The sequence below is a fragment of the Haemaphysalis longicornis genome, unplaced genomic scaffold, assembly GCF_048455015.1.
Source record: "Haemaphysalis longicornis isolate Haplotype H1 unplaced genomic scaffold, Haemaphysalis longicornis Haplotype H1 scaffold_3, whole genome shotgun sequence".
In the NCBI taxonomy this organism is placed as follows: Eukaryota; Metazoa; Arthropoda; class Arachnida; order Ixodida; family Ixodidae; genus Haemaphysalis; species Haemaphysalis longicornis.
In genome coordinates this window covers 85,753,450-85,825,538 of record NW_027526335.1, presented here as the reverse complement: position 1 = coordinate 85,825,538, position 72,089 = coordinate 85,753,450, and the positions used below count along the sequence as shown (strand labels likewise).

Genomic DNA, 72,089 nt, shown 5'->3' with positions numbered 1-72,089 from the left:
TCATATGTAAGGTAAAACAGTTTTTGCAACCTTGCCGAACGCTCGAACGCGTTTTGTCACATCACTTTACGTTGTCAAGGCATGAAAGTTTGCCGACATGCACTATAGACTGCACAAACTGTAGGTTGAGTTCCAAATAACCCAGTGTGTATATACGCGCGTGCTGATTCTATACCAGGCATCTAACCAGTATGGAGGTTTATTGAGCACGAGTCACGTCTTCGTTAAATTTATAGTAACACATATATGTTTGTTAAGACCTGGAGGGATATTTCGGAACATTTTGCACAGCCATATCTTCCCGATATTCGGATATGCGTTATAGGAAAACTGCACTCAAGAGGAGGAGGAGGAGTAAGGGGAGGAGAGGAAAACTTAGTGGGCCGGGTCCTCAGTCCAGGACAAGAGAGTAAAAGTAATTTTCTTCAAATCATACAACGCCATCCCGAGTAGAATAGGATTTGTTCTTCGCGCCTGGAAGGGTTGAAAAGCAATAAAGAGCTACTTGGAATTCTTATTCGGTTTCGAGTCTTGTAATATATACAGGTATACTATTTATAATGTTAGTTAGCGAGTATATCATGCCTTCAACACCGTAATCATGTCATCATTGTTCGAGTTGAGAGTCAGTTCGTTATGATAACGATATAATTACGATAGAAATTCGGAGCACAAAAGCCGCCTTCGAGTACTGTGGACCACGTTGTTTAGGGCGCGATCGCGGTGGCGTAGCACAAACCTTCTCATTGTATTTGCATGTGAGTAAACAAAGCACGCTGCGGATATGCACCTTCTTGCACGCAACCGTAATGAAAGCCAATTTGTGAAGAAGGGAATGTATGCCATACAAAATGAAGGAAATATCCACCCGACTTTTGTGAGGCTCCCAAACATCCCGAAACCTCCTTATAAGAAGTTGGTGACGGCGCAGAAAAATTATTGCGTTGGGCAGAAAAAAATCAAGAAACATTAATCCGATACAAGACAACAACGAAAGAAACAGAAGAAAGCCGCTTTATTTCCTGCTGTGTGATGAGCGTGTAGAGGCCGCTGCTTGGTACGTAGTATTAGACTGTTGAGTCTTCATAGGAGCATCTCAAAAATACTGCAGGGAAGCCTACGCATTTTGAATACTTATCGAGAAGCTCTGATCACTGATCCTCGCGAATAAGCAAGAAAGGACGAGTTACACACGATCTTATGACCGATACTCTGAAGAAAGTTGTTCTCTATCTCTTCGTGCGTTGCAAACTTGTGGGGGATACAGCTTCAAATTATTCAGATGCGTCAGAAGCTGGCGAAATAACTGAGTCGCTAGAAATACGCTTTTTAATGCACTACAGCAACGAAACGGGCGATTTCTAGCCCAGGCACTGTTGCCCTTCACAAGCGGAGTGTAGCAGACGACAGCGGCGCGAATCCCTAAGCCGACGTCAGAGCCAGGGGGCGCCACTCAAAGATCTCACCGCCAATACTACAACACCCACGACATTGTAGTACCAGATCCCGTACGCAGTGTACTTCAACTTTTGATCTGTAGCGCGTACGCGACTCCGTTTAAAAGTAATCCCTCCGCGGTGACTTGCTTTTAAGCAGTCACGAACATTCATGGCAGTAATGGCCATGATAGTGCATCTACAGTTCCCTTTGCCTAAAATCACTGGCTCTGGCACGTTACCTGGCATGTTCCTTGAAAACCATGCCTATGAGGAATCCCGGTCATTGAGATTCCCCAATGCACGATGATGCTGAGTTCGAAATATCGGTGGACGGGCAAATTTTCGTCAGAAATAACGGGGGCCGCTGTGGGGACGCGATTGAACGGGGGCAATCAGCCTGAATTATCCAAAATTTGGATTTGAACCGGATGGATGGACAACCATTATCTAATGACTGTGCGTCTCACGAAATTTATTTCGAGTGAAATATACATTTATTACTGTTATTTAGGCGCAAATTCAACAACTGGCGGGGCGGATATTCTTTGCAGATTTAACGCAGTTGCTCTAACGGCACAGGCCGTCAGCAACGCAACTTAAGAAAAAAAAAAAAGGGCTGGCAATTATTATTCGTGCTAACGAATACGAAACTGTACAGTGCATCTGGAAAGAACCTGCAAACAAAATGAAATACTACAAAATTGCGATGATGCATCGAAAATGCGGCAATGATCGTCACAAGTCGTCAGACACAAGTTAACAACTGCAAATTACCAAGACGGTCATCTCATCATCAACGTTGTAAATAAAAAGCACCTTGCTTAAAGGTTTTTTACAGGAGAGTTGTTTAAGCCAAGCGTTATCCATCCGTCGCACCGAAAAACCTCGCAGAGCGATGACGTCACCTCGCGTTGCCTAGCAACCCCTCGGGGCAGGTGTGCATAGCTTCGCGCTCGTTTCGCTAGCCTCCGCATGGCCGTGCCGAGCCTCACCGGCGCCCTTCCATCCGTGACGTCACTTTGCAACCCATGCTATAAGCGCTCGTGTACACTGGCGTCGCCCAGGCTTGCGTGTGGGCTTGCTCCACGTCAGGAGCTCGCAAAAAACACCAAAGAAAATACGGAGCGCCCGGCGTCGGCCAGCGCTCGACCTTCGAGAACACTCTGCCCAGAGTTCACGGCGTGATCTCTGGCGTGGTGTTCCCCTCGCCAGTTCACGTGCGTCCGTGCCTCAACTGGGGAGCCCAGGCGCCGAGATCGTGAAGCTCTTTGCATCGGGTTCTAGCGCGTGCAGACGCGGTCCACTTTGGGAGAGATGTGAAAGCCTGCGGACAAAACGATCCGGGCCTGCCAGTCATGCAGAACTTTCAGCGGCACATTCGGAAATCCATGTGAGGTGAACAGCCGGGTCTCCGACGACGGGAGAGCGGCCGACAGCTCTGCTGTTTCTCCATCCCGGCTGGACTAGTGCAATCAGCGCCATTTTTTTTACAACCATTACAATACCTGTTATTCCCGCAAAGTTATCAGCAAGAATTACTCATATGAGTGCGTGAACTGTGAACATGTTGCAAAAATTAGGCACACTATAGGTAACGCATTGCACCAATTTTCAACGCGTACTTTTGTGGCGTTTACGTGTTCGGGCTCTTTTTACTATATATATGCCCAGCGGAATACCGTGCACGCATGCTTCCGACATGTGTTTTTCGTCTGGTAACGAATATGAGCGATATCGAATAAGTCGGCTACACACTCTGCGGAAAAAGTCTCCGACCGCTTTCGTCAGACGCTTGCGAGGTGACATCTGGCGGGCCCAAAGGTCTTTAATAAACCACGCAGACCATGTCGTCGGCCGTGATCATATGAGAAGAACATTCTGCTCATACTGGCAAATCCATCGACTTCTATCGCAAAATTATTCGCGTAGCGCAAACGTACGAGGTCAGTTTAGGCGATATTTGTATGTAATCTGCATGGAAAATTAGATCACGAAAAGTTGCAACAGTAGAGTCCCAAGCACAGACAGATTCTTTCCGTACATTCATGGGCATGCTACTGAAAAACTACACCCACAAACAGGAAACAAAATTAAGTTTTGTCAGGTGAGGTTGGTATTTAGTAGGTTAGCTTAGAAACAAAAAGAAAAGAAAAGAAAGAAAGAAATGTGCGCCAATCCGCCCTGCGAAAATGGTTCGAAAGCGAAGCTGTAAACGACACCCATAACGATTACCCGTGCGACGTCAGCTGAATTCCACACGTGCCTCTACAAAGAGTGAATACAGAGACAAGTGAAATGCTCATAACCCCACCCTTTATTACTTTAGAGAGATATTATTTGCTAAAGTTAAATCAATGCATGATTCAATAACTGTGTTTAGTTGAGTTGTATTGGTGAAGCACATGAATGGAAACTCTTTTTTTATAAAATCAAAGGAAGCTCAAAACCGGTGTTAGACGATCTCACTTCTCCTCCGTCTCTACCGCCACCAATGGAGGTGACGAGATCGTCGGCAGAGGCGAAGGAGAAGTGAGATGCCATGCGTTGGTGTCATCATCCTTTAATTTTAGATGCGAACCATCTCATGGTCGGGGCTATGTCCCTCCCTTGTGATTGTCATTGTTTCGCCGCCCACACCCCCACTGCACATGCTCGGCTTGCTGAACGCCCGGTGGTGTCTTACCCTTTAAGGGCTCCTGGAGCGACAGTGTTGCCGGTGTCTTCCTGGGCTGGCACGAGACGAGCACGCTTCACGCGCCTTCGACGTTTCATCGTCGTCGGCAGCGGCGTGCGTCGGCGAGTCTGGGCGGGCCGTGATTACAACATCCCACAACCATCCGGGGAACGTGCACCGACCTCATCTTCAGCAACCTTAAGGTCCATTCACTACAACAGCCCTTCACAGACCATAAGGCGGTCATAATCAAAGCGGAACGCCAACCACAGCTCGACGTAACCTACGTTGAACATGATGATGATAATGCTTAAATAAAGACAAACTCATACCACGTACAACGTCTCTCTATCTCTCTCTTTAATGCCTCGCCGCTCTAACCCCCACCCCCCTCCAACAAAATTACACCATCTTCCCATAGGGGAACCCTGAGTAGTATGCGAAACAGCCATGGGGTCAACGCAATTTTCCATTTCGTAGTTCGGGTAAGTGAAAAGTGTGGTAGTTACCATGGAAACCAAACGGTAAATATAACTGTAGCTACGTACCTCAACCTTCCGGAAACGACGAACTGAAAGCTAATGGGCACTTGAATCGACCCCATGCCTGCTTCGCATACTACTCAGGGTTGCCCTACGGGAAGGTGGTGTAATTTTTTTATTAACTCCTATTGCATGCGCATGGCATGCAAATGGCCGTTACACGTGCCATGGGAGGAGCGCACAGTGGGGCGAGAGGTCGCGTGACGCTATCACGTGGAATTCAGCGAGAACGCACAGGGTAAACTTGCAGATATGCTTGATGACTGCACCGTCTGCCTCCCCCGTCTCTGCATGGGCTCGTAGCTCAATCGGTAAGTCAATGGCTCTCGCTCCATTTCTTTATTTCTTTATTCATTCCAATTTCGATTCCTGGCAGGGCCATTAACTTTTATTTGTTCGTGGGAGTTTTCTGTTGACACCAACGGTCGCGAGAGAACACTTAGGGGTAAGGTAAAAAGTTTCGCCTTAAAAAAGCTTCGTTTTAAACGAAAAAAAAAAAAACTCGGCAACCCCCTGGGGTAATACTTACCGTTCCCTGAAAGAATTGGAAAATACTTTGCAGGGTACTTGAGAATAACGAACAAATTCAACCACATAAACTATTCGGACAAACTAAAGCAAGCGGGCTTTGGTTACATGATTGCAGTCGAACTTACCTGGGTGGTGCTAAGGCTGAAAACGAAATTTTCCGTTTCAGTTTTCGTTATATGAAGTTCATCGGATCATGCTAGCACGGCCACACTGCTGTGCCACGACGTGTTCATCAGATATCATATTTGCCTCGGCAGATGAGTGAGGCTGTCAATGCATTAGTGTAGCCTCGTTAGTCGCTCTAGCCATGAAAGGCCATTTAAAGCAGCGCAGCTAAAACGAGGTAAAAAGGTGACTCCATACGGGACGAGCGCTGGACACAAATGAATGAATGAATGAATGAATGAATGAATGAATGAATGAATGAATGAATGAATGAATGAATGAATGAATGAATGAATGAATGTACTCCCCGTGCACTGGAAGGGAAGGAAGGACATCAAGTGATATATTTACTTTGGCACCCAAAAAAGTTCTGCAGAAATTAGGAGAATGATCTCGTCGCCTTCTTATGCCGGTTGTCTTGAGTGTGAGTTTTTACAGTCAGAGTTTTTGGATTTTCTAAATCTTGTCCGATCAATTATCTCCATTTACGCTATTATAACCATTCAAAGTAGAACGTTCGTGAAATCTGCATTATTGTGGAAATACAGGGTGTTGCACGGCTCGCCAGTTTTCGTCATTATTTTCTTTTTCTTATTTTTTATTTTTTCTAAATTTCGTTCGACCAACTATCTCTATTTACGCTATTATAATGATTACAGGGGGCAATTTCGCGAAATATGCATTATTGTGGAAATGCAGGGCTTTACACGTTTTCCCATTTTCCGTATTTTTTTTGTACGTTTCTTATTTTTGAGCTTTTCAAAATTTCGTTCGCCCAGTTATCTCCCTTTATTATAACGATTACATCGCAACTTTCCCTAAATCTGCAATATTGCAGGAATGCAGGGCGTTACATTGTTCGCGAGTTTCCGTAATTGTTTTATGTTTTTCCTATTTTTTTAGTTTTTCAGAATTTCGTTCGACCAATGATCTTCATTTACGCTATTACAACGATTACAGATGGAAATTTCGCGAAATCTGCATTATTGTGGAAATGCAGGGGGTAACACGTTTCCCCATTTTTCGTAATTTTTTGTACGTTTCTTATTTTTTAGTTTTTAGAGATTTCGTTCGACCAATTATCTTTGTTTACGTTATTATAACGATTACATCCGGAACTTTCCCGAAATCTGCGATATTGTGGGAATGCAGCGCGTTACACTGTTTGCGAGTTTTCGTAATTATTGTACATTTTTTCTATTTTTTTAGTTTTTCAACATTTAGTTAGACCAATTATCTCCATTTACGCTATTATAACGATTACAGGTGGAAATTTCGCGAAGTCTTCATTGTTGTGGAAATACCGGGTGTTGCACGTTTCCCTTGCACTGTTTTATTTTTCAGTTTTTCAAAATTTCCGGTGATAATTACTTTAGTTCTCTGCATATTAATTTTCAGGCCCACTGTTCTACTCTGTTTGTCCAGCGCGATAAGCATGCATTGCAATTCGCCCTCCGGGTTACTTAGGGAGCAAATCTGATGTTACTGACGTATTCTCTATTAACCCTTACTCCCACCTGTTCCCAATCCAATGTTCTGAATACTTCTTGTAAACATGCTGTGAATAACATTGGAGAAATTGTGTCTCCTTGTCTGACGCTCTTCTTTATAGGTATTTTACTGCTCTCCTTATGAAGGACGATGGTAGCTGTGGACCCATTGTAGATATCCTCTAGTATTCTTATATAATGCTCGTGTATACACCCTGGTTCCGTAATGCCTGAATGACTGCTGAGGTTTCGACCGAGTCAAATGCTTTCTCATAATCTATGAAGGCTATATATAGGGGTTCAGTATACTCCGCGCACTTCTCTATCACCTGATTGATCGCGGGAAAATGGTCCATTGTTGAATGCCTTTACGAAACTCTGCTTGTTCTTTAGGTTGACTGAAATCTAAGGTGGCAGAAATTCTGTTAGCGATTACCGTGGTAAGTGCCTTGTAGACGACTGACCGTAAGATGATCGGCCTGTAATTTTTCAAGTCCGTCATGTCACCTTTCTTATGGATTAGGATGATGTCCGCGTTCTTTGAAGATTCCAGTATACACTCGCGGTCATCAGGCAATGTGTGTACAGGTTTACCACTTTTACTAGCGCAATTTGCCCGCCATCCTTCAAACGGTCTGCTGTTATCTTATGTTCACCAGGTGCTTTCCCCTTTCATTTCTTTCTAAGCCTTCCTTACTTCTTCTGTCCTTACTGGTGGGATGTCTATCTCCTCTGAACTACTTTCTCGTTCGGCATTATCCTGGACGTCCCGGCTACTGTGCAGATCTCTATATAACTCCTCGGCTACCATAACTATTTTATCTTTATTTGTGATAAAATTGCCTTGCTTGTCTTTAAGTGCATACATCTGATTTTTCCACACCCCTAGACGCCTCTTCACTGCTTTCAAGCTGCCTCCATCCTTTACAGCATATTCGATCCTCCCCATATTATACTTCCGTATGTCAGCTGTCTTACGCTTATTAACTTCGAAAGCTCCGCTAGTCCTATCTGTCAGATGAGATGGAGATTGTCATGCTTTGCCGTTTCCAAATTTAGTATTTCGTCTCCTGGAATAGTTTACCAGTATCCTGTCTAGCCATCGTGCCCCCGACTTCTACAGCACCCTGCGTGGTAATGCGGGGCGGGAAGATTGTCGCGGGCTTCGTGTGTCGTAAACTCTGCTTCCTCGGTAAGAGCTGAATATCGGTTCTGCAGCGCGATCAATTCTTAGCCTTTCCGTCTTACTGTTAGCTCATTGAACGGTTTCTTTCGCACTAGCTTGTTGCGGTTCCTCCTCAAATCTATCCCAATTCGAGATCTTACCATACGGTGGTCACTACACCTTACCCTTCCGAGCACTTCCACATCCTTCACGACGCCAGGGTTATCGCATAATATTGTCGCGAAGACAAGGACGATGCAGTTGTCTTGAATGAGAAACACGTTTATTGGAGCGAACTTGTGCTCCCCTAACAACTCAAAAGAATACAGAGGCGGCGAAGCAGCGGTCAACAAAGTGACTTGCACAGGCGAGTGTCGTCGAATCGAATGCTCCGGCGTCCGCACTGCAGGCTTTTTATCTTTCGGCGCGCGTGGTTCTCGAAACGTCGATTCACATCGAGAACATAGTAGATCCAAGAAGATTATTCTGGGCTGTTCACGTTAGATCGGAATGCTCTCCCTATCACGACAGATAACACATGCGGCACAGAAAGAAAGAATGGAACACGCGCTTCCCTTGGCGCAGAGATAACACAGACCGGCGCAGCCGGGCGGTAAAAGCAAAACACAAATAAACAAACCCAATGTATGGTTCGCGGCATTACCCCCCCTCTAAGAGTGCATCGACCCGATGCTAACATAAGCGACAGTCCGAAAATAAAAATAAAATTCGTTATCGCCCGTAGAAAGGTTTTAAGCGAACCACGTGTACGACTTCGGGCCGCGTGCGTCGTCGTGATGTTCCGGAATCACCATCGGGGATCACCTCGTAGGTAAGTTGGCCGACACGTCGTAGAATCTGGTAGGGTCCGAAATACCGTCGCAGGAGCTTCTCACTGAGTCCGCGTCGTCGGATGGGAGTCCAAACCCACACACGATCCCCTGGTTGGTACTCGGCGTCTCGGCGTCGGAGGTTGTAGCGGCCCGCATCCACCAGCTGCTGGTCCGTTATACGAACTCGAGCGAGCTGGCGGGCCTCCTCCGCACGTTGAAGATATCCGTGGACGTCGGCGTTGAGGTCGTCGTCTTCTACGTGCGGAAGCATGGCGTCGAGCATCGTAGTCGGCCTTCTACCGTAGACAAGCTCGAACGGCGTCAGCTGCGTCGTCTCCTGGATAGCCGTGTTGTACGCAAACGTGACATACGGGAGCACTTCGTTCCAAGTCCTATGTTCAACGTCAACGTACATTGACAGCATATCTGCGATTGTCTTGTTCAGACGTTCTGTTAGTCCGTTCGTTTGGGGGTGGTACGCCGTCGTTCTTCGGTGATCCGTGTTGCTGTAGCGTAATACTCCTTGCATCAGCTCCGCAGTAAATGCCGTTCCGCGGTCGGTGATTAGGACTTCCGGGGCTCCATGTCGCAGCACAACTTGGCTTATAAAGAACTTTGCCACTTCTTGTGCAGTCCCCCTCGGAAGAGCGGCGGTCTCTGCGTAGCGCGTCATGTAGTCTGTCGCTACGACAATCCACTTGTTCTGTGATCGTGACGTAGGGAACGGGCCTAAAAGGTCCATTCCAATCTGTTGAAATGGTCTCGATGGGACGGCGATCGGCTGCAGAAGTCCGGCGGGTCTTGTCGGCGGCGTTTTTCGTCGCTGGCAGTCACGGCAGCTCCGGACGTAGTGGGTGACGTCAGAGGTAAGGCCGGGCCAGTAGTACCTCGCCTTGATTTTTCCAATCGTGCGGGCTGTGCCGAGATGTCCGGAAGACGGGTCGTCGTGGCACGCTTCCAAAATTTCGTCACGAAGGTCCGCGGGGATGACGAGAAGGTAATTCGCTCTTGTTCCGGGGCTGAAATTTTTCTTCACGAGGACGGAGTTTCTCAGGCTGAATGCTGGTAAGCTGCGTTTGAAGGTCCTAGGAACGGCAACGTTGCATCCCTCGAGGTACTCGATTATGACGCGTAAGTCGGGGTCGGCACGCTGCTGGGCGGCTAGGTCGCTCTCCGTCACGATCCCGTAGAACGCGCTGTCTTCATCAGCGTCTTGTGGTGGTGGGTCGACGGGGGCGCGGGACAGGCAGTCGGCGTCGGAGTGTTTCCTGCCGGATTTATAAACGACTGTAACGTCGAACTCCTGCAGGCGCAAGCTCCACCGCCCAAGACGGCCAGAGGGGTCCTTCAAATTGGCGAGCCAACACAGCGCATGGTGGTCTGTTACAATCTTGAATGGCCTTCCATACACGTATGGGCGAAATTTTGAAATCGCCCATATAATAGCCAGGCACTCTTTCTCAGAGGCAGAATAGTTTTTCTCCTCCTTCGACAGACCACGGCTGGCATAGGCGCTTACCCTTTCGCAGCCGCTTTGCTTTTGGACAAGGACGGCACCCAAGCCTATATCACTGGCGTCCGTGTGCATTTCCGTTTCGGCATTTTCGTCGAAAGGAGCGAGCACGGGCGGGCTTTGCAGGCGTTTTTGCAGCTCGCGGCAATATGAAGTGCAGCTCGCAATATGCAGTATGCAATATGCAGCTCGCGGCAATATGGTTAGCGGCAATATGAAGTCTATTTCATTTTTATGCTCCCCATTCAGGATCCTCCAGGTTCACCTGCGGTTCTCCCGTCTGAAGAAGAATGTGTTCATGGTGCGTAGATTATTCCGTTCTGCGGCTTAAGCCACCAGGGGGCCAGCCGATGCAGTCGTGCTTCACGTCGGCTCCAGCAAATACCGGTCCTCTGACGCGCCAAGTGCATTCAAGGCCACGAAACTGGTACCAATCGACAGAGATTCTCCACGCGATCACCGGGAGACCAGATTTCCCCCAGGCAAGCCGTTAATTCTCCTTTTACGACCCCGGGGAGTTTCGAAGCGGCGGCGGCCACGGTAACCCTAAATCAAGGGTTAGCCGGCCAGCGGCGGTTACGTAATGGCTTCCTGTTCTACGAGGGAGACGGCGCCTCCGGTGGAGGATTTTGCGGCGTCTGGCCCCGGCATTAGTCAGATGCAAGTAGAAGGGGAGGGAGAAGAAATTACCCGAGGATTTTCAAGAAGGCTCCGGCTGGACGCACGTGGTCCGAAAACCTAAGATCCAAGGCAAGGAGGCTGCGCGGCCGGCGACACCAGAGCGGCAATCTCGGCCTCGAGAAAGGAAGCAGTACGCCAAGAGAGTCATCGCCTCCACGGCAAGGGCGTCTAAAATGCCGAATGTGTTACCACGCGAAGACATCAAAGTCGTCGTCAGGCCTCGGGGAGGCCTGAACATTGCCAAGCTGCAGGCGACCGTGGCGACGGCCATTCGCGCGGCAGCGGGGGTATCAAGGAAAGACGGCGCGGCAGACACGTTTTGCCCGAATGTACACCAGAACATCGTGGTGGTGAGCACCCCAGACGAGGGACGAACCCGGGCCCACGCCAGAATTCAGTCCATCCGCATTGGAGATCGCGTACATGAGGTAGGAGCATACCAAACTACGCCAGACGGCACGGTGAAGGGAATAATACGAGGAGTTCCAGTGGAGGACAGGACGGCAGAAATCCACCGGAACATCGTCCACCCGCGCAACCCGCTGGCTCGCGGAGCGCAACGCATTGGCAATACGACAACGGTGATCGTGGCCTTTGAGGGGCTGGAGGTGCCCAATTATGTGTGCTATGAAACGGTACTCCTCCGGTGCAGCCTGTACCGCAAGCACATTGACGTGTGCAGACAGTGTGGTAGGGTCGGACACAGGAGGGACGTATGTCCCAATCCCAGCGCTAAAGTGTGCTCCGACTGCGGCGTTAACAACCCGACCGAGGGGCACGACTGTAAGGTCAACTGCAGGATCTGCGGGGGGCCGCACCCAACAGGCGATCGCGACTGCAAGCGTCGGTACAAGGTACCTTACGTGGTGACCCCGCGGCAGTGGGAAAGGAAGATGGAGGAGCAGCGTGCAAGACGGCAGCTGCCGAACCCAGACGAGTTTCCGGAACTGAGGACGTCAGTGGAGAGAGCAACAACAGCTGCTACCGAGCGGAGCACGTCACGTTCCAGGAAGAACAGCAGGGGCCGAAGCGCGAGTCGCCAGCGCGGCAGATCCAAGTCAGGAGAGCGCGTAAGCTGGGCGGACGCCACCAAAGCAGGAATTAGGATGAGGGGTTCATCGCTGCAGCAGAGCCAAGGGCGGAGCGGTGAAGGTAACAGCGGGGACAAGAAAGGCGACAAGAGGGACGAGGAGATGGACCTACTCAAGAAGAACGTAGTCATGCTTACCAGAACAAACGAGTTACTCAACAGAAAAGTCGCGGAGCTGGACAAGTCCAACAAGGAAGTGATGGCGCTCAAGCTGGGTCTACCGGGACGACCCACGCCGGCACAACAGTTGGCGGAGGAGCGGCAATGCGAGCGGCGACAACAGCAGCTGCCGCATCAACAAGCGGAGCGGGCGCAGACCCCGGCTGCCGCAGCCCCTCAGGCTATGGAAGAGGAGACTGGAAGACGAGAGGACGACCGTGGCAGCGGGACCGGTGCCCAAGAAGAGAGCCACCGAAAGCCTCAAAGAGCGGAGAATCAACGAGAGGCTCAACAGAATGGAAGAGCAACACAACTTGACAATCAGTGCATTCAACGAACACTTTGCGAACATTGACACCGCTCTACAACAAATCATGGCGGCGCTGCAGGCGTCAGGAGGACAAGTACCAAGCCAGCAACACCACCCACCGCAAGCATGGATAGAGCAGCAACAACATCAGCTACAGCAGTAGGGACCACGCGAGGCCTCCTAGTCTGGCAGTGGAATTGTAACGGCTTCGTCAGAAATAAGGCAGTCCTGCAGCAACACCTGGAACAGACAACCGTGAGGCCCGACGTCATCTTACTGCAGGAGACCCTTACCGAGGAGGTCAAGCTCCCAGGCTACAAGGCGAGCGTCAGCCCTCCGAGCCTGCGGGACACTACCGGCAGCACCGGCAGAGGGGCCTGCACCCTGGTGAGAAAGTGCATCACTTTCCTAGAGCACGAGGTACTCGGCGTGAACACTTGACTGAGCACACTTTCGTCGAGGTGGTAACCGGGAAGAAGAGTAGGAAGGAGAGCACATTCATACTAAACGTCTATAGCAGCCCGGCACACAGGAAACAGAAATTCAAGGATCTGCTCCACAAGGCTAACCGCATCGCCGGCCCGAGCAACAGACTGGTCGTGTGCGGAGACTTTAACGCGCCGAACCAGGCCAGGGGTTATAGCAGGACACTGGTCAAGGCCGGGACCTCCTGCAGGGCGCGACCGACCTTGGGCTGACCCTGATCACCAACCCGGCGGACCCAACGCGGATCGGCAACTCGGTCACCCGAGACACGACGCCGGACCTCGCGTTCGTTCGGAGCGGCGGCAGCGACAATGCGGAAACGGGGGACTTTGGCTGGCGGAACACGGGGCACGAGCTGGGCAGCGATGACTACATCGTGGAGATCGCCGTCCCGCTCAGCAGCGGCGACACGGTCACCAACTCCAGAAACTGCGTCAGGGGGCACAAAGTCACCGACTGGGACGCCTTCCGAGGGTCCCTACCGGGCGAGACGGTGGTGATCGTGGACATCTAGGAGTGGACGGCGGGGCTCATGGAGCGGGCCGTGGCAGCGACCAGAGAGATTGAGACGGATGCCAGTATCGAGCGAGTGGACAACCGACTGGCCCTCATCGAGGCCAAGAAAGCACTCCTGGAGAGGTGGAAAGCGCAACGCACCAACAGGAAACTCCGAAAGAAGATCGCGGAGCTAAACCGAGTAATCGAGGCCCACTGCACAACACTGGGCGCCCAGCGATGGCACGAGATCTGCAGCGCGGCGGACGGGCAGATGCACTGCGGCAGGACGTGGACCCTGGTGCGGCAGCTCCTGGACGAAACCAGGACCAAGTCGCAACAGCGAGACCGGCTAATCAGGATCATGCACGCAGCGGTCACGGAATGCGGGGAGGACGAGGTGAGAAGGCGCCTGGACGCCAAGTACCTGCCGGCCACCCCGACAGTGCATCACCCGGACTACCAGGGTGCGGCCAACTCGAGCCTCGACAGAGACATTGAGGTATGGGAGGTCCGAGCGGCCCTGCATGACCTCAATACCAGATCGGCGGCAGGACGAGATCGAGTGACGAACAAGGTGCTGAAGAATCATGGCGAGTCAGCGATCGCGAGCCTGACAGACTACTACAACCGTTGCTGGCGGGCTGGGACTCTCCCCCGGCAGTGGAAAGCGGCCAAAAACATCCTGATCCCCAAGCCGGGCAAGCCGCCAGACATTGGAAACCTCCGGCCCATCTCGCTCACGTCCTGCGTGGGCAAAGTGCTGGAGCACGTCCTGATGAACAGGTGGCAGCGGTACGTGGAGGAGTCGGGGCTCTACCCGGGCACGGTCATCGGCTTCAGGAGCAAGCTAGGCACCCAGGACGCTATGATCCAGCTCAAGAGCGAAATTTTGGACGACAGCACCAGGACGAGGGACAACCGTGCGGCGTGCCGTGCTCGGCCTGGACCTGCAGAGCGCCTTTGATAAGGTGACGCACTCTGCGATCCTGGCGCAGGTGTCGAGGCTGAACATGGGCGAGCGATCATACAGATACATCAGAGATTTTCTGTCGGGTCGCACGGTTGAAATACACGCTGGCGACCTTGAGCTACCGGAGAAGAAGCTTGGCAGCGTGGGGACCCCGCAAGGGTCGGTCATTTCGCCGCTGCTGTTTAATCTAGTGATGATCGGAGTGGCTGAACGGCTCTTGCGCGTCAGCGGGGTCAGGTACACCATCTACGCCGACGATATCACGCTCTGGGTAAAGGGAGGCAGCGACGCCCACATTGAAGACACGCTACAGGCGGCGGTGGACGCCATCGAGGAGCAACTGGACGGCTCAGGGCTGGTGTGTTCACCGAGCAAGTTGGAGTTGCTACTGGTGCCACCGAGGGGCCTGAGAAAGAAGAAGCGAAACCCGAGAAGGGACAGCGAGAAAATCATGGTACGAACGAGCGGCGGCCAGGTGATCCCGCACGTCGAAAAGATCCGGGTGCTGGGCATGCTCCTAGAGTGAGGCAGAGGCAATGGCGAAACCATCAACCACCTAACCGCCAAAGTCAACACGGCCATACGCCTCATAAAGAGGGTATCGAGCAGAAGGGCTGGAGGCATGAAAGAGGCCAGCCTCACGCGGCTGGTCCAGTCCTTTGCCGTGAGCCATATTGCCTACGTGGCGGCCTTCCACAATTGGAAGGTACACGAGCACAACAAGATCAACGTGCTCATACGAAGGGCCTACAAGGCCGCACTCGGGCTTTTCGACTGTGGAAGCACGGAGAAGCTCCTGTCACTGGGGGTGCACAACACTCTCGAGGAGATTGCAGAAGCCAAGAGAACGGCCCAGCTGGAGCGGCTCTCGGGCACGAGAACCGGCCGGCAGGTGCTCCGTAACCTAGGACTGGAGCTGAGGAGAGCGGACGAGGAGATTGCGGAAGGAGCGGAGGTACCAGAGTGTGTGCGGAGACACGTGCAAGTGTGCCCGATACCCAAGAACGTAAATCCTCAGTACAACAGGGAGCGGAGGGCGGCAAGGGCCAGGGCCTTGATCGACCTCCACGCCAGAGACAGCGGTGCCGTATATGTGGACGCGGCGGAATATCAGGACAGGAGGGGAGCTTTCGCCGCGGCGGTGGTCAGTGCGGTCACCGGCGAGACGAAGGCGGCGGCGAGCGTGTGGACACGGTCGGCGCACCAGGCCGAGGAGGTAGCCATCGCCCTGGCCCTCGCCCACCCCGGATGCACGACCGTGCTGAGCGATTCCAGGACCGCAGTGCGGAACTACGCCAGAGGCAGTGTGTGTGTGGCAGCAGTGCAGGTGCTGCGCGCGGTGAACCCAACGAACAGAGCGGGGGCTGTAAAGTGGTTCCCGGCCCACATGGGAAGGGACGTGTCAGCCCGAGGCAACGCAAACCACAACGAGACGGCCAACGAGGCGGCGCGAGGTTTCACATACCGCCCCCCCAACCGGCCGACTCGACGAAGGAGTGGTGGTGCGAAGCCAAAGACAGGATGACGGAGTATAGTGAAGTGTTGAACTGGTATAGACTAGGGCGCATGACTATGCCCCCGCCTCACCCGGGCCTGACCCGAAGCGAGGCGGTGACGTTCCGGTAATTGCAGACTGGGTCGCTACCCACGCCAGTGCTCATGAAACACGTGTGCTCTAGCGTATATGTGAGTGACTTGTGTCGCGTGTGTGAATCGGAAAGGGCTACTGCGGCCCACATTTTGTGGGACTGTGAACGAAATCCGAGAGAGGCGCGGACAGTGACGACGATCCCGCCGTGGCTTGCGGCCGCTGCGGGAAGCGACCAACGGGAACAACCGACACGGGCCGTCCAGTGGATTTCGGCTGCCCTCGAAAAGCAGCGCCCGAGCGAAAGCGCCAGGTGCTCGCTACCACCCCAGCACAGGGGCGGGCGCGGGTGCCAGAAGGCGGGAGTAGTGAGGGCTGCTCGCCGAGTAAAGGACACCACGCCGAGATGATGTGTGGCCGCATCGCGATTACCCTCCCCTCGTGGGGCTAGGATAGTCGTCCGCCGGATGATCGAATAAGGTATTTTCACTCACTCACTCATTCCGTTCTGCGAACTCGACTGACTCGACTAGTAGGTACCCCCTGCTATTTCTACAGCCCAGACCATAGCTTCCAACTGCCTTGCTTCCAGCCTGATTCTTGCCTACTTTAGCATTGAGGTCTCCCATAACTGCGATATACTGTGTTTTAAAGCAAAGCTTTTTACCTCTACCCCCAAGGGTTCTTTCGCGACCGTTGGTGTCACCAGAAAACTCCAGCGAACAAATAAAATAATTTACTGGCGCCGCCGGGAATCGAACCTGGAACTAATAGACTAACAAAGCGAGAGCCCGTTGTCTTACCGATTTAGCTACGAGCCCACGCGAAGACGGGGAAGACAGGTGGTGTACTCACCAAGCACATCTACGGGTTTACCCCATGCGTTCTCGCTGAATGCCACGTGAAAGCCTCACGCGACCACTCACGCCCGTCTAGCGGCCCTGTGCGCACCTTGCTCATGTGCTAAGAGTTACAAAAATTAAAGGAAGCTCACACCAATGCATGGCATCTCACTTCTAGACCGCCAATGTGCTATCAAGCCTGTGGCCTCCAGTGTTCACGTAAAAAATCACAACTCCTTGTCGTCCGCCCTCACGCCAAACCAAGGAATGCATTCAAATACTCCTTGATGGCCAGGCCATCACTTCAAGCCCCAGCATCACGATCCTGGGCCTACATCTCCAGGCTAACACCAAGAGTGACGTCTCCTTGCAGCGCCTCAAAAACAGCATTAATCAAATCATACACATGATCAGGCGAGTTGCTACCAAGAAGCGAGGCCTAAAGGAATCCGCTACTTTTCAATTAATTGAAGCTTTTGTCTTTTCGAGAGTCCCTTACGTCAACCCCCTGTCTTCTTCTCGTCAAGGAGTACATATAGAGAAGCTTTATATATGATTAGAAAGGCGGTCGAGCAGGCCATTGGTCTTCTCATGAGTGCGTCCACACAGAGGCTGCTTAGCACGGGGCTCCACAACACGGTGGAAGAGCTGATAGAAGGCCATCTTTCAAACCAGAAGGTCCCACTCAGAACTGCGGTGGGTAACCGCATGCTTCACCAGATTGGCTGGGCAGCCCAGAATGTCACTCCGCTTGGCGTGCTCCCAGACTCTTGGCGACTAAAACTAAAGATGCTCCCTTTGCTTAAAAATACGAACCTCTCACATGACGAGGGTCACCGAAAAGCACGCGCTCAAGCGCTAAACACCACCCTCGGTGGGAATCATGCAGTTATCTACACAGACGCCTCCAAACATCGAGGGCAGCAATACGCCATCATCGTGGCTACCTCCAGAACCAACCTCCTTGCGTGTACCTCGCTTAGGACCAAAGAAATGACGGCAGCAGAAGAGACAGCCATCAACTTGGCTCTCACACAACCAGGGGTTCGGAGGGTAGTCACCGATTCCCAGCAAGCCTACTGGAATTACCAGTCCGGTTGGGTGTCCTGACCTGCACTGCGCGTGCTAAAAAACCCCTCCCCAAACGATTCCATTCAGCTCATCTGTACACCCTCTCACGCCTCAACGGAGGGCAACAAATACGCCCACCCAACAAGCCTGCGCTTTTACCTCCCGTGCTATAGAGCTGCACGAGGACAGACACCCGCTTGTCACGTTCAGCGAGATAACCGCATTATCACCTTCTGACACAGACCGTACCTTCGCCTTACACTGACCTTTCCAGAGAACAACAACGGCTCATACAATCCGGGCTCCTTCCCACAGCCTACGCCTCTTCACTTAATGCATCCGAATCGCTACGATACTGAAGGTAAATTTTGCTCAGAAGTAGGAACACTCCGCCGCGTAATCGGGGTGTGCGACTTTAGCCCTGAGCACCCTCCTCTCTTTCCGTCAACTACCCAACAAGAACAATGGGAGATGCTGCTGTCCAGGCCCTCTATGCCTACCCAGCTTCAGCGGGTGGACAGAACACAGGCCGCGCGGACTGCATATGGGCCCCACAGAAGAAGGAATCACTAGAGCTGCACTCTGGGTCGTTCAGAAATCTGAACAGAAGTATTTCTTCCTCCTCCTCCCCCTTCTCTGCCGCAAATCTCGTCGCTTCCGTCCGCGGCGCAGAGACGGAGAAGTCAGATCGTCTAACACCGGGTTGGAGCTTACTTTAATTTTATAAAAAAAGTTTCCACTCTTGTGCTACACCATTACAACTCAACTAAACACTGTTCATGCATCATGCATTAATTTAACCTTACCAAGAATATCTCTTTGAAGTAATAAATGGTGTGGTTAAGTGCATTTCACCTATCTCTCGTTTTACTATTAGTAGAGCGATGTGAGTGAATTTAAGTGACGTCGCACGGGTAATCGTTATGGGTGCCGTTTACAGCTTTGCTTTTCAACCACATTCACGGGGTGGATTGGCGCGATTTTTTTTTTTAGGTTTCTACGCGCCGACAGCTACTCCTGTGTAGGGTTTGAGGTGCGCCGTAGTAATACTTAACGAGCGACGTAATGTCGACACACCGGGGTTTTTAATGGGTTGCATTCTTGCCTAGTACCCCCACAGCCAGGACCGTGTAACGCCCTGCATTTCCGCAAAAATGCAGATATCGTGGAAGTTCCACCTGTAGTCACCATAATAGCGTAAATGGAGATAATTGGTCGAACGAAATTCTGAAAAACAAAAAAATAAATATATAAAATAATTGTGGGCACTGGCGAACCGTGTAACGCCCTGCATTCCCCCCCTAATGCATATTTTAAAAAAAGTTCCAAATGTAATCTTTAAAATAATGTAAAAAGAGATAATTGGTCGCACGAAATTTTGAAAAACTACAACTAGTAAAAATACGAGGAATTACGGAAAATGGCTTTACGTATAACACATGGCATTTTAACGATAACCCAGATCACGCGAAATTTTTACCCGTAATCGTTATAATAGCGTAAATGGAGATAATTGGCCGAACGAAATTTTGAAAAACTAAAAAATAAGAAAAATATAAAATAATTTCGAAAAATGGCGAAATGTGTAACGCCCTGCACTTCCACAATAATGCAACTTCGCGAAAGTTCAAAATGTAATCGTTATAATAACGCAAAGGGAGATAGTTGGTCGAATGAAATTTTGAAAAACCAAAACATAAGAAACATATAAGAAATTACAGAAATTGGCTAAACTGATAACACATGGCATTTCTATAATAAAGCAGATTACGTGAAAGTGTTACCTGTAATCGTTAAAATAGCGTAAATGGAGATAATTGGCCGAGCGAAATTTTGAAAACCTAGAAAAATAAGAGAAATATAAAATAATTACGGAAGATGGAAAACCGGGTAACGCCCTGCATTTCCAAAACAAATTCCGTGAAACTTTTCCAAACGTAATCGTTATAATAACGAAAAGGGAGATAATTTGGTGGACAAAATTTTGAAAACTAAAAAACAATTTAAATAATTACAGAAACTCCCGAGCCGTGTAACGACCTGCATTTTCAGAATAATGCAGATTCCGGGGAAGTTCCAAGTGTAATCGTTATTATAACGTAAATGGAGATAATTGGCCGTGTGAAACCTTGAACTAGAAAAATAAAAATAACTGAAATTACGACAAATGGCAGAACGTATAGCCTGGGGCCGTCCTGCAGATATCGCGAAAGTTTCCCCAACAATTGTTATAATAGCGTAAATGGAGACAACTGGTCCAACGATATTTTGAAAAAATAAAGAACAAAAATGAGAAAATATCGAATATGGCAAATCGTATAACAACCTGGATTTCCAGAATATTGCTGATTTTGCGGAAGTTCCACCTATAATTTTCATATTAGCGTAATTGAGATTATTGGTAGAAACAAATTTTGAAACACTAAAAAATAAGAAATATATAAAATAATTCCGGAAAATGGAGGACCATGTAAGGCCCTGGATTTCCGCAATAATCATTATTGCAGAACTTTTGGAACTTATTGCGAACATTATTGCGGGACATTATTGCGGAACATTTGGAACTTTCGGAAAACCTGCGGCAGGTTTACCGGAAGTACCAAATGTAATCGTTATAACAATGTATGTGGAGGTATTGGTCGAATGAAATTTTGACGAACTGAAAGAGAAGACAAATATTAAGTAACGGAAAATAGCGAACCGTATAACGCCCTGTATTACCACAATAACACACATTTCGTTGAATTTTCAATTCGAATCGTTATGATAGCGTAAATGGAGATAATTGGTCGGAGAGGATTTAGAAAAACAAAAAAAAAGTGGCTATGAAAACTAACACACAAGACAAGCGGCATCACAATGCTGCGCATTAATAAATAATTCTCTGAATTTCCACAAACTTTTTTTTCTTTTTCCCCTCCATGACAAAAATGGCCACGCGGCCGTGGACGACCCTCGTCCTTAGGCGGAGCAGCATAACGCTTTGGCTACTAATCTCTCATGGTGGGTCACTTAACTGCATTTCCCGAGCCACGTTTAAATACCTGGTAGCGTGCCTGTTTTCATGGAGAGCGATTCCCGCTCACTTCTTGAGCTCACGCAGTCATAAGAATACAATGTATTCACGAGAAAAGGTGAAATGCAACGACAATGAGTCAACCGCAAACTCGTGAGATTTATATTGGGGAGGTACAATAGGGAGGACTGCCCAACTAAGTCAATTGATGCCAGTCGCATTCAGACGTATGAAACTCGTAGAAAAATTAGTAGTATTGCAATCTTATATAACTGCCTCGCAGGAAACAATAAATTATAGCCGCCTGAACTTGCATAACCTCTCGCAACGATGAGGGCTCGTCATAATCACCAGCATTCATTGGCTCCAATCTTCGCAAAAAAGAGGTAGCTATAAGTACAGTTTCTTCCGTCAAACAATTCAGTATTGTAATTCACTTCCTGCACAAATATTCCTCTGCTCCGATTTCATGACTGAATTACAAAAGAATTTCTCTTACTAAAGTTTGGGTACGAACATCCATTCATTCTTAACCGTGTGTGACCTTGTGTTTGCGAATTGTGTCATGTATTCTATATATATATATATGTTTGAACCCACTCCTCCTTGGGACTTATTATTGGCCTGCAGTATTCTCAAATGAACTAATAAATAACAAAACAGTGCAGTCTGTCATAGCAGACTCTGGGTTATAGGAAAGCCCACAGCGAATTAAGCGGTGATTACAACACCCCCCTTCCTCCATCTTCCATAAAACCCTTAAAATTTGCTCTACCGTACCTACAGAGTTGCGATACCTACTTCCCTACCCCTCCCGAATATCATCCAAGCAAAGAGAACATTTAGAGGAAACGTATGCTCTGCTGCTCATCCAGCAGCTACTGTCGTAATTAGCATTCCCCAATTACTGGTCTAGGCCTTCAGACATACCTCTATTACCCGTGCCACACGTACATGAAAAATGACACTAAGGCCTAAGATACCGAATGAGATTAATTGGGCAGGCCGTGCTACATGCGAAAACGCAAAGGCATTAAACATGTTAGGCATGATGGTGATCATGACCAAAACGAGAAATTCACCGATATTTTAGAAGTATTTAACGTAGAGAAAAACGTCTTACAAGGGTTTGAAATGTTTCGTATGAAAGAAAACGTTATGAAAAATAGTGTTTTCTTAAAAATGATGGGAGCTGTTTTTAAAAGTGGCTTCAGCCGCTGCCGTCGCCGCCTGCAATAGACAAATCCGAAAAATTTAACACGAGTAATACGATGTTTTGCCTTTTGCCACTGTTTTAGTGAACTTTGTCTTCTTCAACACTTCGCCACCATGAGTGCACAAAAAATCGTGTTATTTCGAAGTTCAGCTACATGTCCGCGTCAACACTCTGGTGCTGAGAGTTTCGTTGGTTTCATTTGCTGCTCATCGCGTTCGAGAGTAGGCAGATACATGGGGTTCGTGAAGGTGAATGAGTTGTGCGGATCTCCTTAAACCAAAAATGATATTAGATTGAATGGCTTTCGATTTTTGCGTGTAGCAACGAATTAACGGCATTAAAACTTAAGGCATTAAGCACTTACTGTCATTTTTTGTGCACCTGTGGCACGGGTATAACACACGTTTTTAAGTCGAAGGCCACAAGGCATTCACTGGTTCACCTTACATCAGCTGAAGTTGCCGTGGGGATGGAAATGCGTGCCGGCATCGCATTCCGCAGGTCCCTGGTTCGAATCGCACCCGTACCGAAGTTTATCCGACTTCCTTTTCAAGACAATTCCCCCGTTTCCTATCCTTTTGAGCCGTAGGCAGTTTTGTATATTATCCGTCGGCCATTTCGTGTGCCGTCAGTGCGCCACAGAGTTAATTATTGCTTTCGCATTAACAACATCGCAAGTTCTGCTGCAGAAGTTATCACTGTAAATTTGTGAGCCGCTTTAGGCAGTTCAATATTACACATTTATCTGAGGGAAAAGGTAATTCAAAGGAATCATGGGAGCTTCGAAACAATGTTAGAAATCACTTGGAAGGGAAAATCTGCTTACTTTCTGTTACAGAATCCCGCATCATCTTCGACGACATAATCGTACTGATCGAGATCTCGGAATAATCTGGAATGAAGACGGATTATACCAGAAATGAGGCACTGCATTGGCAAGATATTGTCGGAATTTTAATGACAGGTCGACCATATTTCATGTAGAGAGCATCCTCTACACTTTGTAAATTAGTTTATGTAAGGGCTATGCTACGTAACTTTCACTCTTATAGGCATAAAGATTAACCGTAGATGGGGGGGAAGCTAGGCATATTAATCATATCGGTGTCAATTTTTTAACAAGCTTTGTATAATTTTTAGAGCAATTAACATTTCCCCAGCGTGAGTAATTTGAGCAATACATACACCGTTTTTGTTCAATTCCAGCCTCTAAAACTTTGGGTGCTTAACTTTCAGCCTTATGATATGTGCTTATGATACTGAGTAGTTGAGTGCAACATACACGCACGCGCACGCACGACACCCGCATACGCACAGACATGTGAACACACGCACGCAATAACACACACAGTACAACGTCATGGCGTTCAAGGATATGTTAAAATAAAGTGGAATTATTTACCCGACGTTTCAGCTGAAACGAGAAGAGGCGTGATTCAATGTTATCACAAACACGGTAAATGTGACTCCGTGCTCGCGTAGGTCATAGCTGGCACTTCAAGCGTTTGTTTGCTTTTATTCCACGGCGGCAATTATAATAAGGCTGTGTCAAAACTCACGGCAGCCGTGAGGATTACCTCTGGGAAATTCTCACGACAGTTTCCATAAAAGCTAATTGGCCTAAAATATGGTTTATAATATTACGTCTCAACGTAACCTAACGTAACATAACCTCACCGAACCGAACGTAACGTAACCGAACACGTCATAACTTACCGAAATCCTGTCAAACTGCTAGAAACCTAACCTAACTCAGCCCAACGACATAGAATACAGCCTGTATTAAACGTAATTCAACCTATTCTAGAAATCCTGTGCATCGATCTCTTGATATAGTAAAAACCAGAGTAAAAAAAGCATTAAGAAAGTCACGGTGACTAAAAACTTCCGAAAGCTAAAAAAAAAAAAAACTCGCACTGTCAGGCTCAAAGCTGAGCCTTCTCGTTTGAAACCAATTACTGTACCACAGCGCTGCAGCAACAATTGCAAACACGGCTTTTTAGGGAATATTTATCGCGTAGAATCTCCGGGTAGCGTTCTTAGCCAATAAGAAGCGACTGCTCTGAGAAATTTCTGACGGTAATTCTCATGGTTTCCCTGGTAATAGAGAGTATACCTTATAGTAATATACCTTTAAAAAAACGTAACAGGGGACATGGCACAATGCATATTTAGCAAAACAAAAATAATATACCACACTATCTCCGCACAAACACATGTGAAATTACCAAAGAGGAAAGAAAAACTGCGAAGACGTCAAGAGAAGAGAAGCAGGGCGATAGAAAATTAACGAGTTTACATAGGTTATGTGAATTACAACAAACGTTTTTTTTTATTTTTTTTTTTTCTGGTGAATGCGCACGTCAGCATGCGCAAATCAAATTCCGTATTTCTCGGTTTTGGACTCCTAAGGTACACTTGCACTGTGAGACAAGCCGTAGGGCAGGGTGTTGTGGTGTGTAGCGTACATATAATTCACTCGGAAAAACACTACGCTTTCGGGAGCTTTTACCCGCATGTACATGGATGCCCTCTTTTCCCCCAGAGCACAGTCTTCCTCCAACCCCCTTCCACAGGCTTCGTTGGTTGCCAATTCTTCCACTTCGCTGTCCCCGTCTCACCCCTCCCCCCCTCCTCTCGAAAATAAAAAGAATGACCTGGGGAACAACACCCGCTCCAGCATCTCCATGGCAGGGTTGCAGCCAATCAAAAATAATGCACAGGGGTGCATTATTTTTGCACATCTGAACCCAAACATCTTTTTTGCTGAAAAATCCATTTTGTAGAATTCAAAAATAAATACCCCCATATAATGGCTCGCGTTCGGCCAGTTCATGACAGTTCGGCCAGTTCGTACCCACATGGCAACGCACGTCCACACACGCATGGAGCGCGCATATGAGAGCACAGCATACGAGAATACCTTAGAGCATGCCACTAGAACACGACAGTGGTCGCCTATTCTACCGTGCCCCCCCTCCCCCCCCCCCCCCCCTTCGGCAAACACGGGAACACCACCTTTAAATCGCGAACGTCCCACACTGCTTAACCACATGGCAGCAGGAGCACAGCACTGAGGAACAGCGCCCGGAAGAACCGCGCAGGGGATGACGCTGTGCACTGCAAACTCACGAACGTCACAAAAGTTTCAGATGAACATGAGTTCAACACTCGTCAGCACAGGCTTTGCCTCCACGCTTCGCTCAAAGGTCGTAGGGCAAAGTAGATGTCACGTGCAGAGCATACAGGCACCGGCTACTTGGAGGTCAGGTTCACGACGGCGAAATGTCGGCATGCCATTGCTGACTTCACCTGTCCAATTAAAATTAGTAGGACTGGTTGCCACATCATTGGTTACCCCTTGCAACTTTACTTTCACCGTGCACTCACGCGGGCCAGTTTTCACACGCGAACGCCTTTACGAGAAAATCCTTATCACCAACGACCCCCCCCCCCCCCCCCTCAGACCCCCTCCTCTCTCCCCTGTTCTGGCCCTGTCCATTTCTGTCAATTGGTACGCGCAGGAAAAGCGAAAATACCCAACAATGAGACGTGGTCACGTAGATCCTGTTCTTGCACGTCACGCGGTTAGTGGTTGAGGATCTAACCGAATGGAACCCGGCTTTTTGTCCCTCAAATATTTAGCGCAAATTTCTCTCTGCACCATTACGTAGTCAGTGATGTCTTTGGTGCACCAGCATTTGGAATTTTTTCCAGTGGATCTATAATAGACCTTTCCAGAAACTGCAGCGCCGCTCCTTCCCCTGGCGGGCCCGCGCAAGGCGTCATGGGAACTGCGTGCGCGGGCGGTGCGAGCGGCGACGGCGGCGACGGGGTGCATGGGCGCCGCGCGCCGCGTGCGCGGAGTGAGCCCGTCAATGAAATGCTGTGCTTTCAAAGTTATGTCACGCATCAATTAAAGCATCTTTAAACCATAGAACCCAAAATAAGAAATAAACTCCCCATCCTTCTGAAACTGCTGGCACCGCGTGAGAACCTTTCGTCGTCTGCTAGCAACGTCGTCTGCTAGCTTGGAGAGTGGAACCAGCTGCTGCCAGTTGAAAAGCGTCTTCGCGCTTCTGGCTGCCCGCGGGAAAAGAGAAATTCCTCAACACGAGGAAATAGAGAACAAATGTGACACTTGGGCTACCCGAGAAAAATACAAATAACCAGCTCTTGCTTCCGGCAGCCCGCGGGGAGCCGAGTGGGAAAACGAAGAAGCCCATATCAAGTGCACACGCTACTCGTGATGCATTTCCGCGTGTGCAAAGCTACACTCGTTTACAACCTGCCTTAGCGTTTGTAGTTTACGCGATACTGACGATATCGCGCCAAGGAAGCTGCAGGAGGCGGACAAACGTCCTGTGTGCTCGGTTGGGACAACAATACGTTACGAGACCGGCATGTTTCATTGCACAAGTTTCCGAAGGACAAGACAATTAAAAAGGATTAATGGGTTCGCCGGATAAATCTCCAGGGTCGTGATGACCGATTCGCTTTGTGGGAGCCGTCCGAGCATCACAGGATATGTGGAGCCCATTTCAACGCGAGCGGACGCAAACGTTACATGGACCGTATGCGACCACTTTTACACACCAAGTCTTAGCCAAGAGGTGTCCTCCGGTAGACAGGCAAGCCCAGCATTATAACGTAAATTATGTTTTTTATACGTTTTTTTTTGTTTCCTATGCTGCCGCGAAGTGAACGAAACACCGCCTTCCTAAGCGCCCGTCCCGCTTCCAGGCATCCAAGACAAACTAGTGATATGCAGCACTGTCGAGATACTCCTGTCAGCTCAGAGTAATCAACGCCCGTTTTGAAATGAATTTTAGCACAAAGGGCGTAACAGGGCGATAAAGCAATGCTTTCGCTCCAGCAGACAACGATGCGGTTTATCGAGCGACAGCGACTGCCTGCAGCCTGTCTCCTGCGGCATTGTGAGTTCAGCATTTCGACTATTTCTTTTCGGTCGTTCATTGTGGAATTATTATTTCTCACTTTTAAGGTATGGTGTACTTCCTGAGTGAAAACAAAGGAGACAGCTCGTCATAGCTGACCCAGGATTTTTGATCGAAGATGAGCTCCGTGAACTTGGCGTTAAATTGAACAGACGTACCCCCCATGTTAAATGGTCGGCGTCAACTGACAGTAGCGGAGCAAACACGCACACGGCAGATCGCCACGCTGAGGAGACACGTTGAGCGAGTTATTCGAGAAGTGAATAACTTGAGAATACTACATGTGGTATGTTTTCCCAAATGCGATGGCTGACAAGCCAAACCAGATATGGAAAACTTGTTGCTACCTGAACAACTTAACACATGAACCACTTCTCAATCGATAAGTAAGCGAAATGTCAACTCGTGTTTTGTATTAGCGCCCTCTGAATAGTTTTACCTTTTAGTCGGTATTGGTTAGTTTTGCTAACCGAATAAAAGTGTACGTGTCTTTTATTGCAATGATACCAAACTAGCGGCCTCGTCTTTTTTCGACTGAAATAAACATTTCTATTTTCATATTTACACACAGCCGAAAACAGCAAAAGAGCTCAGGATTGCTCAATGAGACTTGCCACCTCTTAGGCAACAGTACTTGAAGCGAATACAGACATAGTGTAGCATGAATCGATGGGATACACACTGCAACTCCCCAAAATGCAGCAGTTTGTTGAAGAAATGCGGGCTGTGGTAAGAATGCGTAAGTTTGAAAAAGAAGCCAGTTATCAAAACAGCTGTCCAGGATAGCAGATGTTCTGCATGCATCACACAATGTTAAACGCCGAAGCTGCACCGTCAACAAATGCTGCCTCCACAGGCGCTGCCGCGCACGGCACGGTTTGGCACGGTAGAGCTACATGAAGAGCGGCCCGGGCGGCGGCGGCGGCGGCTGCTGCGGCGCTCACAGTTCCCAGGCTGCTTTGCGGCCGCCGTTTGGGGGCGCGCGCAACTTTCCGGAAAGGTCTATTGGCAGCGGTCAAATATTCCCAACGATTTATCCCGTGTTTTCTTTATTCGTTCAAACGCCGTATCCCCGTAGCCGCGGCTACTGGCCATACGAGCCATCGCACGTCTATTAATAAGACAACAGAATGAACTCTCATAACCGCACGCGTCGTAGTTTACCTCGGACTATCTTCGTGCCTTACGTTTAATCAGCTGCCAGGAGCGAAAAGGCGAAGAGTCCAAACGCTGTGCTTACCCATGGTTGAACGCGGGCGTCTTCAACTCGGCCTCGTTTTCTTCTCAGTTCTGCGGCGTCCCCTGGTGGGGATGGTGGCACGGACGGAAACGGCGCGTACCCCGTCAGGGACACGGCAAAGACAGCGCACCTAACATACAGGACAATATGCAGGATAATATACTATCAATACCCCCAAACCAAGATTGTAGTATATCAAGGGAAATTGAATGAGAGAAAACTAACTCGGCCACTTTCGCACTACAGGCGTGAGGTCTAAGGAAACAGCGGAGCTGGTGGTCTCCACTAGCTTTTTTTTTTTTTTTTTTTGCTTTTCTTAGGTCTACCCATCCTATCGCTGATTGTACGCTCCGCTCTTAAATAGGCGAACATCTGCACCTCAGAGCTTACGTTATCTTTAGGCGCAGCCGATTGCCGACGCTGGTCTCCCCACCTGAACATCTGCGCCGCGACGCGCAGTCCCCACACCTGCTCGTCAGATCCTTGCCTCCTCGCCACTTCTCGTCGCACTTTTTTGCTTAGAACTTTCCTCCGCTTCGCTTAGTTGCGACGATATTTGAATGACGCCCGGCATGGCTATAACTTAAGCCTAAATAGTTCCGCTATTAAAAATCAGAAACTCACAAGTGGGAATTTTCGGATAATGCATAAGCACCCGTGGACAGTTCTTCTCTACACTGCGCCCCTTCTAAGTCTGCTTCACCACTATGCCCAAAGCATTGCTTGGAAGACATACTTTAGTGGCAATATAGGTCGCCTGACATCAAAGTATGAAGGCGAAAGTCTGATGTATTAGCGTTGGAGATGGACAGATGAATTTCCTCGTTGAATCTGCATGGAAATGCTTCGGCAGTTAGGTACAAGGAATTAGATTAAAACGTGAATGAGAGACAGGTTTCGTACGCTATAAGCGTATGTATATTGAGGACATCATTCTTTAACCAAAATGGCAGGTGAATTCGTTTTTTTTTACCTCTATTGCTCCTAGGTGTGCGACTCTTCGCATTGACGATGGCAGACTCGGTTATTAGAGGGCAATAATATTTTTCGGAGTCATTGGATACGCGACAGACTGACTGATTCGCGGAACGTTTATCAATGTATCAAAAGACTACCACCCCCCTCACGCCAGAGCGTCAGGCCAGTGTGAGCCATCTTTTCGACCATCATGGTCTCTGGGCGGGGGGTGTTCGTACAACAGCTGTGAACAGCTGAGGTTTCGTTTCAAAATTAAGGTAATTAAGGTATGAGCTCAACAAAGGCTAGAAGCTTCAAGTTTTGTCAACTCATGTGGCGTACGTGTGGCGTACGTTCAATTGCCGGATGCTGCTGGCCTCGATCTTCTCGAGCAAAAAAAAAAAAAAAAAGAAGGAAAAAAAACCTTTTAGAGGGGCGTACATGACGCGCATGGTGCTGACGATGGCGCCAACATAATGCCATATTGTCATCGGTGAGGCGATAGATACCAGTGGTCGAGGGGTCGCACAGTTGGCTTTATTGCCAAGAGCTGGTTAAGTGAAGACAGCAGCGTCTGCGTGCTTGCTGTGTCGTCGTCGTCGTCGTTGTTGTTGTTGTGCCTTTATGAATGGTGCATACCCAATCAGGGCATCGGGCAATCAACAGAAGACAGTGAAAATAAACAGAATTCTTATTTAATTATGAGGCGCTTATAAAAGATAATTTAGACCGGTTGGAAAAAGTTTCGGTTCCATAAATGACAGAGAAAAAACCAAAAATCAAGGCGAGAGTAATTAATCGCAATGATAAATTGAATCTATTAGAATTTTCAATGAAGCGCAGGAGGGCAGAGCATACATCCGGCGGCAGAACGCCGTTTCGGAATCCCCGAGTGATAGTAGACTCGTCTTCGCTACAATAGCTGCACAGAGCTGTTGGTGCCAGACGAGACCTGTGTAAGTACCTATATAGCCGGGGTACCCGACAACGTAGGGCTGTAATAACAACCTCTAAGTTGCGCGGAGGGCACCATTCAGATTTTCATAAGAGTTTTAGATGATTAAGGTATCTTAAAGACAGCAAAACTGACTCTTCTGTTCTTGAAGTTTCAACAACCACCCGTACCTAGCAGCGGTTATTAAAGGTGTCGGTTCAACGACGTCTACTACATGCCCAGAGAGTGCAATCTTTGCTAGAAAGTCCCAAGGAACCCAAACAAGGTGAATTTCAGTAAGATGCCGTGTCCGAGTCTAAACATCGTCTTCTTCCCCCGGTGGGATGATGATGATCCCAGCTGTTGGTTTAATGATGATGAAGACAGATGATCTCCTCAGCAGCTCACAGCGGCAGCTGGCACTGAAGTGACTGGCGAAGTCGGCTTTGATGATGTGCTTACAGTTGTGGCAATATACGCCGAAGTGGACCCGAGCCAACGCTGAATTGTTCCTAACGCGTTTGCTGAAACAAGACCCCTTCTTTGATCCTGTTTACTAGCAGAACCTTCTCTTTAAAATGTTCGCGTACAATATTAACAACGCTTAGCGCCAAGAGAGACGAGCAAGAACGATGTGGTAAACCACACCTACCTTTCGTCCGAGTTTTTATTGCCTCTAAGCGTTAAAAATCGTTAGAGAGAGCATATCTAAGTTGCCATAATGCATAGGTGTGTTTTGTGTTTCAGGACAGAGGGTGCATAATCTATTAAGGGAACGGAGGTCTTGTTTCGCTCAACACGTTAGTTGCCATTTGTTTCATGCCTGCGTGGGCGTGCCATTGGCAAGAAAAAGAAACCGCCGAGGTGGCTCAGGGGCTAGGGCGTTGCGCTGCTGAGCACGAGGACGCGGGTTTGATTCCCGGCCGCGGCGGCTGCTTTTCTGATGGAGGCGAAAAGCAAAAAGGTCCGCGTGTGCAGTATTTCGGCGCACGTTAAAGATACACATCTGGTCAAACATAATCCGGAGCCCTTCACTACGGCGCGCCTCACCGCCTGCATGCATTGTGTTGGCGCTAAACCCTACAATCAATCAAGAGAAAAAAAAGCAATTACTACAATAACTACGCTAATTGCCAGTAGCGCTTGTTCGAATTCTCTTCCTCGACTTCTGTATTAACTCATCGCTGTTTAGAAATGTATATCTCGTTTTTGCTCGCATGCAGATAAGCGTTGATAGGAGGCTTCAGAAGGTCTTCAGCTTTGTGATAACCATGCGTACCTCCATTAAGTTAAAGAAAATGATGCTCGTCGCTTTCTATACTCGTGCGCTCAACGGCAGCGAGTCTGCTGCTCTGGCAAAGGCTGGCACATGCGCACAGAGTAGTCCCTGAGATGGAAAAGTGCGTGGTATAGTTGGGGTAATTCATAAATGACGGCTGACACGATATTGGCGGTCAGCGGAATTAAGGCCCGTTAACAGAGGCCTCAACCCCTGGTCATCGCCTAATCTCGAAATCAAAACCTCCATCTTGATTCGTTCCATGGGTTGGAGCCTCTGACATCATACCAGTTTGACTTAGTCAGGCGGTGAGGTCGAAGTTCATTTGAAGTTGATGTTGAAATCTCGCAAGGTTACCAGCCTCTTCCCCTCCGATCCATATTTCGTTTTTATAAATTTCCAAGCGAGTTGATTACAGGCCAACTTGGAAGATGCGGCTGTGTTCTATTAAGCGGCCTATCACTCTCGGTCACAATTCCCTAAGGTTGCCAGTAAATTAACGCAAGGAGGATTATTTTATTGGACACAGCTTTGAAGGCACTTTGCGTACACAGGAAGAAACACTTTCAATGTATGTTTTTGGTGTGCGTCTTTGTGAAGATGGTGTATGAATGCGGGAGGAGGAGGAGGAGGGGGGAGGGTTAAGCGCGGTAAGCAGAGTCGGACACGATTTCACCGCTTCCGTCGTAGAATCTGGCACTGTGGACGCTTCTGACCACCGTCACGTCCGGATCGTTCCCTAGTGTAGGCGGGCTCTGGAAGTCACCGCCCTGACCCGGTTGGTGAACTTGCACGTGCGGTTCGGCGATGCTGCGTACCAGAAAAATAAACGGAAACACGCCCGAGGGGTCTTTAGTGTTGCGCAGTTAACAACGAAGTTTTCTGTTATGCGCGCTGCCTATCCGCTTACATGTAGTGGGTGTGTAACACTGTGGGTATATACACTGAGCTAGAGGCTTCAGAGTATACGCGCGCACGCTTCATAGTGTCGTGTATACTTTTCCTTCACGTTCAGCGCCTCTTTTCTGCCGCCAGTGTGCATTTATCAGTGCGAAAATAGAAGCCGTTAGAAACTATTGCGAGCTTCATAAAAAATTACCGATACACGGATTTTCTGTATTTTGTTCGATATCCTCTAATCAGTAGGTCATTTTTGTGTTGTTGTTTATTGCAACGTACGTCAAACGAAATTCACTGAATAGTTAATTGAAATTGTTGATTGACTGAAATTTGTTAACTGAAGTAACTTGTTTTAGCAGCCGTTTCAGCAGCCTTGACCAATCTTTCTCTGAGTAATCCCTACTTCGTCGTTATGTTTCAGTAACGTGGTACTTGACGACATGATTCACTTGTTCAAGGAATGACATATTCACTCATTGACTGAATGAATAGAAATCTTGAATAGTTGCAACTGATTCGTTTAAGTTATCAGGAATCAGGAATCAGGAATTTCACCAAGCCTCGGCCAATCCACCTCTGCAAGTACGCGCTATATTTGTTCTGCGAACATCAGCTACGCCAAATCTCTCATTCCACGTATACATACAGTTGCTTCTTGCATGGTAATACATTCTGCTGAATGTACAGTAGACTCGCCATAATTCAAACTCTGATAATTGAAACTTTCGGCCAATTCAAGCAAATTTCAAAATTTTGGTTGGTCCGCTATGTTTTCAACGTATTTGAAAACTGGTTAGTTTGAACTGCTACATTGCGTAAATTCGGCTAATTCGTACTTTTTGCTTGTCCTTGCTGCATTTGCCGCTTCTAGCTGCACATCTGCATCCTTATATCACTAACAGTCACAAATAAAGCCGATTATCTGCATCCGCAAGTTCTTGACAAGTGCAGAAAACTCTCGAAATAAACTGGCTGCGTTTTCTTATTTTGTACTCTCATGCAAATACGAAGCAGCCAACAAACGTGATTTTTTTTTCAAAGTGTGAATAGTACTTCAGTATTGTGCGTGAATATTGTATTACTAAATATATGTGAATGTTTCTTTAGAACACAAGTTGATATGTTGCCCCGAGTCATATTTACGACAACTTCTGATAATTTAAACATCTGATAATTTAAACAAAATCCTTGCTCCTTCGAGTTTGAATTGTCGTGAGTCTACTGCATTTCCATCGCAAGAAGTAAGATGTACAGTCATTACAAGGGTTAGCAACAACAAAGAATCGGGTGCCAGCGTACTCGCAGAGTTGCAGCTTGCGATAGTGCCTGGTATTACCATACAGGCGCATATATGACGCCCCTGTGGCTACCGTACTGTTCATAGCTTGGCAGCTGATTCTTTGTTGTTGCTAACACTTGTGATGACTGTAATGCATGCATGTTTTATTACAGCCTGCCTTTAGACTTAACCACGAAGGCGCTCACTCGTTGCTGCTTTGTTTGGCAGACAGCTCCACCGGATCGTCGTCTCCGGGCGTGTTGAACTCTGGCCGGGTCATCTTGAGACAGTTCTTTGAGAGCCGCATCGACGTGAACGAGGCGCAGGTCACCAGCAGCGAAATGGCAACCAGGGCCACCCAGAATCCGTTCTGCGAGAAAAATGCGCGTCTGATGTCCGGGAAGGCCACTGAGCCGAGGCGTTTTGCTCTTCAGCACGCGTGGCGTATAGGTGGTATCCATTGAAAAGTTTAGCTGTCAATTTCTTCATTTGGCAACACTGGAAACGGCCACGGACATGGCGCAGCTTGTGCCACTGCGCCCGCACACCGAAGAAAAGAAAAAACACCCGCGTGCGTCGACTGCTCCGTTTCAACCCAATTCTCAACGGTCGTGTCAACAGAGATGTTATTAATCGCACTCACATTGGACTCAAGACGTTACTTTGCGTTCGGTGGCGTAGACTTTGGAACGTCCAACACAAATTTAGGACGGACGAGTAGCGTCATCTCGCGGAGTCCGACGTAACCAGTAACGACGCACCGTGGCCTCCGCGATGGCTACGGCGGCGCGCCGTTCTAACGGTTAACGGCGCGCCGCCGGCAGCCGATCTCGGAGGCCACGGACCATGGAGGAAAGAAAAGGTTCCACGGACGCACTCAAAGGATTGCCTATTTGATAACAGTTAGAGCGCGATTTAATAAGGACGACAGAAAGAAGACAAACACAAGCGCTTGTGTTTGTCTTCTTTCTGTCTTCCTTGTTAAATCGCGCTCTAAGAGTTACCAAACATGCACCAACTTGCCCAACAGTCTGTTCTACGTGGTTGCCTGCATGCGCGCCTCGCCAGTGAATACAATTGCTATAGGGGACGCGGTATCGCAGGTGCGGCGACCGTTAAAGTCCGTTAAAGTGCGGGACTCAATGACGCTTCTGTACAGGGCTCCCCTTTAGGCAACTCTGTAGCGGCCGCTTAAAGAACAGGCTTCAGACGGTGTACATAAATTTGTACCCTTTCACCTCCATGGGGGTCATTCTCGGGGTCACAACAGGCAAGTCACCTATTATCGTCGCGGAAACGAACATTTTTCAGTATATCTGCATTCTTCAACACCGCGTACAATGTGACTGATAGCATCACCTAAGAGATGATAAGCACTATGAAAGCATTTGTACACAGCATATCCTCGACTCCCTAAACAAACCTCGTGCAGCAATTAAAAAACTGATCTCGCTAAGTTTGCGTGAAGCACGAACAGGCACACGCTAATGATGTTTCAGAGCAGGTGTCGCTGTGTCGGCAGCCTTTGGAGGCGGACGGCCGAGTTGCATGGAACCGACGCGGCGGGGGTCGGACGGCAAATCGGGGGAGAGGAGGGGGGGGGGGGGGAGAGGCTGTTTTGGACCTGTGCAGAAAAAGGAAATAAAGACGTCATCTGGCTAAGTGAGTGTGAAAATGGGCGACAATGCCACCTGAAAGCGATCTTTCTTTGTTCTCGTCTAACCCCATTTCTGGTGAAAGCTGCCTTGTCGGCTTTCAGATAGAAAGTGACCAGGGGAGGGAAAGGGAAGGGAGGGAGGGTCCTGACGTCGTGCTGGGGGCCGCATACTACTACCCCGGGGCCGCAGATTGCCGACACCTGCTTTAGAGAAATACGCAGGCAAGATCTCAGCACAAAGACGCCTGTTCTCACTCTTTCGTTTTCAATGCTTCAAAATAGACAGGCTGTTACGTTACCGCGATATATAAAGGTCGGAGCATTTGAACTTGAGGGACTTGCTCACCGTGTTGGTCAGGATGACGTTGCAGAAGATGGACACTCCCGAATCGTACGCCTGTTTCAGCTCATCGCAGTGGCCAAGGGCTGCGATAACCTGCATGCCAAGAACGAGCACGAATCATGTGAGCACCGGAGTCGGCTTGCCTTGCAGAGCCTGAGCCGTGGTGCACTTAGCTGGGAAGGTGGTATTCCTGCGCTCAACCCTGATCATTTTGTCATATAGCCGGACAAAGTCCGTTGAATCAAGCAGACTTACGGCACTCTTTCGCGGAGCTTATACAGGTACCGTATTTTTGCGATTCTAAGCACCCTCCCCTACTTTCGGGAAAAAAATACGAAAAAACGTTCACATGCGAATATAAGCAAGCAACCATCGCAAGGTGGATGTCAGACGCGTGGAAGCGGGCCCGACTTCACTTCGTGGCCGCTGTGAAGTTTTCAATTAGAAACCACTTCAACAGAACAGAAGACGACCTGCTGGTGGATAATGAGAGCGGCGGCCCCAGATACCCAACGGGCTCGAATCGTAGTGAAGGTGACTGAGTATCAGACGTAAGCGATGCGTTCTCTGTCTGTACATATTTTTCTCTTTAATGTTTGCCAAATAAAACATTATGCCTTACACCCAGCCTCTTCCAGGTACGGCCGCGAAAAAAAAAATGGCGGGGGGAATTTGGTTTTTTCAGATGTAAGCACCCCCTCAATTTGGACATCGCAATCGCGGAAAAAATGGGGGCTTAGAATCGAGTAAATACGGTATAATTTACCAGTTCGTGGAGAGCAGTGCCCTCGAATGTATCACGGTTATCACCAGCTGTTCGTACTTTATTTTTTATGCAGATCAGACCTTGGTCAGTTTCAACCTGGGCCTGTTTCCGTTACGTCCCAGTTTTAACTTTCACGTGCCAATTGGCCCTGTGTATTTCTTTTGGTCGTAGCGTAACATCAGTTGAGGCTGTTTGGCTTGTTTTATCGAAATCACGTGTGACTTTTAGCATTTCGCTTATTTTATTTTTTGTTTGTTTGTTTCACCACAAGCATGACGGGGGTGAAAAAAAGCGCATTTTATGAGGCCTGAAGGAAACGCCGTAATATTTTTGTGTGACACGATCTAGAAATATTTGCTGTTTACCCGCTGAAGTGTATTAATGGACGCGTAATTTCTTATCCCTTCCCAATCGCGCGCACACTTAGACGACGGTGCAAAGATATCTCTCAAAAGTATATAGAAATAATGAATGAAGTTTACATTGGTCCTGACGCCAGATAGAGCTGCTTCAAGCCGGAGGACCTTTCTCCTCACTACGCTTCTGTAGCCCTGAAAAAAAAAACGAGTTTATTATGTATTTTTCAACTTACAAAACGGGCCAGACAAAATACACTAACCTTTTCGACAGCATCACTCATTCTTGTAGCGAGCGCCACGCTGCCATCGGCAAGAGTTGTGGTGATGTCGCCTATGAGTTTCTGCGTGTACAAGAACCAAATTACCACAGCACAGAGGTAAACTGTTCCGCAACTTTTTATTAGACAGGTCTCGCCACGACACAGCTGACTGCATTTGTGCGCAGTAGTGTTTATGCAACTTTTCCCGGCCTCGCTAGCGTTTTGCGTAGCTTCACTGGCTGCTCGCATTTCGCGCATCTTGTTGGTTACTGAATAGTTTGCAGGAGCCCTAATACGATATATTTTTTAACCGACTGTGAAACCTGTCGAACGATATGAATACATGGAGATTTCATTGCTTCTCATGCAATGACAGAGGCCACTTAGATAAGTCCGGTAAGAACGACTTAGAGAAGAGCACTTAAAAAAAGAAAGACCGACCGACCGACCGACAGACCAACCGACCGGTTGGTCTGTCGGTCGGTCAATGAATGTTTTTATTAGACAAAAACTAAGATAAAATTTCAGCAATGTTAGCGCTGGCTACAGAAACCCCAATTTTGCAAACAGGTTATTTTCATTTTTCTGGAAATTGCTTAAGTACATGCTATCGCTATTCGTTTTATGTGCATCATTTACGGATGTACATGTCCCCGGGGACGCAAAACTAAGCGCGCATATGATTGATTGTAGGGTTTAACGTGCCGACGCAACGCAGGCGATGAGGTGCGCGTGGAGAGCTCCGGATTAATTTTGACCACCTGGGGATCTTTAACGTGCGCCGAAATCTCGAACACACAGGCGTTTTTGCTTTCGCCTCCATCAGAAAAGCGGCAGCCGCGGTCGGGAATCGAACCCGCGACCTCTTGCTCAGCAGCACAACGCCTTAGCCACTGAGCCACCGCGGCGGGTCTAATCGCGCATCTAAGATCTCTCTTATAATGTGAAGATGCGTGAGCATCACTTTTCACTGGGTGATGTCGCTTTGTGTATGATGTAGCGAAACACGCAAGTTGACACACTGGCTATATTTATACCCTTAAAGGAGCCATGAAGACGAAACACAAGTTTGGTTCATTCAAAATATAGATTACCTCGTTGGAAACATACTGACGCCGCTTTTTAACGTAAGCTTCGCTCACATAAGCTGTACAATTAGGCAAAAAGGGGAAGGCCATGCGACCCACTAGCTCATTACTAGCATCAGAACCTATGATGCCATACCAGCCAGCTCTGAGATTGGCGGAGGCCGGCAAAAGCAAACACAAATTAGGCAGATCTTATACGCTTGCCGAACGAACTTAAATTTAGGGCGCATTCTTTTAAGTGCGAAGCACTTCTTAGTCGGGACTACTCCTGCTTCCACCGCCGTCCTCCGTCCGCAGCCTAGCAACGGAGCTAGCTACCGTGCCTAGCAACGGCGCCGGATTTCCGACGCGTGAGGGCGCTCGCATAGCGCCTCCTCTCCCCCCTCGCCTACTCTCCTAAAGCCCCTTTACTACTCTCCAGCTCGCAACACCCTCTCTCGGCGCGCCAGCCAGGCCACTACACTATATAAAAAAAAAACAGCATCCGGAGCCAGGTTTCGATCCGAGGACTTTGCGGCCGCAGCGCGACGCTCTACCGACTAAGCCACGGACGCGATTTTTTTTTTTTTGTAACAATAACTTTATTTACAAATATATACAGAGCCGTATGCAGTGATTACAGTGGTTTCCGAGCACATCAGAACATGGCTTCACTTAAACATAAAAGTGAGGCGATCGGCTATCATGCAAAGAGAGGGTCAGAATGCTCTGCCAAGTAACTGTAAGCCAATCGGGGAGTATTGCCCGCGAAGTCACAGAGCGTTTGTGAAACTTAAGCAAGAGAGATTGCCAACAGGGCTACTGTGTCATTGCACAAAGTTTGAAGTGAACGGGATAGAGGGAAGGGAGAAAATAGAGCTCTTGGGTAAAGCCATTTCTTGGTATAACTGGGCACCAGCGTTACCCGGGGCTTGCCCTCAAATTGCGTCCCATCTCCTCTGCTGTTGTGACTTGAAATCCATGAGTGCTCGCGTTCCCCGATCCAGTGCGTCGCGTAGCTCGGAGTCTGCCTCATCCCCGTCGAGGGCGGCAATTGCCCATTGTGTCTTTTGGACGAAGTGTCGCCACGCCGGTCGGGGGCGTTCAGTACATTCGACGGCGTCGACTCTCGCCCTCCATAGCGAGTGGAGCCCTATTACGTGGACACAGTCGCGAAGGAGCGGGCGTTCCGAGGCCGCGTCTAGGAACTTCAGATTTGTCCAAGTGATTCTCCAGCGCGTGTTGAAGGAGCACTGCAGCTCATCCCAGAAGTAGAACGCCGTGTTACAGGACGCGACGCTGATATCAGTGTTAGTAACGCGCCTTATATCTTTAACGCATTCAAACTACGTCGTCAGCGGCGTGCGCTGGCGACTCAGCGGCGTTATAGCGGCTTTATAACTGCGTGTGCAACAACCCTTAACGGTCCACTTTAGCGACCACAAGGCGGTCGTAATGACCGTCGCATACAACGACAACACAAACAAGTGCTGAAATAAATACTGTCGTTTCACTTTACTTTGCGTGTGTGTGTGTGTGTGTGTGTGTGTGCGTGATTACATTCCCTCTCGAACATCTCTCGAACATACACGTTAATTCACCAAGATTTCCGCAGAGGGACAAACGAGGCGTGTTAAGCCGAACGTGATCACGAGGAGGTGTTAATGTAACTAACGGGCAAAATGCCACCAAACTTCAACAAACTCCCCCTCATAGCATCACCCCGTGCTTCGCACTTCCTCATACTCCCCTTCGGGGAAATGCGGGGGAATTTTTTTTAAAGCAGCAAGAATGGTGGGACCGGCAGGGGAAGTTACGAAAGCACATGTCAACATAGAAGTACCGATGCGTACTGCTGTTGGTACTTTGCGAACTATGCTTGGTTTAGCTGCACAGGACTGCGGGGCTTTGGGGTAGTTTTAGACGACACTTGCCGATTGACGCAAGCAACGGTGTATCATATTTGTCGAGCGAGCACTCTGTTTCACGAAACGATTATTTTCTCCGTGAACAAAACCAAGCCGGGTTCAAATACGGTCAAAAACAAACCAGAGGCGGAAAACGGCTTGCCATGGTATGGTGGCGCCATCAAGGTTGAATAACGGTAAACAAGGCTTTCCAGTCAGCTGCAGAGCGGTCGGTTCTTGTGATGTCATTGCGGACCACGAAAACACACCATTTAGCGGGAAAATCAAAATTTCGACATAAGTTGATTAATTTCTCAGTGAGTACAACGTCGTTTGCATCCGGACAAGCCCTGGGGACACTATAAAACACGAAATCTTTCGAATAAAACAAACTTGTATTTTGTCCTTATGGCTGCGTTAAGCTTAGTTTCACTCGCAGAATTTCTCCTTGGCGTAGTGCTGCGGCAAGTCCGTAGTGATTCGTTTTATTGAAGGACTCTGGTTTTGCTAAGACGCCACTTTTCCGAACGACGACACCACTTTTCTGGACGAAGGCAGTACTAGGCTAGACTAGACTAGACTAAGGGATGTGGACGCAGACGTTTAGGTCTCTCTAGCTGCGTTCCTATACCTCACGTTCAAACTGCGCGCTTTAGGTGAGCTTGCGCCATCTCGTGAACCGCCCGCGAGATGCTGCCTGGCGGTCGATTCAAATTTCACAGAGATGGCGAAGGCAGAAATCTGCCGAAGGGTTACGGCCACATTGTTTGGTTACATGAATCTGGGGACGCTGCGTCGCCCACTGAACCAAGCAACGGGGGATTCATACCCTCGTATTAAAAAGATGAATACGAGAAGGTGCACACGAAAAGAACGTCGCCGCGATGTTCGTGGCAAACGTTTTGCTCAACATTCAAGATACGTCGCTCTACGTAAAAAGAAGGTAACACGTGCAGGCTTTTGCTTACTCTAATGGCTGCTTCGGACTCCTGAAAAAAAAAGGAAAAAAAGCAAACGTCTGAAAATTCAACATTCTTATTGCCCGTTCACAATTTGTCCAATACCTGCTGCTACGGTAGCATGATGATCGCAGTGAAGAAGTCAAGACGTCAAAGAAGTTTTAAGGTTAACTGGTTTACTTTACTGATTCCATTGGCTGATCTTGAACACTTACAAATTTTAAGGAATACACATACTACATAAAATGAGAAAAACAGTCGAGAGAGCAAGAGTACTTAACGGGACATGGCTGACTGGATCGCGGTCTCCCGGTGAAAGGGCACGACGACGGGCGGCAGAGTTTCAGAAGTGAGCCCAGGCGCAGGCCGCCCGCTGCCCTCTGCCCTCGCTGTGAACTCGGCCGAGAGGGTTTATATTCGCTTCATGCGGACTCGTGGGAAAAAATCGCATTCTGGCCCCACTTTCTGCAGCCAATAGGGGAGACGCTTGTAAACACCAATCAGCCATGTTCCCTCCAAAGTGAAAAGGACGAATCAAGCACAGACAAAAGGTTTGAACTAGAAAACGCGCGCTTAGAGAATTATGGGTGCAAAGAAAGTAGTTCAGACAAAACACACTAGCAAACAGTGTAAAAGACAAAAAGGTCGTCTGAACTACACCGAGGACCCGGAGCCCGGAAGCGACCAGCGCACACGCCACGGGGGGTATGGAACGCCGCGGCCGCACCGAAACCCAAGCTGGGCCGATGGTGCCCCTTAACATCCGGGTCTCCCGGTCGGCCAGCGCGTACTCCGCATTCCTTTTTTAGAAAAACCAGGGCTTGGCGACCGAAGACGGTTGGTACAAAATATTAAAAAAAAACTGAACGAGGGCTTCGCGACACTCGAAAAATACATTTCGCGACAATACAGAACGTGGAAACAGCTGCCTTTCTGGGACCAACGGAGGGAGAAAAACGCTAGGACTCCTTTGGTTCTACCACAGCAGGAGTCACTCTCGAAGGCACAGCGCGATCAGACGTTTTGAAATGGCACCAGTGACTGCGCCGCGGGGACTCACGATGTTGATTCGCAGCCTTTCTTCGTTCACGAAGGCCTTGAAGTCGAGAACGTACTGCATCAGAGCTTTCAGGTCGGCATCGCTGTGCCGTTGAACTGTTGGCGGCGGTCCCTTCAACAGCTCCTTCCTGACTTGCCCCATTTCCTGAAACGTCGCGAGGAGGCGCATAAAACAACGTTGCACAAACGTTCGCTGGTTCAGTGGTTACAAGCAACCCGCGCATAAATGCCACCAATTGCCGTTTTGCACCGGTAGTTCATCCGCATGGAAGCAGTTCACGCTTTTTTGCGAACAACTGTAACAGTTAAAGCCATTTCACTCAATGTGAAAGCTGTCGGAAGTGCAGAGCAGTGAATTCGTCATAATGGTCTGCAGCGCCGTTATCCGCTCACTGCTACCACCCAATGCAATTCACATTTCCCGCATTCGCGGTACTCGCGCGCCCTCTGTCTGAAACAGCGCCAGCGGGAGTTCTGCTCTTTTTGTGCTTGCTTTTCCTCCCGCACGCGCCAGCGTTTCACAGCCATTTTTTTACTTACTATCGTAAAAACCAACCCAACCAGCGTTCCAACTAAATGAACGCGGGCGCTGGCGGTTCATTACGTATATTTGGCCTCATATGTACTACCTGCAGTTTTCTTTGCGCTAAACAACGGGGAGATGTATGACAATCGCCAGCGGTTCATGAGTTTCGAACACTTATGACTATATAAACCCCTTGGCTTTCGAATTCTCTGCGTTACGCCGCGACGACAGCCGCTACGACGGAACGCTTTGTGGCTCTACTTGAATCCGGCGAGCGAGCTACGACGACGACGAGGCGAGCCCCTAAATTTCGCCGCACTTAAAAAAAATATTCTCCCGATTACCCAGTTGGAGACCACCATTGAAAAAGCCCACAAAAAGCCACGCCAAGATGGCTCCCAGCAGTCTCCGATGATGCAGTACGCTAGCGACTCTCCACCGTCATCATAATTTACTCCTGATGAATGGCGGGGAAATTAAATGAAATAAAAATCTACCAATGGAACTGCCGGTCATTCCGAAGTAAAAAAGCCCAATTAGAAAACTACATCAAGGCATCGCCTCCAGAAATTCTCGTTCTTCAGGAAACGGATACGCCACAACCTACCTTGCGTGGGTATGAAACGTACTCGAGTGATCGCAGTCACAGAACGGCGGTGTTAGTTAATAAAGATTTGACGGCCCAAGAGCATTTAATCGCCTCACCCATCGCTCATACCTTCATAGAAATCATTCCGGTGAAGCCTGGCCAGCGGAGTCTATTCATCCTTAACATATACAGCCCACCGAACCAACCCCTTACGGAGATCAACCCACTTCTGGCGGAGGCAATCAAGAAGGCAGGCCCAAACCCCTTAGTGTTCCTTGGGGATTTCAACGCACCTCGTCACTCCTGGGGCTACCCACAGGCAACTAAGAAGGGAACGGCGTTGCTGCAAGCAACACAAAATTTCCAGCTTGTGCTTTGCAACGACCTTACCTATCCTACGAGACTGGGAACAAGTGTGTCAAGGGACACCATTCCAGATCTTACATTTGTACGACATGTCACCCAATTTGATTGGCAACGGCTACCGGACAATCTTGGGAGCGACCACTATATCGTCACCCTGACACTGGCTCACGGCACCCTACGCCGCGGCCTAGGACAAGCCAAGCTCACAGACTGGCCCGCGGTTCGGCAAGATTTGACTGATTTACCACCTGTAGAAGAAAATCTTGAACTTTGGACAGCAAAGATAGAGGAAGTGATACAAAGCCACACCAAAACTGTGACTTTGACTACTCAAACACCGGTTATTGACACTCACCTCGACCATCTATGGGCTGCACGCAGAGGACTAATCAAACGCTGGAAAACCAGAAAAACCAACCGAAAAATAAAAATAAAAATAGCTCGAATTACCAAAGAGGCAGCAGAGTATGCCTTAACACTGCAAAAGCAAAATTGGAGAACATTTTGTAGTGAATTAAGTGGCACGTTGAGCACTAAAAGAACGTGGAAAATACTACGACATCTACTGGGCTCAAAACCATCCAAGACCACGACGCAACAGCAGATCCAACGCCTGATGCATAACCACCCAAACCCACCGGACCAATTATTGCGAACTATACAAAACAAACTATTCGGCACAGAACAGCGGCAACCAAATCACCCTCCGTACCAAGGCGAGCCGAACGCATGCATGGACGCCCCTTTTACAATGCAAGAGCTACAGGGGGCACTTGAGCGTCTGACCCGTAACACCACGCCAGGCAAGGACAGAATTACCAATAAACTTCTACGAAACCTGAACGAAGACACGCAGGAGTCCATCCTGGCACTTTTCAATAAACATTGGCTAGCCGGCACCCTACCACCACAGTGGAGGCACGCCGACATAACGCTAATTCCGAAACCTCACAAACGAATCAGCATTGAAAACCTTCGACCAATCTCGCTTACATCATGCCTTGGAAAGCTCTTCGAACACCTGGTGAACCGTAGACTGACAGAACATCTTGACGATAATAACCTCTACCCTCACACAATGTTCGGATTCCGCGCCCATCTGTCTACCCAGGACGTATTGCTGCAGCTGAAAGAAGAAATTATAGACAACCTCAGCAAAACCACCCCCAGTACCATCCTGGCTTTAGACGTTCAAGGTGCCTTCGACAACGTCACGTTCCTGTCAGGTCGTACCGCTAAAATTCGACTGGGTCCAATACAAACGGGCACATTCTCAACACCGTCGAAAGGCACGCCTCAAGGCTCCGTTATTTCTCCCTTACTATTTAATATTGCCCTGCTTCAACTGCCTTCCCAGCTTTCAGAGATCCCCGAACTACATCACGCCTTTTACGCCGATGATCTTACAATCTGGACGAACACGGGATCAGCTGGAGAACAGCAGGACAGGCTTCAACAGGCCATAGACTGCGTGACGGAGTACTTGGAAAGACGGGGCCTTGCGCGCGCCCCTACCAAGTCAGCTTTACTGGTTCTTCGGGCACGCACACGAGGTAGACCACCCAACCCAACGCCCGACCCAACCGTCAGCATGGCGTCCAGCCCGGTACCTCAAGTCACATCACTTCGCATTTTGGGAGTGCCATTTCATGCAGACGGCTCCGGTACCGACTTACTACCACAACTTAACACCACGGTCATGCAGTTGATGCACTTAATCCGACGGATCTGCACCCAGCAGAGCGGTCTTAAAGAACAGGACACCTGCTGCATCGTCCAGGCACTTCTGACCAGCCGCATCGCCTACGGCACCCCATACGTCCAACTGCGCCCCAAGGAACACTCTAAAATAGATGCCCTAATTCGGAAATCGCATAAGCTGGCCCTGGGACTTCCAGCCTTTACACCTACAGACAACCTACTCAAGCTTGGACTCCATAACACCTTGAGAGAAATTCTGGAAGCGCAACGAGCAAGCCAACTAAATCGCCTAGCTCTAACTCCAACGGGCCGGGTGGTTCTGGACAAACTGGGCTACCCCATCCCTGCACCATCTAACGCGCCTACCCGGATCCCATTAAACATACGAACCAACATCAAAGTAGCCCCCATTCCAAGACACATGCACCCGGAATACAACAAAGGGAGAAGACAGGCGAGAATAAGATACTTAATCAATAAATTCACCGACAACCCGGATGTATATTATACAGACGTAGCAAGAAATCCCCACCGCCAGGCCCACGTTGCAGTGGTCGTGGGTTCCAAAGGGACATCAATCTCAGCTGCAACAGTCCGAACAACCGACACCGATGTCGCAGAAGAGACAGCCATCGCCCTAGCGGCCACCTCCAGCAAAAAGCAAATTATTACAGTCATTACTGACTCTCAACAGGCGTGCCGGCATTACCTATCAGGACGAATATCTCTGCATGCGCTCACACTACTAAAACACGCCAAAACTCTCCCAACCATTCACATTGTTTGGACGCCTGGTCATGCCTTCCTCCCGGGGAATGAGGCGGCTCACGCCGCTGCCCGCGACATTTTACACCGGGCATTCCCAAGGGAGGCCGACGACACACCTCCAATCGCCTCGCCCAGCCAGTCAGTCCCAAAAACATACACGGACATCTTATATCATTATCGCCGGGAGCGCCTCCTTTACCCTCCTCCTCACCCATCACTCAATACACAAGACTCTCGAATCTGGCGCAGAATCCAAACACAGACTTACTGCAACATGGCAATTTTGCATCATATTTCACCAACTGCTTTTCCCTACAACTGCACAACATGCAATACACCAAACACCACCTATCACCTCGTATGGGAGTGCGCCAAACATCCCAACCCAATTCCATCACCTACATTGGAGCAGTGGGAGCACAGGCTGACCAGCTTCCAGCTCGAGGATCAGGAGTACCTGATCTCCCGGGCGAGGGCTGCTGGGGGGCATGAAGGCGGCCTGGACTGAGGCCACCACCCACTCTCCTTTCCCCCTCCCTTTTCCCTTAAAAATAAACGTTATTCCTCCTCCTCCTCCTCCCGAAATGTAGTAAAGAATGACCTCTCTTTTCGTGCACTATGGTGGCAGAGGCAAATGAACACGGAACGTGTCTTGCGTTGTCCGCATGATAGTACGGCTACGGTCGCGTAAGTTCTTTCTCTGTCTTCCTTTTGTACGAAAAGCCCGCGACGTATCTGCTTTAGATTTCTTTGTCAGCACTGTGGCTAAACAGCCGATGGGAACAGCGTTATGGCAACGCGCCGTTTGGGTAGTATTGAGAGCACGGCGACGCATTCAACTGCAACAGCCGGCGGTCGCAACGTCATGGGAACGTGTCGCTTGTGTTCGACAGCAGACAACTGTTGTACAGATAGAGCTATCTTTCGGCGTACAGCGGAGTTATCAGCCCGCCGAGAACAAAATTGAGGTACTCTATTGCGCAGTCCTCTGGTTGATATCGTTAAGAAGCCTCACAAACAGGCATTTGAAGTGAAAGCATCGCTTATCTTGCTTCCTTCCATAAAATATGAAAGAGACGTACGAATGGTAATACCATCTTTCTTCAATAACCTATTTAAGCATTACTTAGTCATAATGTTCATCATGTCCTCCATTTTCCGCGAGTGCATTCAGCAGACTTCTATACACCATTGTATTGCACTACTTCCTCTGCATAGCGGATTATCAATCCACCCCTGATGTAAAGAACTCGCATCGTGTGCTAAAGCAATTTCATTCCGGGCTTCTCGCAAGGTTGTCTGCCTTAATTTTCTGGTTGGAACCACTTTCCCGTATTCTTCCTGTTATGCATGCTTTGTACATTAGAGCGTTTTCCTGTATGCTCCGTCTGTTCCGTTGGTAGCGTGTTGACCGGGACCCGTCTGGGCACTTGCGCATTCGTTTCGCTAGGGTGGATCAGTTTCGCGGGCCGGCCCTCGCCATGCCCGCGCATTCGTTACGGTGGAGTGCGTCCCCCTCGCCTTAACTCTCTATTATCTCTACGCATCTCCCATGTCATTTGGTTCGCTTTTTTGCATAACACTACAGGAATGCAACAAAGCCCGCCAAAACAGTGATACTCTTAAATTGACACCCCTTGTAGCAACAGCTCTGGGCGTACGACTATGAGATTACAAGGAATATTTAGTGGCAATGTTTCATGCGGTAAGTGCTGTACTAGTAGCTTTAAAACAAACTAATGCAGAGAACTCTAACTGGTTGTTTCCGGATAAATGCTTAACACGCTCTGCTAGTCTTGCTTAGGTGTTTTGTATATGTTCCATGTTAACCATCCGACGCCCTATCCCCCTATTCCTATGCACTGTTTCCTCCCCCTCCCCGTCCTCTACACCAGAGGGCTTTCCGTGTCCGCCCATAGGCGAGACAATTTACGCCTGCTGGTGGACCTTCCTCTCTTCCTAAAGAACAATACATACATACATACATACATACATACATACATACATACATACATACATACATACATACATACATACATACATACATACATACATACATACATACATACATACATACATACATACATACATACATATTATACACCGAAGCCTTTTACGTCGGCTTTACAACTAAACACACATGCAATGATGCAAGGACATTTTAACAGCAGAGCAGTTAACCTTTTCGTTCCGCCGTCGAGCGCTACAAGAAAAAAAATACAAAGAAAAAATACCAGGCGCACGTGAGCGTGCCCTCGTGAAGAGTGCCCGGCGTCGGCCAGTTCGACCTTCGATAACACTCTGCCCAGCGTTGGTGGCGGGATCTCTCGCGTCGAGCCTACCCGCCGCCACACCGGAACCTTACCAGAAGGGAAGGGGTGCTCGTGCGACAGCTTCAAACGCGAGCGATATGGACGCCCGTGTTCGCCAAGCACGTGTGCCCCGAACTGTTTCCAACGGACACGTGTGCGCTGTGCGGTAGCGCTCGGGCGACCATGCAGCACATGCTGTGGGGTTGCCACCAATCACCACTAGCAGACGAGGACGACCCGCTACCACCGCGTGTGAAGCGCGCGGCGACCAGCGGAACTTACGAACACCAGAAGATGGCTGCCGAGCTCGCGCTTGCGGCCATCGAGCGCCAGCGGCCGAAATCGCTGCTACCCACCCCCCCACAGGGGGCTGGAGGGCGGCGTCAGTAGGTGACCTAACGGTTCCACGCAGGATCAATAAAGAAGTTGTATCTCTCTCTCTCTCGCGTGCTCTTCTGCTCGCCAGTTGACGTGCGTTCGCGCCTGAAGTAGGGAGCACAGACGCCGAGTTCGCGAAGCCTATTGCCGCGGGTACAGGCGCGTGCTAACGGGGTGCACCTTGGGAGAGATGTGAAATCCTGCGGACGAAACGATCCCTGCCTGACTTTCAGCGGCAAGTTCGGATATCCATATGAGGTGCAACAGCCGGGTCTCCGAGGACGGGAGAGGGGCTGCTGTTTCTCCCGCCTTGCAGAACTGGTTCAAAGTGCGCCAGTTTTTTCTAAGGCCAATGTAAGAAGCCTGATATGAAAGTAGAATGACCCTAACGCCTATTAAGCACATTCCTACGACACCATGTATCTCATTAAGGCACTATTTCAGTTAATTCATATCAGTTAATCCATATCATGGACGTGCCGTCATCGTCCCCGTGGGCGCAAGATTGGCCAAGGGGCTGCATCATCATTGTCGTGGAACTATAGAGACGGGGGAAGAACACCAGCCGCGAGCAATGAGGTGTCAGTACCCACGTCAGCGTTTGGCCAATCACAGTGCGCCGGCTCGTCCAATCGCAGTGTCCAATGAGTATTCTACCAATTTCCCAGCAAGTGTTCGAAACGGTAGCGACCTCTTACTGACTCGTCACTTTGCGGTATTCACACTTTGCGGTGCGAAAGACACGCGGACAACTGAACCCTGCATTCTTGATATCATCATTTACTATTGATGGATGGTGCTCCGAGCCAACCATCTCCTTCTTCCGGTCATAATCACGTTGTTACCCCAGGTAACAACGTGGTTGTACGACAAAACCCAGGTTGTACGACAACCCGGGTTTTACGACGGACTAGTCGAATCCTGGCGAAATCCATGTAGAAACAGTGCATTAAAAACCTTGGTTATCCGACACGATTTCATGCCTGATCCGCGTTATCCGACGACCCACGCGAGGTGCGCGACCGACAGGCGGACGAAATAAAAGTGCCGCGGACCTGTTCCGCAGACCCTGGGCTCCCTTAGTCGGTTCTTTCTTTCCGGCATAGCTTTCTTCTTCGTCTCATCTTTCGTTTCGCTCCCCTCTCGCAGCCGCCCGCCCCTCTGCACAATCGCTTTCCCCCTCTCCTCGCCGGCCCCTCTTCTTGCCTTGTTGCGCAGCGGTCGCAGGGGCAGTGCAGGCGTTTATTTCTCCCACTCAGCAGTGAATCGCCAACGAGGTTACTCGGACATGCTTAGGCTGCCACATGTGCTTGTCGTGATCATGTGCGCCATGATTCGCACTGGCTGGTGGGAATCGCGGCAGTGGACTGCGGTACAAGGTTTATTGGCACCTGCACTGGATTATTCTTTCCGCATTTACTTATTTTAGTGAGTTGGGTTTCCGAGCCCTGAAAAGCATTAGTTTGTAGCTGACGTTGAAGTTTCTTGCAAATCGGTCGCGCGAAACTGATTTGTCGGCGTAATTGTTGGTGTTCAGATTTTACAGCGCTCGCATTTTACGACGCTTTTTAACGGTCCCGAGAAAGTCGCAGAATCGGGGTTCTACTGTACGTAGTTACACGGGAGTAGCTAGGGAGGTGTTTTGGTGTCAGAACATCCCCTGAAAATTTGGAAGCGCTGCACCGCCATTGCCCTTCTTTTCGGCGTTTTTGTCGCCCATACACTATTTATCCCCCGAATATATGTAGTATCAAAATGTGTAAAACAACTAAAGTAACAAGAGTGTCGGCATGTCGACATGAATGGACCCTGTTTTAAAACCGGATGGCACCAATTTGCTGGAGTTTCTTTGCGTCTCCGTTTTTCGTGCGCTTGTAAAGAAACCCACAGAAGTTTCATGTATAGTTTTGACCCTATCTTTATACGGATCCTCCCAAGTATTCAGGGATGTTCCAGTACGTTTGCGTTCCTTGTCCTACGAGTTTCTTTGTGAGAAAATAAATGTTCTTCGTGAATTAAGTGCTCGGCGTACTGTGAGCACTAGTATTTTTATGTAGATATCACAGTGAAAGACACAACTGACCTTTCCGACCGTATTAAAGGAGAAAAATGAATAATGTATCACTTAGATGCACGCTATCGTTTTTTTTATTTTTTTACTGGTAACGCATAACCTTACCTGAAAAATATTTCTGGCTGCACCACTGCGTAGTTCCCGTAAAATATAGTGTATAAACGTGAAGCCGCATAATGCGCAGTAAGTACCCGGCCCACCCATGAATGTAGAGAGAAGTCCGACAGTTCTTCGAAGCGCTCGTTCAGAATTTGATGGCGCACGCAGTCAAAGATGCGCTTGTTGCAGTATGCCTGTCCGCCCTTTGCCCTGATCCCTGATTGATTCATAGAGTGTGCGATCAGGTCCTCACGCTCAGTGCGGACTGCCTCTTACTTACGATGGTTTCAAGGGGTTCGATGTCCTTCTTGATGCCCATCTCGAGAGTGCTTGCGCATTTCCTGAAAAATAAAGCAGCGAGTTTGGAAGGGTTTTCTAACGTCCTGTCACGTTCGTGGGACGCCAAAAAAGAAAAAAAAATCGTGAAGCTCGCTACATAAACGATTCACTAGGCGGCAGACAGTCGAGCCGGAAAGTTTGAAAAGTTTTGTGAACCTGTCATGCGTGTCAAGAGGTGCACTCAAATTGTTGTACCGTCAACTTGTCTTTTCGGAACAAAAAAATGGCCGCTTATCTGTTCGCGTTGCTGCATCCACCGTCTAAAGACGATAGTCTATATCTATAACGTTATATCTATAAAGACCTATAACGCTATTCCTCTCATGTCTCAATCCTCTCATGGTGAACTCAATGGAGGTTTGGTAAATTCAATTGAATTTCCCCGTATTCGCACTGCTTGCACGCCATCTGTTGGGACCTTTTGTTACTGTTGTACTTGACGCTCGAGCCTTAGCCCCAGCCTTTCTTAAATATTTCGGTTAAAATATTGTTTCTAACGAGTTTCTTATTTGCTATCGCAAGGATAAACTCGACGTCTATTTTCTTTTAAAGGAACAGTGCTATTATTAGTTGTGAATTTATGTTTTGCCTCAAACATGCCCGAAGTTTTCCTTTTGCTGAGCAATGTTGACAAGTATGAACTATGTTACCACAATGTGTACTTTAGAAATCTCAGCCTGTATATACTTCGTTTCAACAATTCTAACTTTTGGCCGTGGGCGGCTAAATCGGGTGACGGACGGACGGACGGACGGACGGACGGACGGACGGACGGACGGACGGACGGACGGACGGACGGACGGACGAACGGACGGACGGACGGACGGGTGGCCCGACCAAAATTTTCGCGAATAATTAGCCCAAGAAAGGCTATCATCTTTAAAAGGAAGTAGAAGCTCTCACTTGAAACTGGACGGGTACGTCAAGTAGTCCAGTATGTGCGCCGTGTACTTCCGGTCGACGTCAGCCGCAAAGCGTATCTGTGAAACGAGAGAGACTTTTCTGCTTGGCACACGTCATAGGGTTCTATGGTGCACATTATAGGCGCTAAACAATATAACCGCAAGCAATGCATTGGACTTGTTCATGTTTTTGCTTTTACCGCACGGCTGCGCCGGGCTGTGTTATCTGTATCCCAAGTGAAGCGCATGTTCCATTGTTTTGTTTTTTTTCTTATGCCGCACGGGTTATCCCATTTTATGAGAAGAATGTTTCGCCCTAACACCTCTAGCGGAGAAAAGTCTTCTTTGATCTACAGTGTTTTCGATATAATTAGACGGTTCGAGAAACACCCGCGGTGAAAGATAAATGCCTGCAGAGCAGACGCCGCGGCATTCGATTCGCCGACACTCGCCTGCGCGCGTCACTTTGTTGACTGCTGCTTCGCTGCCTGTGTATTTTTGAGTTGTTAGGGGAGCACAAGTTCGCTCCAATAAACTTGTTTTTCCTTCAAGACAACTGCGTCGTTATGGCCGCCAAAAGTGAAGTTTCAGACTGGTTTCATGTGAAAAAATTCTGCGACAGCCCAGGCCACGTTCACTGGACACGTTTCAAAATGTTGATCAGGTTTATTTTTTATATTACTACCAGCAGGCAAACGTTTATATATCCGATTACACAAACTCCTGTTGTCGAGTCGAGCATTCGGTTACAGGCGCTCTATGTGGAGGTCATTTGCTCCTGTTGGCCCATTGGCAACCACCAATAGAGATTCATCGCAGTTCCTGCGCTAAAGTTAACTGCGAACATGCAAGTAACCAGTATACTGCGTGAAACACCGCACGGAAAAAAACAAAAATAGGCCAGACGTGAATTTTCATTCTTATCAGCTAAACAGTTAATCCAAGCCAATTAAGCAATGCAGTGATTCTCAAATGAGGCCCTTTGATGATGCCTGCAAAGCGCTTCGTAAAACTACTCCCACCACCCCCATTGATTCCTCTTTGCCAAACCTTTCCGGCAACGCAAAAAAAAATTGGCTTTGTTGAGTGGCCGTACATCAAACTTGTTCCTTTAACAGGCGTTTTAAAGTCATTTTTTAGATGCGACGCTGAGAGCATCTCTTGTCGGCGGCCCTGTCCTTCCTGCGTGCGTCCGTCGTCGTCGGCGTCCGCACTCTCCTCCGCTCACCCCCTCTCCTCTCCGATAGCGAACACTCTCTCGCGAGGGGCATTGGATTGGATTCGATTGGCTTGGCTTGGCTTGGCTTGGATTGGATCGGATTTGGATTGGATTGGATTAAAGTGGATTGTGTTGCGTCATAGCCGCGGCAGACGCACTGGCGCCGGCGCGTGCCCAGGTGAGAGCGAACACCCTCTCTCAACATCTGCGGGTGTGCGGCCCAGCGCGCTCTCACTCCGCCGGTGGGCGGCGCTGTGCGCGGTGCTGCGCATGTGCAGTACTCTCTCTCTCCGCGGTCTCCTCTCCTCCGGGCGCGCTGCGCATATAACCGGTGTGCCGCTCTCCGGCGGCCTTTCGGTCGACGGTTGCTCTCCGCTTGCGCTTGAACCCCCCTCAGCGTCGCATCACACCAGGGTTCCCGCGAGGGGAGGTGGGCGTAATTTTTTTTGCCCAACACGCCAGCTGTGTAAAAACGCCTGACATAAAAGGCAGTAGGCGTTGGACTCTACCAGCAAGAGCGGATTGTTTCACATGACACCGATAAACATTGGCGCCAGACAAAATGAAAATCAAATCGGCTACTTTAGCTTCAAACGCAAATTGTTTAACACTGTGACACATATTTCATCGTGGGGTCCCCACTTCCGTAATCCCAAGATGCGTCCCCTGCACGTTCGTGGTCGAGAACCACTGAAGTATAGCGCATTTCCCCGCGCGTGGGATACGGTGGCAGAAAATTAGCTGCGGATGCCACCAAGTGTCCCGCCATGCGCGTACGCGTTTCCTTACGTGGTCCACGAGGCTTGGGCTCCTCCTTGAGTACGGGTTGCAGATGAAGGCCTGGGCGGCCACGCTGAGGTTCATGATGTTTCGGCCGATGACGAGTAGCACCGCCGACGCGGGCAGGGCTCCGTACGCTGTGCTGGAAAAGCGCGCCAGTCTGTCCGTCGTTTAAAAGCGCTAGAGCTCAGCCCACAGGGGCTGGTCACTAATGTCGTAAGTTTGTGTGAGCTGTGTTTGTACGCAACGTGTGAGTACACAGACGTAGCCGCGGAAATCATTGAAGAAATTGTACACATAAAAGGAGCAGTTACTTGTACAGACATAAAAAGGGTTAACAACAACGAAGGACAATGTTCCAGCTTACGGTAGTGCTCGATCTAGTAAGCGAGGCTGTGCGTATGCGCTGGAGACGTAAAGTGCAGTAGGTCAGCACCGTAAGCGACGATTATCAGCCGCCGAAGATGCTCCTGTGGCTATCTTTTGCTCCCACTCTGGGCCTAGGCTGGTACTTCGTTATTTGTTGTTAACACTTTTGGCGACTGTACGTCTACTGAGGCAAGACAGGGAGAAGAAAAGAATTCTTCTTGCCGGCCGCCCAAATTTGCATTCAACTTCTCTAGAATGTGCCCTAGCAGTCGTTTGATTTGTTTTTTTACATTTCTGGCATGTAATTTGGTATGTGTCGTGGACAATACCGAAAGCATCAGCAAGGAGGCGTGCGGAGCTCACGGAATTACTGTTCTAATTTTAAAGTACTTGTTTGGTACACCTGCCAGGTTTTGTTTGCTTTTTATGGCCGCTATAAACGTTGCTGTGCTTTAGTCGGAATTTTCGTACTAGGTGACATAAAAGAAATATTTCTGGTACTGTAAGGTACCTAAGGCAAGCTCAATGACACCAAAAATGATTTAATACTTTTGTTAAACTAATTACAAGGCTCAATTTCAATCTGTCCCATCTTCCCAATCTATCGATGTCACAGCCTACGTAATATAAATGCGTTCTGTGGTCTGCTCTCGTACTTTCATTGCAATAGCTTGTCGGTACGTGTTGCCTATGGTCACGCAACTTTATTTTTTTTGTTGTTACAACATAAATCACGGCAGGTAGGGTAATTATACTAACTCACGGCGTTATCCATCTAAGGTAAACAAATTTTGAACTCTGATTTGTGGTTCATTTGTGCATAAGAAATACGGCTCATGATAACAGCACAAATCAGCAAGCAGACGAGGAGAGCAGCGACGTTGGTTGGGGAAGGTTGGGGGGAGGGGGAAGGGAAGAGGGAAGAGTAGGAGCCAATGTTGAGTAGGCAATCGTGAAAGCAATGTTCTGGGGGGGTGAGAGGAGGGGGGACTGGTATCGCATGGCTTCACTGCTTTATCGAATTAAATAAGGCCTAATTTCCATAAAAAACTCAATTAAATATGGCCTGAGCTTAGTTTCAATGAAGTTAGTTGCACAGTAGGCCGACCAACGTTAAGCATGGGTGCGTGTGCATGTTCTGTAAACCCTAATTCGCTAACTGCTGTCACCTGTCGGCGCGATGAGCACACACCGCATAAGGCTATATACGAAAACTCGAGCGCGCAGCCAGGAAAACGCCTCCAAGATAATACTAAAGCCGTAGGGGATAAGCCGGTGAATGTAACCCACCGCCTTATCGTAGCCATGCGACTGGCTCTAGCGAATGTCTATGCGACCGGCTTAAGAAGGCCTGTACGATCTTGTCTTTATCTTGGTCAGTCGTATCAACAGAACGACCTCCGAGCGATGGCCCTACAAACAGGCTTTCTTCTCGTGTAGGGGGTGACTGCTGGCCTCGCTGGCACAGTAGCGAAGGCAACGCCCCAATGAAAGAGAAACCAGAGGTCCGCCGAAGCTGGTATATATATATATATATATATATATATATATATATATATATATATATCGGGTTGCAGCGATAAACCCCTGTTATCCCCCCGAAGGTACCGCGGGATATCTTGAATTAAATGATATCCGATAAAGACTCCAACACGCACAACATGATCGCCAAGCCGGCGAAGTTGGAGAACTTGGTCCTCTCCGCGGGCATCGTATCGGGGCTGCGCATCGAGACACCGATTGCGATGATGACCAGCATTGCCAGGACGAACACGACGACGATCAGTGACGTCACAAAGGTTATCACTCTCCTGAAAAGAAGAAAGCACACTTATTTGCTGAACGTCGCCTATTTGAGCTGTCATTTTTCTTTTTTTGCAAAATGAAAGACCGCGTATCTGCTCGCTTCGCTGCAAATGTCGTCAGAAGACGATAGCATTCTGCCGCTCTGGCCACGTGAATGTCTCTCTTATCGCCCCCACCTCCTTCTGATGCTCTTCGCTTCCCTTTCGGCCCTCCCACGATAAACACAGAAAAGGTTTGCGAAAGGCAATTCAATTTTCCCGCGTTCCACTGCTTGCGCCATCTACTGTAACCTTTTGTTACTGCTGAACTTGAAATACTGCCACAAGGTAAAAACTCGCGCCTGCGATTTTTGTATTTGGGTCAAAACATTGTTTTCAACGAGTACTTTTTATTTCCTGTCGCAAAAATCAAGCGGCTGTGTATGTTTAATTAAAAGAACACTGCGAATGCCACTTATGTATTGACGTATTGCCTCAAATATGCCTAGTGTTTTCTTTTTCTTGAACAATGTTGATATGTATGAAGTGTAACTCCAGATTCAGTGGTTTGTAAAAGTTTTGCCTGTATAGACACCTCGTTCACGGATCCCTTTACTTTTAGCCGGAAGGCTGAATTGAAGGACAGGCAACAGACAGACAGACCAAAATTTTGAGTTTAAGCAGCCCAGGAAAGACTCGTCTTTAATAACGACATTCGAATTTTAGGCTGCCCTAGTTGAGTGCAGAACAGGACATCTGCTCGGATGTCGAAAAGTATGCGGTACGGACAATGCAGTGCATATATTGAGAAGAAAAAAAACTAAGTGGGGGGGGGGGGACTGCTATGCGTCATAACGCGAGATTAGATATCCCAACGCTGACAATTTTCAGTTGTCGAAACAGCCCACTGTTACTTGCTCGCTTGAGAAAAAAACAGCACTAAGCAATGTACCCTGTGTTGAATGGATGAATGAATGAATGAATGAATGAATGAATGAATGAATGAATGAATGAATGAATGAATGAATGAATGAAAGGGGGAGACGCAAGTCTCGTGCCCGCAAAGAGAGAGCGAAAAAGTTCGAAGCGTTAAAGTTCTCAGACAGTAAATGACATTTACACTCACAGCCGATTCCTGCCCACTCGGAAAGGGTCCGTTTTTCTCCCTAGGAAGCCCGGGTAGGTGATTTCGTGCGTGATCAGAATGTCCCTCGCCTGCACGAAAGAGAGATTATTTGTGCCGAATTTGCGGCACTTTTACCTGCATAACCTCACTATTTCAGGAATCCAGCCAACGTTTAACGCCATGGACCATTTCGCAGGAGGCAGAACTAGTCTCTTGAAACGATCCTTAGAAAGCACAAAAAATTGGATTTGCTGGTCAACATGATAGTGTTGATAACCTCGATCTTTGATGTATGAAGTACGTAGTCGGGGTCAGCGCTTAGGCTGGAACAATGAAGCTTGGTGCGACCTCCTCCATCTGTGTGCAAGTTTACTCGCTTGGTCAGTGCCTTTCTAAACAATGATCATTTTAGAGAGAGAGAGAGAGAGAGAGAGAGAGAGAGAGAGAGAGAGAGAGAGAGAGAGAGAGAGAGAGAGTTGACAATTACCTCAGTGATCTTCCGGTGAACGCTGTTTCCCACTTTTTCCGCTACGCTCTCGATCTTGACCACCTGCTTTATTGCATCTGCATTTGAAATGCAAAAGATATTCTGAGGTGATAAAAAAATGTGTTCAGCCCCGCACCGCTGGGTAACGAGCTACGCGTTTGAATGACAGTCGTGCTGGGTTAGAAAAACAGAAGTATTGAACAGCTCCTATCCAATATGTCTTTTGAGGCCGAGGCTGTACAAAGGTATTCCGTAAAGTCGCCGATTCGTCCAACTTAGCTGCGTTCGCACTTCGAAAAGAGCGATACACAGAATCAACCTTGCAGTGATATTTCGAGCGCATTGAGATAATCCTAAACCTTCTTTCCTCATCAGCAATTAGTTACAACGGTAAAAGACGAAGTAAAACAGTCGAAGACTGGTTCTGCAGAACCAAAACTTTCGGACAAGCTTGATTGTCTAACACTTTCTCGCAATCACTCGGTAAATCGACACGGAGTTTACGGAAACTCTCTTCCGGAGGGCTCGCTAAAATATTCACGCAATTTTTATCTGGTTCAAAAAATCACTGGTCGATTGCTTTACTCAAGGCGACAGCGCAAAATAGCAGCACTCGACTGCCATGCCAGTTCTTCACTATGAAATATTTTACGAATCCATCCGGCAAGATAAAACTACTCTCCTCCTATCACAGCTGCCACTATAGCCTGGGAGGGAGCCTCGTACAACCAGCGTCAGATGGCATGACCGCAGTTTCCTTGCGGAATTTTCTAAGGCAAGAATAACGTACACAAAAGACGTTGTAGTGCAGAAGCAGCAAATTTACTTGCGCTATATTCATAGATCGCTGACCCTCGCTGTACTGAAATTTGGTTAAATAAGAGCTTTAACTGAAATATATAGCCACGCCTACGCAGAAAGACCAATTTCTGGAGACTATTAAACCAAAAATGAAAAGAACTTCCCCCTCGTAGTATACAATACCAACAACAAGGACCCAGATGAGGGAAACTGGTCGGGTCACACCAGTGAACCACCAACTTCCCGAAACTAATACCTAGAACTCACCTCGTCTGCTATCGCTTTTCAGGCTGTCGAACTGGTTGATCAGTTCCTTCCAAAGCTTCCCAATCTGAAAAAAAAAAAAAAAAATCAGTTCGTCAGCGGGCTTTTTCTATTCGCAGCTTCCTGGAAGGCGCTTTTCCCTGAACACAATGACATTCATACCATGCTACGCGATATGAAGGGCGACTGCACGCGAATTGTTTGTCAACACTGAAAAAGGTGCGGTGAAGGGAAAAGTCAGGTAGCTTTATGTAGCCGGATATTTTATTCCGGAATTGACAATTTTCAACACTTACACAAACGCTGACAATGCGAAGCTTCGTGTTTATTATTGGTCATTAGAGAACATGTACAGGTGCCCTAAAAAGTAAACGGAGCAAGACTTCTTGAAATTAGAATAAATTCTATTTTATGCGGCTGCCAGCATAAATACAATATGTGCGGCTCGATTTTATTCTAGAATGGCATCCTTGAAAAGTCACTTAGAGGTTGCTGGCTGGGCACAAGGCGGAGAGATCCCCTCAATATCTCAAACCCGTGCTCTGTTTACTTTTTGGGGCACCTGTACTTCATCTACCTACCGCAATAGAGATAAAAACAAGATATATAATGGCATCTTCTAAACTTGTTATTAATCCTTCACACTGTTGTACGAACTAATGTTCGTGAAATATGCAAGATGAAACTTCTTACCACTCAGACTGGGCTCATTCTAGTTTTTTCTTTTTTTTCCTCTGGGTTACCAAAGTTCAAAGATTTTTTTTTAACAGGTTGGTTGGTTGGTTGGTAAAACGTTTATTGAGCCTAACGGGAAGGGGTAGAAAGGTGTGGTTAGCCTCATAAGTCCAGGAGGCCTCTTGTCCGGGCTGTCTCCTGGGCGCGCCGCACCAGCGCGACTTGGCGCTCCGGTGCGGAGCTGGTAAGCTCTAACTTCCACTCTCTCAAGGAAAGAGGAGGGGTGGGGGGGGGGGGGGTGTTGGGGGCAGGAGAAGATGAGGTGGAAGGTGTTGAGAGCGATACGACAATGTGGGCAATTCGGGTGGGAAGAGAAAAGGGGAAATGTGGGATAGGATGATGTGGTTGTAGGTTTCGGTCTGTATACTCGGAGGAGGATGTAGGTCTTGCGGATAAGAGTGTCCACCTTGTTATCTTCCTGTATCTCGAGGTTGGCGGAAGGGCAGCTGTGTGTGAGGCGACTGATGAGGAGGGCTTGGACGAGTTTGCAGGTGTCGGGTTATTTGAGGCTGAAGGTGGAGCCGCGCATGCACCGAATGAGGTGCGTGATTTGGTTGATAGTGGTGATAGTCTTGTGGGAGTTGTGGGAGAAGAGTGGCGCCGTAACAAATGTAGGGTTGCTGAACACAGGAGCGGGCTGTACCTAAATAAATGTCATTATGGCTGAAATGTATCCCACTCTGGTGTAAATTCACTCGCCACTGAAGCAGAGATATTCTACCGTAAAGCAAATGCTATATCGTAGCACGGCAGGGCAAATTTTCCCCGAAAAAAAAGCTGCATTTGTGGCAATTGGTGACTTCAGGGATAGGGGGTTAGGGGGGAGGGGAGCGGTGTATATGCCATCTTGAAAGTCTTTTATCGTGTACGCATAACAAAGGACTAGACGGCTGGAAAAAAGGATGTGCAATGGTTGAGACAACTGCAGCCAACTATGAACATCCACGCTCACCCCACATTATTATAAATAAATAAATAAATAAATAAATAAATAAATAAATAAATAAATAAATAAATAAATAAATAAATAAATAAATAAATAAATAAATAAATACGTCGCGCCCCAGTGCGAAAGCAGCTGTTACACTAACCTGAACGTCGGCCTTCGCGGCGGAGTCCAGGAGGTTGTTCAAGCTTGCAGACACTTCCTCCTACAGCGTTGTGAGAAGGGGACAATGATTGTAGCACTTTCCTCTCGCCATAAAGAGTATGCGTTAAATCACGTTAGTTCTAACTAATATAGGCTTTGGCATTATAGTACCCATCGCAACTTGCTAAAAACGCCGAGTGGCAGCCTAGCGTTGCCTTACTTACCATATACAGTCATTTTCGTATCATAACAAGCGGAACAGCACATTTCTGATTCTACAAATGCGAACATTTGTACCCAGAATGCTCACATTCCCACTCAGGGTAATTGGCCAGTAAGGCTATCACCTATATGTCTCTGAAGTGTGTCTGATTTTTTATATAAGAAGCAGATCCTGATGAACCATGGCAGAATTTTTTCCCGCGACTTCTTTTTTTGCACCTTATTTTTGGCTTTCTGGCAAGTTGTATTTGGTGTTGCTATAACATGAAGCTGATCTGAAAATAATTTGACCCGCACTGTGCCTTATAGGAACCCTGCAACACTTTCGCTAAGCGCTTTCACTCTTTCTTTCGCGTCTGCGACCACTGCGAAAGCTATAGTCATCGCCAGCACGGAGCGGCACTGCGTGATTTGCTCGTCGCACCAGATACGCCTTTCATTTCTGCTTTGTATTTGTGGCTTTATTTTTAAAGTTGCTATCGAAAAGCGTTCGTTGCTGCAACTGAAGGAAAACCGGCAACAGCCGCTACGTGGCCTTAATGACGTATTTCGAGCGGTCGAAGAACGTCAAGACCGCGAAAAAGAGAAAAATCTTTTGAACGAGTTTCCAAGTTATCTGATGAGCATAGAGCGGTGATTTTTGGGTGAAGTACTTTGCTACCCCCTAATCTAAGTACTGGGTGTATTGGGTGACTACGTTCTGCAAGCATTTAGGATTAAAAAAAAATGATAAAAGTGTTGCAGGGTCCCTTTAAAGAAAACGTTTTAGTTAGGCCAGACGAAGGAAAGGAGAGACATTTCTGCACAGGATTAAAGCAAAGTATATATGGGCAGCACCTTCCAAGCCACCAGAACTTAGTAGCATTGATTTCAAAATTGTTTATCGTGAAGGAAAGAAAAAAACGAGACACAAAATGGCGGGAAACGGACAGGGAAGAGCAGCAACGCTGCAGCGCTGACCGTTTTTCACCATTTTGTGTTTTTTTTTTGCTCATTATTGATGATGAATATTCACCAACTCGCCCAACTCACAGTCCTTTTGAACTATACAGCGTTCTTTTAGTTAAAAAATTACGTGAGATTAATTTTAAAAGACAGATTAAATCTTCGTGTACGAGAACGGCGCCGAAATGAAGTGAGATAGAAGCACAACAGAAACAAAAAATAAGAATAAGATGTTTGCTCGAAGGCGTTGTTTGCTGGAGCGGTGCCCAGATGTACGTTTGGGTGGTTTGAACAACCACGATTTGGTTAACTCCGCCAAGTCCAGTTTTCACTGAAAAAAAATTAAAGCCGTTCCACTCAATGTGAAGCTGTCGCAAGTGCAGAGGAGTGATTCGCCATAATGAACTGTAGCGCCGTTATCCACTCACTGCTACCACCCAATGGATTTCAAATCTCCCGCCTTCGCAGTGCTCGCACGCCCCCTGCGTGAAACGGCGCCAGCGGGAGTCCCGTTCTTTTTGTGCTTGCTTTTCCTCCCGCACGTGCCGGCGTTCCACTGCCACTTTTTTTTTTCGCGTACTATCGTACAAACCAACTCAATGAACGTTCCTAATTAAATGAACGCGGGCGATGCCGGTTAGTTACGTATATTTTACCTCAAATGTACCTACAGGTTTATTTGCGCTAAACAACGGGGAGATGTAGGACAAGCGCCAGCGGTTCACGAGTGTCAAATGCTTATGACTATATAATCCGCTTGGCTTTCGAAGCCTCCGGGTTCCACCGCGACGACGAAACACCGTGTGGTTCTACTTGGATCCAGCGTGCTAAAGTGCTCTACAGTTAAAACCACGGAGAAAGAAGTGTTAATTACGCCTGCCCGTTATCGCTTCCCGCACTGGCCGCATCAGCCCAGGCGAGGTGGCCCACCCCGCCGCTGCTAATGGCGACCTCTCACCGTTCGGTGGTTTGGGCATCTATGGTCGTGGTACCGTTTGAATGCATTCTAGTTTCCAACCGTTGCTCATTCGCTAAAGATTGTGAATGAGATTGTGAAAATAAATTACGCAGGCTTGTTTCATCGGACGGAGCTTACGATCACTCACGACAAGTGTGTTAGAGTAACCCGTCGTTACGAAGTCGTTTTATTCCAAGTCTCGCTTTATTAGGGGAAACCATATCCGCTTTTAACGAAGTATTGCTTATAACGAAGTTAGTATTCTGTCCTGAGCACTTCGTTTAACGACACTTCATGTATTTGTATGCTTTGCCTCCCACGAGCTACCCTCGCAGTAACCCCTTCTAGTTTAGTTCTCTGTCGTTGTTACCACATTCTTTTCGTGGCTGTTCACCGGCGAGAGAGAGAGACAAGTACTTGCCGTACAATACTTGCCTTATTTGCGTATGCAGTGACGGTTGGGCCAAGCACTGTGAACGAGTCGCAGAATGGTTGCAATGAATGTCATCCAATAATTCGAGGTCTGGTAAGGCAAGGACTAAAAAAATCCACCCGGCGTCTTCCTAGTAAGTTTTCTTATTAAGTGAATAGTGCGTTTCCTTCCTCATTTCCCTGCTCCCGTGATGCTCGAAGAGGCAAATTAGTTTTGAAAGTTTATCTCTACACTTGTGTCTCTAGTAAACAACAACAAAATAGTACTAAAGAAATACGCTTAGCCTTTAACGTTTTGTTGACGCAGATGTAAATTCTCGACTTATTTTTAGAAACGTCTAAAAAACTGTAAGACTGTAAGTAGCACTTACTGTTGACAAAGTTTGCGCTGTAAACAGCTTTAAGAGGAGTGCTGGTTATTACATCCTGCACTTCCCGTCCGAGCTGTTCCGAGAATGTGCTGATCACTGAGGAAGAGGAAGAAAAAAGAAAAAGAAAGGATGAAGGCAGGAAGATAAGGGTAACACTGATTTAGCGAGTTTTTTAACACGAAAGTGTTTCATTCACGGATGCACAAAGATTTCCCTGACGTCATATCCGTCACGGAAATGACCCCAGTACAACGGAGCAAGCGGCCTGTAAAGGGTGCACCCCGGCATACAGGGTCTTCTTGCGGGAAAGAGTACATTATACTTAGGGTTGTTCGTTTTTGGGTTTTATATTTTAACATGAAAGTGTTTTATGTTGTGATATACCAAGAATTCAGTGACGTCATATCCGTCTCGGAAATGACGCCAGTACACCTTTGCCGAAGTGACCCGCCAGCAGGACGTCGCTCGCCAAGCACACCCACAAGACAACCGCCGACCCACAAATCATGCTCAGCTGCAGATTTCGCTGCACATTTCACTTTCGTGTTTTACCGATTCCTATGACAGAGAAATCAACCAAGTTTTTTTTTTCTTATTTGTTACGAGTGGCTGACTAGGGTTAGGTGCTTTGAGCACTTAACACTGGGATGCACTGTATGACTGCACTCTTAAAAAACAGTTGTGGCAATCACTAACGGAACACCAACAAGTTACTTGTCCCAGTATACACTAGGTACTTAGTAATTGGAGGTAGTGAATGCAGCACTAGTCAGGGTTACTAACTGATGCAGGCAGTAAGAACCAGCCTTTTCACTAGTGAAGTCCTAGCGATAGCACCCTTCTGAGCTACATGCGTTTACTAACTGGCCATGCATAACCTAGTCATAAGCACGAACTTAATCTAGTGTATGCTACTTCCTAAACCCAGTTAACTTCCTAACCATGCAGTTGCTAGTGGCAGAGTACCGCGGGATAATAAGGTTCGTAAGGTGTAGTAAATACGGCCGTTACTACCTTTTTGCGACCTTTTTTATTAAGGGTGTGCTTTGTGATTTTGATTACAAACTACAACGATAACACACTGTTTTAAGCATGGTTTACCAGCATAAAAAAAACTTCACCAGTTCAGCAAGTACGCATCATGTCTTGTGAGGCTCGTAGCACTAAAATAATTGTATCCCCACGTTTTCGACTATTACATCAATTGCATATCCTCCTAAAGCAACATTTGAGCAGAAATTGCGAGACAAAAGCTTTGTTGATCTGCGTTAATGTTTCACAAACATGTATGACCAAATCGACGGCCAGCTTACTTCCGGAGCTGAACGTGTCTTTTAGGTTTTCCAGCGTAGGCTTGATGTCACCGTCGAGAAATCGGTCGAACCGCTGAAACGGCACACACCACGAGTCAGAACACAAGCACTCGGGCGTACCCTAAACTCGCATACGCGACGTTTTTGCTCGCACTTCTTTTAAACCAGCTTTCGTCACACACGAAACTTTACTACGCTCGGAAAGGAGGAACACTGTCCGAAGGCTTGGGCAAGTGTTGATGGAAGACGCTCACACAGTTCATGCTGTTGAGGAAAGAACGCATGTCCTTCCGGATCTCCCAAGTCCTGGCCTGCATGTGGTCGACGCCATCTTCGACTGCCATAAAGGCACATATGTGAAAAGTGTAGAACATTCTGAAAAGATAGAGGCCACTGTTAAATCTAACATTCTGGTATTTTTCCATGGTGCAAAACGGGCCCCAACTCTTACCACAATGGACTGCCGTCCGTTATGCCGATAACCGGTTTTACGGAACCCCTTCCGTGCTCCGTTCTTTCGAAAACCGGTTCTACGGAAGAGATGCCGAATTCAGTTGAAGAGCGACCTTTGACGGAATGACTTCCGTTAGGACCCGTTTTTGCAGCACGGAGATAGGACAAAACAGAATGTAGCTGTTGACATTTTTGCTTCGGCAGAGGGACGAACGCTATACTGTTCGTGTCATTCAGGGACGCTCTGGTCATGCGCAGTTGCGCCATCTCTCTGCTCAGACAGATCGTGACAGGAATATCATAGATCTATATTTACAGCTGAGAAATCGTTATTCCAAAACAGAATAGTTTTGTGGAACCTAGCGTTATTCTGTATGTAGGTTCTACTGTTTCACGCGTTGTTTCAACAGAGAAGCAAATAGCTACGGGCTCACCCAGTTTTTTCTGCTGGGCTTGCATGTGTTTTCGACTGTATCTCTGTGTGCGTGTGTGCCTGGTCTACCCGCAACCATGAGTGTCTGCTACGTTCGTGCGTCTGTGTGTGCATGCGTATATCAGCGGGTCAGTCAGTCAGTGTCCGTTTGTCTGTCATCTCTGCGGTCGCTGTATGCATGTGTATGTGTTCGCGCGTGTCCACACGCACGTACGTCAGCATGTTCCTGCAAAGAAAAAGCTTACATGCGTCCTAAATGCCACCACACGACTACAAAGGAGAGCTGTTTACCAGAAAATTTCGTGCTTGAAGGAAACCTCGCCCTTGTCGTGGGTTCGAACCTGGGACCATCGTCATTTTATAGGGCACTCGTTTTGCGAAATATTGTAACCAGGATGCTAACAGTTTGTCAGTGTGGGAGCAAATTGATCGACAACTCGACGTGCACATCGAACCGTTGAAATCCTCCAATGTGAAAGTCTTCCTGTGTAGTCGTATACAGCTGCATTTCCCATATGTGTAAACTTCCGCTTTGCAGGCACTCATTCTCTTCACATTGGGGGCTTCCCCTAAAAAGGTCGACTGAGTGCGGGCTTATGCCTGAGAAAAGTACTTAAATAATCGCTAGTATATTTAGCCGCTGGCCATGGGTCATGTCAGTGCTGCGCATCGTCTCGTCGCACCTTTGTCGTTGAATCGTGACTGTTTTAGATGCGACGGCATCTCATTCACTCGCCTTGTCCCTCCATACGGCGTTGTCGTTGTCCGTCCACACCCCTCCCCCATTTTCCTCGCCGCGCGAGCTGCGCTCTCCGCCGCTCTCCGCCGCTCACCCCCTCTCCTCTCCGATAGCGAACACTCGCTCGCAAGGGGCATTGGATTGGCTTGGCTTTGCTTGGATTGGATTGGATTGGATTTGATTTCATTTGGATTTGGATTGGATTGGGTTGGATTTGGTTGGATTGGGTTGGATTGGATTGGATTAAGTGGATTGTGTTGCGTCAAGCCGCGCAACGTCGCGTCATAGCCGCGGCAGGGGGTTCACGGCACGTTTCACGCGATGGGAGAATCAACCTAACGGAAACAACAACGGAACTTCCTATGCGTCGCATCTACACAGGGGTTCCCGCGAGGGGAGGTGGGAGTAATTTTTCTTTTTTTTTTCTTTCTCTCAGATGGACCAGCCAGCGCTCGATGTCCCGTAGGCGTCAGTTAGCACGAAAAGCCGCCTTTGGTGCTGTCTAATGCATTTATTCGGATCGGATATCCATGTATGAAGACGATGCACCTATTTGTAAGACGCATGCTCGCACGCTTATCTAAACTACGAGGTCACAACGTAAAAGTATGGTGCTTTTGCTGTGTCAGTAAAAATATTTACCATTTTACACATGCTCGAAACGTGAAAGCCGCGTTGAATTCGTCGTGCTTGGAGAATTTGCCATGCGTGATATCGAATGAAGCTCCTACAATTCATGCAGTTTTTCCGAAAAATTCCGCCTTCTTAAATTTCCCCTAGGCGGATCCATTTCATTACTGGACTGTGCTAGCTCCATTAGTATTGGCGCAGTCGGCTAGACGATCCAGCTGCGCGTATAATAGTAATACAGTAGCCGACCGATTTTTCGGACCTGGAGGGAAACGAAAAGTAGTCCGAATAAAAGAGCAGTCCGAAAAATCCGCGACTCGCAAAAAAACAAACTATATTTCATTAAGCAGGACTGAAGAAGTCGACAATGGCTCCTTGCTTTAAATTACTCCTTCGTGGGAGAACATCTGCTTGCACCTCTCCAAACGTCACGTTTTCTTCGTAAACATTGTACAACAACGCCAATGCGCAATGCGCTGGCAATGTCCTGCGTTGAGGGTTGCGGGCGCTCTGGAGTGTCTTCGTCGAAGTCAGAGTCGCTTTGCGGAAGCGCGGTCACTTTGCACATGACGTCCGTTAGCTCGGCGCACAACTGTAAGTTGCTGTCCGCGGCAGCAAACTCGCGAAATGTCGCGACAGGTCAAATTTGGTTACCCCGGCGGAACTCAAGACGGAGTCCTCTGCTAATCCGAAACTAGCCAGGTGGTTAGGATTCAAAATGGCGTCGTCCTGAAGTCGCACCGTCGCTCTGCCACGGAAATTTTTTTCCCAAAATCGAACTTTTGGCTTTATTTTGTCCGAAACATACATTGTTCATATACATTACCCCTATAACACAACTGGAGGTTCCTCGGGAAAGTCAAGAATATCGAGCAAGTCCGAATTTTTGGAGTCCAAAAAAACGGTCGGCTACTGTAATAATAGTGCTATATTTTCCTTCAAGTGAAGGAGGAGACTGTGGGTAAAAACTACCGAAAGAAGCAGCTTGACACAATCCCGCAGTGCAACACGGTCCAGAAATGCCCCTGTATTCCCCAGGTTTAAAGAATTGAAATTTCAGTTCTAAAACAAGCCACGAAGACAAAATATGATTTCTTCATTAAAAAGTAATTAGGTATTAAAAGGGCCATAAAACAACATTTTAGTTAGGTTCATTAAAAGGCTGATTTATCCTGACAACAATGATACCAGTTTTATCGCAAACGCCAAACAAACAATCGAGATATTAGAGCGTTTTAGCAGTACGTCTGCTCCGGCCGTTCCGTTCGTTACGTTGCTACCGGGTTTACCGGGACCCGACTGCGCATGCGCCATTTGTTCCGTACGCGACCGGCGTCTCTCCCGGCGCTCTGCTTCCGTGTTACCGTATCCGGAGCCCGCAACCGACTTGCGTTGCTCTGGTCGGCTCGGGTGTTGGAAACTTTAGGCTTAGCGTCCCGGCGAATATTTGATCGCCGCTATCTGTGCAACTGCGAATGACAATCCGTAACACAACTTTTCACCACACTATCATCCCCTTTCTCGCATGTGAAACTATTTGAGCTACAACTGCCGTTTGAGCGATCGGTGACCGAGACATCTGCATAGCCTGTTTCGATGCTTCCGCGCAGGTATCGCCATCTCTCGGCCGCTCGGCGCACCGCGCGCCGTGGCATCCACGGCCGGTAAGCATAGGCTTGCATCGCGGCAGATATGTGATCGCCGCTTTTAAAATAAGCCCTGAGAACAATCCCTAGCACAATTTTTCACCACACTAACACCTACTTTCTCGCAGGTGGTACTTCGTTTTAGCGATCAGATTGATTCGGAAGAGCAGCGACAAGCGGTTGCTACCATGGTCTGCGCCGGTTCGAGCCGCTGAGTGTGCCGAGCTGGCAGGCGCGACCGGCGTGTGCGCGGACTGTTTCCGATGCAGAAAACGCTTCACGATTGCCTGCTTTATCGATTTCTTGCGTACAAACGCGTGGAATCTACAAATTCAGCTCAGCGATCGTCGTAGTTGACCATGGAGCAAAAACAGCGGCCGGAGCGGCGCCGACGAGGCGCACACCCGCATCAGGCCATGTGTCTCAAATTCACGCGTACGACTAGTCGTGGTGACAGTCGTAACGATCACTCGCATACGAATCGCGTGTACCAATCGTACAGGTGTCTAGCGCTTCAATCGAGCAAGGCCAAGGCCATTCCTCCACGTGAACGGCGCGCGACCATGTCGTCACCTGCGCCAACCCTCGAGCTTGCGAGATAGCGGATGAGAGCCAGAGTTTATAGTCAGTTTCGTATCTCGGAACATCTAAGTTACAGTGTTACGGTAACTTCATGGTTATGGCCGTAAAATATCACAAACAGAGAGAAATTTTTGTTAGAAGTTTTTTCTAACACTGTTAATGCATAGTATCAGACGCAACGTTTACGCTGCCCCATGGAGTGATGTTGACAGGGCAGCGGCCCAGTCAACATCACGTGACTTCCGCTCCATTATTCCGGAAGTAAGCCCAAATAATTTTGTCCCGACTTGAGACAACGAAGAGCGAGTTGCGCAATCCTCCCTGTTCCGTGGCTGAGCCGGCTGAGCTGCTGACCCTGGCGCGCGCGCCTTCCCATTGCGAAGTTTGCGTGCTCACGGGGATAAGTCGGTGTTCACAACGGGTGCTGCGTGTGCGACACTCTTTTTTGCCACCTGACAACGAAGTTGCGAGTACCGCTGCCGTTCTTAAGTTGTCACCGAGTATAGTACGATTAAGTCACAGAAGTTCAGAGTTACTACCTTTGAATAGCAGATACAGTACAACGACCTTGTGTCCACACAGGCACGCGTACTATGCAAGGGGAGGGGGGGGGGGACCAGGTAACAAACAAAACAACGTATTGGACGACGCCAAAACACTCATGTGTGCGACTACTTGCAGGGGTGTACCGCCACATCTGTCCCTTACGTTTAGCTTGCTTTCCTACTCCTCAATCAGGTAGATACCTGCGACAAAACCAAGAAAACTGCGCCGACAGCACTAACCGCTACTACGTACGCTGACCGGCGTGAATGGGCGCGGCACAGTCGTACTACACACCGGCGAGGTCACTTTTCCGACAGCTGAGGAACAGCTAGCTCCACCTCACTCCTTGAAAGCCCGCCGTGACTTTTGGCTACCAAAACACCTTTTTTGGGCGTATTGGTAGCGCCGCCGTTAGCAGATCGCACTTTTTTTTTTTTCGACAGCACAGGATCACAACCGAAACCGCCGAAACCTCGAGCAGACGGCGTTGCCTCGAGCTTGCGAGGTAGCGGATGAGAGCCAGAGTTTATAGTCAGTTTCGTATCTAGGAACATCAAAGTTACAGTGTTACGGTAACTTCATAGTTATGGCCATAAAATATCATAAACAGAGAGAAATTTTTGTTTTTCCTAACAGTGTTAATGCATAGTATCAGACGCAACGTTTACGCTGCCCCATGGAGTGATGTTGACGGGGCAGCGGCCCAGTCAACATCACGTGACTTCCGCTTCGTTATTCCGGAAGTAAGCCAAAATAATTTTGTCCCGACGTGAGACAACGAAGAGCGAGTTGCGCAATCCTCCCTGTTCCGTGGCTGAGCCGGCTGAGCTGCTGACCGCGGCGCGCGCCTTCCCATTGCGAAGTTTGCGTGCTCACGGGGATAAGTCGGTGTTCACAACGGGTGCTGCGTGTGCGACACTCTTCTTTGCCACCTGACAACGGAGTTGCGAGTACCCATGAGGCTGAAGACATATCATTGGTGGACTTGGAAGATATACACGCCAATATAGTTGGTCGGAAGCGAGTAGTACAGGGCTACTGTGTCAGACTGTGTGCGGTGTTCCACAAGTGAACTTTTCTTTGAGTTTACGTGTAACACCCGCATTCATTCTATAGAAGTTGCTGGAATACTAGGACTTTACAAAAATACCTATATCCTCTTAATTCAAGGAGTAATTTCTCCTCGAGACCTCCAATCCCCCAGATTGTATTAGCTTCACCTTGTCTTCAAAGGGTGGCGGGTGAGGTTTGATTATTGATGTGTTGAAGGCTGTTCTGCTTCTCCGAGAGAGATTACTTCGAAATGCACACACTTAGCTACAGTTCGTGTGAAAAGTTTGGCCTGTTGACGTGTGATAACAAGCGTTTATTTTAAAAAAATGGCTCCAATCAACGCGGTGGTTGGACTGCGAAGCTGTAAACGCACCCACACCGATGACACACGGGGCTCTACAAAGACTAAGCCAGGAACTGGAAAATGCGCACAATGGTGCCAGTGTTATAATTTCGTTTGGGTTGTTTATTGTGAATGTTGCCGTGAAGTTTGCCTTCTGTTCTGTTCACTTTCTTTTGTGAGAACCGTGTTTTAGCAGAACCGTGTTTTAAAATATTGTAAATAAATTTTAAACTGCTCAAAACAAATACTTTTTATTGTAAAAGTTGGTTGCAAGCTAAATTTTACAATTCACCATGATTAGTGCACCCTGAATAACTGGAGTTGCGCTTGCCTGCATTGCACACAGCTGCTTGTTTTTCTGTTATTCAGCCTGCGATTATTGTTGCACCTCACCATTTGAGCTGTAACAAACAAAACAACGTATTGGACGACGCCAAAACACTCATGTGTGCGACTACTTGCAGGGGTGTACCGCCCCATCTATCCCTTACGTTTAGCTTGCTTTCCTACT

General features: G+C 48.3%; 1 protein-coding gene across 1 annotated transcript; it reads right to left on the bottom strand.

Moving 5' to 3' along the window:
- Window positions 1-32,178: 32,178 nt before the first annotated feature.
- On the bottom strand, window positions 32,179-60,972 carry LOC144173315 (uncharacterized). The gene is made up of 14 exons (XM_077701798.1): window positions 60,914-60,972; window positions 59,091-59,154; window positions 58,023-58,099; window positions 57,536-57,624; window positions 56,284-56,436; window positions 54,266-54,398; window positions 52,259-52,335; window positions 51,297-51,357; window positions 42,205-42,348; window positions 37,212-37,292; window positions 37,075-37,143; window positions 35,830-35,919; window positions 34,033-34,196; window positions 32,179-32,457 (listed from the first exon to the last, which is right to left on the bottom strand). The coding sequence occupies exons 5-14, from the start codon at window positions 56,382-56,384 to the stop codon at window positions 32,289-32,291; spliced, it is 1,089 nt and encodes a 362-aa protein (XP_077557924.1). The 5' UTR covers window positions 56,385-56,436; window positions 57,536-57,624; window positions 58,023-58,099; window positions 59,091-59,154; window positions 60,914-60,972; the 3' UTR covers window positions 32,179-32,288.
- Window positions 60,973-72,089: the final 11,117 nt, after the last annotated feature.

Excerpts from the sequence above, each read along its gene's own strand:
- LOC144173315 (XM_077701798.1), bottom strand. The coding sequence starts at position 56,384 with ATGCTGGTCATCATCGCAATCGGTGTCTCGATGCGCAGCCCCGATACG. Across the intron at positions 37,293-42,204 it reads AAAGGCTGCGAATCAACATC|AAACTCATAGGCGACATCAC; the intron begins GTGAGTCCCCGC and ends TTGTACACGCAG. Across the intron at positions 34,197-35,829 it reads ACGTCATCCTGACCAACACG|AACGGATTCTGGGTGGCCCT; the intron begins GTGAGCAAGTCC and ends TTTTTCTCGCAG.